Source organism: Neophocaena asiaeorientalis, unplaced genomic scaffold (genome assembly GCF_003031525.2).
Source record: "Neophocaena asiaeorientalis asiaeorientalis breed wild unplaced genomic scaffold, Neophocaena_asiaeorientalis_V1.1 scaffold99, whole genome shotgun sequence".
Classification (NCBI taxonomy): domain Eukaryota; kingdom Metazoa; phylum Chordata; class Mammalia; order Artiodactyla; family Phocoenidae; genus Neophocaena; species Neophocaena asiaeorientalis.
Genome location: NW_020173022.1, coordinates 3,006,549 through 3,078,637, shown reverse-complemented (window position 1 = coordinate 3,078,637; position 72,089 = coordinate 3,006,549). Strand labels below are relative to the sequence as shown.

At 39.2% G+C, this 72,089-nt stretch overlaps 1 protein-coding gene across 1 annotated transcript; it reads right to left on the bottom strand.

Moving 5' to 3' along the window:
- Positions 1 to 27,421: 27,421 nt before the first annotated feature.
- On the bottom strand, positions 27,422 to 45,102 carry NTMT2 (N-terminal Xaa-Pro-Lys N-methyltransferase 2). Its single transcript, XM_024742462.1, is given in 5 exon segments — positions 27,422 to 27,563; positions 27,565 to 27,684; positions 28,449 to 28,696; positions 34,213 to 34,388; positions 44,949 to 45,102. Coding segments are annotated over 5 exon segments (840 nt in total).
- Positions 45,103 to 72,089: the final 26,987 nt, after the last annotated feature.

Sequence of the window (72,089 nt, the reverse complement as noted above, 5' to 3'; positions counted from 1 at the left end):
GTTCTTCTTCTCCAGGCCAGAGGAATCAGAAAGAGAATTGTCTTCCTGTCAGTGAGGAATGCTTTAGACATAATTTCCAAGAAAGGGAGGAATTAAAAGCAGAGGCAACTGAGAAGTCATATTCTTTGTCCAGAGGGGGAACCAGAAAAGACATCCCATTAGAGAAGAAAAAGAACCAGATATTAAAAAAAAAAATCAATATAGCAGAGTCTAGAAAGAGCTTAGAAGGCTCTGGAATCCTACAGGCTGTTGCAGCCATTTGCCTAGCCAAAAACCCACCCAGCAGTTCTTTAAAAAAAAAAAAAAAAAAGCCCATAGGGACTGAAAACATTGACTAATAATTCTTGAATCCATCTCCACAATATTATTCATCTCTGCCAAGGTCAGGTTTGGTCACTGCATGGCTGGAGGTCTGGGCATGCAGTTCCCGGTTTTATTTTTACAGTAGTTATGGAGCCCTTTCTACTTTCAAGGGCCCTCCTGTCACTTATTACCCACCCTTCCAGACCACCCACCCATGCTCGCACACACAATACATCCAGACACACCCACAAATACCCAGATTCTTTCAACCTTATGGTGATTTGGGCTACAGGAATATTGTTTGCTCCAAATGACTTTCCTCTACATACTTAGAGTTTCCCCAGATAAATCGTTTTCACCCTCTGGGGACCTATCTGTGGACCTTTCCACTCAGCAAACATTTACAGAGCACCTACTGTGTGTAGGGCACAGATGGACGTAGGCGCTAAAGGAAGCTACCCAGGAGGCAGGGAGATGCCAGAGTTCCATGCTGCCCTTTGTTTCCTTGCAACCAGATGGGGCTGGGGGGGAGGGCAGGGGGGACAGAGAAGGGGAGGGGAGGCCATATCTAAATGGAGAGACCATTTCTTTCTTTCACCCATGTTTCCTCTTTCCGCCTTCCTTTTTCTTCTTTATTCATAGCCTCTCTTTATCTCTTCATCTTTTATGTCTCTCTCACTCTCTTCTCTCCCTCCTTCCTCTTTCTCTTTTTTCTACTAAGACAAAACCGTCTCAGAGTTGCCATCAGACTTGGGAGCTATCACTGTGCTTCTCCCGCCTCTAAATAAATTATTCATGAAAGTAGGCCCTGTGGCCATACAAACTCTAAAAACATAAAAGGAGGGGAAAACACTTGTCCTAACTCAGAAAACCTGACTTTGGGGAAACTGCATTCCTCCACATCCTGACATTGGTGCCTGCATATCAGAAAGGCCCAGAGGGAGAATGCAGGGCTCAGTGTAGCTGGCCTTCCACAGTCTCCCAGGCCCTGAGCCCTTACGATAATTTATGAGGTGTCAGGATATTCTGACCACAAGGTCGGAATAGAATGGTTTTTACACTTCAGCTGCCATGAAAGAGAAACAATTTAATTTTGTTTCACTCTGGCACTGTCTGTTTTCACAGTGAACAGGGGATTTGGGTCTCCTGGAGCTTATTTGTCTAAGCACAGACCACGACTGTTGCTGAGACTTGAGATGTCTGATTTTTGACTCTAGCTTCCTTCTCCTTCCTTCCCAGTTAAGGAAGGAGGCACTTGCCTTTCCTATAGTACCAGAGTGAGACAGGAACCTGTTTCACCCTCGCAATTGTTATGTGCTAGTGACTAAACCAGATTTCACAGTCACTACATCCTCCTCTAACTTTCAGTGGGAAAGAGTGGTTCAGGTAAGTAAGGGGTATGAGAGAGCCCTTTCCAAAATTCAGCAGGCTCCAGAGTCTCCGCCAAGTCGTGGTCTGGAGTCTGAAGCAGTGTTTCCCTTGGCCTACAAGCACAGCCTCCTGGCTCCTTCTGAAGCTACAGAACCAAAGACATTCCACTGAGCAGCCTGAAGCTCTGCCTGCCAGCAAAACCCAATGTCTCCTCGGAGAAATCACAGAGTAGGATTGCAATACTCCTTCAGCGACAGAGCAGCCAAGACAGCAAACGCAAGGCAAGTCAGATTCTCAGGACCCCACCAACCCTCTCCTCTAAGCCAGACAGGGAAGGTCATCTGAGAATCAGAATGTGACAGATAATTACATTATAGAGCAGTCACCCAAGAGGCTTACATTGATGGAGAGGGGCTCCTGGATTCTTGGGCCTAGAAACAACAGGCCTTCCTGGACCAGTTCATGTGATCTGCTCTGTTAAACTCATCTCCTAGGTTCTGGCCACCTGACAGGCACTAGAAAGACAGGAACAGTAACAGAATGAAATAGAGTCTATTTTATCAATCTTTTTTTTTTTTTGCAGTACGCGGGCCTCTCACTGTTGTGGCCTCTCCCGTTGCGGAGCACGGGCTCCGGACGCGCAGGCTCAGCGGCCATGGCTCACGGGCCCAGCTGCTCTACGACATGTGGGATCTTCCCAGACAGGGCACGAACCCGCGTCCCCTGCATTGACAGGCGGATTCTCAACCACTGCGCCACCAGGGACGCCCTATTTTATCAATCTTTTAAAGTTTAAGTATAATTAAAGTGAAAAGGGTAAATCTCTACATAATAGGTAATAATTTTAAAGAAACACTAGTGAAAAAAGCAAGGGTACAATACAATGAGAATAATATGCTACCATGTTTTTAAAAAGAGGCTGTCATGTATTAACATATACTTAGACATTGTATAGGAAAACAGAAGAAGCTTGTTTTAGGGTTTGTCTTTAGAAAAAGAGAACTAGAAGCCTGAGGGTCAGAATTCAGATGGAGATTTTCTTCTCACTACATATTTTTCTGTATTTAAGAAAAATTTTAAACCAAGAACTGTTATTAGTTTTACAGAACAATATTCCATTTAAAATATAAAGTAAAATCCTGAAGAATGGTAAAGAGAAAGGAGAAGGAAGAAGAAAAGCAAATGATTCAAGCTTAGAATGCAACTTAATGTTGGGCTAGCCAATTCTCAACAAAACCACTCCCCTGAATTAAAGCAATGAATTCTTGCTGGGAAGGGTAAAGAAGCTATTTGGTAAATGACCTCTTCGAGTTCCCTTAATAGTAGTACTTAAGTGCATATGGAAGAATTCCTTACTTTCATGTGGGTGAGAAGATCACTCCCCCAAAAAGGATTTCAGTCAAAATGATGGAACATCCTGCAATTTAGCATCCAATAAGCCTCAGTTTCAAGCAAAGTGCTGAGTCAAACTGGTTTGCTCTCCCCTCTGCCCTAAGTCAAATTTCTGAAGTCCCTTCTCTACACAGCTTGTCCAAGTAATAATCATGCTTCACATTTCCAGAGAATGTCATTGATCCAAGGAGGTGTGTGTGTGGGACAGAGCATTGGACCCTAGGTCAGACAACATGTGTTACAGTCGTAGCTGTCTCTGGGGTAAATTGATAAATTGTTTAATCTCTCTGGACTTCAGTTTTCTCATCTGTGAAGAGAAGGATCTGAATGAGATACATTACCTTAAAATGTCTTAAATGCTATAGGTCTCTGATTCTGTAAAAATACAGCTATCAGGCTGCACGCATATGGAGCCTTGTATACACTGCAGGCCAGTCATGGGTTTCCATGGTCACACTTGACCTTCAGACAGCTGCATATATGAAAGCACTTTCTAACATACTTCTTCATCAATTAGGGATGATTGAATTGCTGTCCCCAAAATGCTACTCACCACCAGACCATGAAAGCAAGGTTCTGAAAGTACATTTGGCCTTGCCACGTGACAAACAGAAGAAACTACTACATTGTGAACTAAGCCTCAGAGGTATCCTGGTATTGCTTTAAGACCTTAGGTGGCTGGCCCACTGCCCCATCCATCATCTGATAGGTAGAGGTTGTCACTGGAGGCTACATCCCTGGTTAGACAAGAAATGCTTCCAAAATGAAGACCTCTCTTCCCATTCTTCATCCCACTGTAGGTGTCTGGCATATCACAAAGTCCTTTCTCCATGTCATGACAGAGTACTCTGGTAGAGCAGCTTCATAGTGATGTCATGGTCATGTGAACCAGAGAGGCCAGAGAGATGGTGAGAGAAAAAGAATAAAAGAACGGCCAGGACAGCAGCCCCTATCAACCCACTTTACTCTCAGGTGGGAAATTTAAGAACTCAGTTGCTTAGCAGCCAACCTGAAACACATCTGATTATTTCTCTGTGTATTTCCCCTCCTCCAATGTTTCCATTCAAAACATAACTGTTCCTCATTTCTTTCCCCACATATTCCAATTCATCATTGCCGTGTATGTCTTATTCTTCTCAACCCTATAACACAGTCTTGATTGGTCTCTCCTATTTGTCTGTGCTTTTGAATTTATAACCCTGCCACAACTTCAGTACTCTAATATAGCGATGAAAAACACAGATTCCAGAGAGATAATATAGGATAGGGTTTAAGAACATGAACTCTGGGGGCTTCCCTGGTGGCGCAGTGGTTGAGAGTCCGCCTGCCAACGCAGGGGACAGGGGTTCGTGCCCTGGTCTGGGAGGATCCCACATGCCACATAGCGGCTGGGCCTGTGAGCCATGGCCGCTGAGCCTGCGTGTCCGGAGCCTATGCTCCACAACGGGAGAGGCCACAACAGTGAGAGGCCCGTGTACCACAGGGAAAAAAAAAAAAAAAAGTTTTTTTTGTACCCCAAGGGAAAAAAAAAAAAAAAAAAAAAAAAGAACATGAACTCTAGTGCTAGAACACCTATCTCTGGCCTTTACAAGATGGCAGCACCTAGATGGACCATTAGGGACCAGTAGCCTTGGACGTACTGCTCATGGAGGAACAGGAGCTGTTGGACTGGGCCCAGCTCTATCCAAGAAGGTTGTTGGTCATTAAGAGAATTCTAACAACAGTATGGAGGTTCCTTAAAAAACTACAAATAGAACTACCATACGACCCAGCAATCCCACTAGTGGGCATATACCCTGAGAAAACCATCATTCAAAAAGAGTCATGTACCTCAATGTTTATTGCAGCTCTATTTACGTTCGCCAGGAGATGGAAGCAACCTAAGTGTCCATCAACAGATGAAAGGATAAAGAAGATGTGGCACATATATACAATGGAATATTACTCAGCCATAAAAAGAAAGGAAATTGAGTTATTTGTAGTGAGGTGAATGGACCTAGAGTCTGTCATACAGAGTGAAGTAAGTCAGAAAGAGAAAAACAAATACTGTATGCTAACACATACATATGGAATCTAAGAAGAAAAAAAAAGATCATGAAGAACCTAGGGGTAAGACGGGAATAAAGACACAGACCTACTAGAGAATGGACTTGAGGATATGAGGAGGGGGAAGGGTAAGCTGTGACAAAGTGAGAGAGTGGCATGGGCATATATACACTACCAAACATAAAATAGATAGCTAGTGGGAAGCAGCCGCATAGCACAGGGAGATCAGCTCGGGGCTTTGTGACCACCTAGAGGGGTGGGATAGGGAGGGGGGGAGGGAGGGAGACGCAAGAGGGAAGAGATATGGGAACATATGTATATGTATAACTGATTCACTTTGTTATACAGCAGAAACTAACACACCATTGTAAAGCAATTATACTCCAATAAAGATGTTTAAAAAAAAGAGAATTCTAACAATGAACAGCTCCTTGACAAGACATCCAAAAAAGTTTGAACTAGATTTGTGAATGCTCCAGCTGGTAGTAATGTAATGAAATTATAGATTCAAGTGAATGAAAAGGTAAACCTTACGGCTGCCAGGTTTAAAATATTTGGCTGTGGTTCTGAAATTGATCCAAGCTCATTAGCCATTGAATGGGTCAAAGGAAAAGGGTTAAAGAAGCCATGACAATCAAAAGCACAGATGCTACCGAGGAACCATGCCTTCCTCCCAAGGAGCTGCACAGCCCCATGCTAACTGAAGATACAATCAAGATGTCCCTGGTAAACTCTAAACTGAAAAGTTATCTCAAGGAAGGAGAGAAAAAGAAGAAACGAGCCGCGAGCCTGCAGATAAACCTCCGTTGGACCAAGTCAGTTGTTTTCCCAATCTCAGTGTAATCACCTTAAATGTCAAAAAGACTGTTACACGGTCATAAAGGATTATAGGATAATATACAACATTTTACCATTCAAATTATTGCTCTTTCCAAGTGAAATACATAGATTAATTGTTCAGAATCATTTGGTTTATTTCAGCCTGCCTGTATCGTCTTAACCCAATTGGTGTTTACTTTGAAATATGTGATTGTGGCTGAAACAGCTCCTTGATGAAATCAGTAATGATTTCCAAAGAGTGCTTATGTTTAAGAGTAAAGTGTGTAAATATCCACATTTTCCTGAATCTGTTGTTAAGGAAAGAGATGTTATTAGGCTTAAATGAGTATTTGAAAGAGCCAATCATTGCACATAAAGCAGATGCACATTAAATAATACATTGGGGGCTTCCCTGGTGGCGCAGTGGTTGAGAGTCCGCCTGCCGATGCAGGGGACACGGGTTCGTGCCCCGGTCCGGGAAGATCCCACATGCCGCGGAGCGGCTGGGCCCCTGAGCCATGGCTGCTGAGCCTGCGCTCCGCAACGGGAGAGGCCACAGCGGTGAGAGGCCTGCATACCGGAAAAAAAAAACAACTAAATAATACATTGGAAGAATATAAGAAACTATGTGATTGTGGCTGAAACAGCTCCTTGATGAAATCAGTAATGATTTCCAAAGAGTGCTTATGTTTAAGAGTAAAGTGTGTAAATATCCACATTTTCCTGAATCTGTTGTTAAGGAAAGAGATGTTATTAGGCTTAAATGAGTATTTGAAAGAGCCAATCATTGCACATAAAGCAGATGCACATTAAATAATACATTGGGGGCTTCCCTGGTGGCGCAGTGGTTGAGAGTCCGCCTGCCGATGCAGGGGACACGGGTTCGTGCCCCGGTCCGGGAAGATCCCACATGCCGCGGAGCGGCTGGGCCCCTGAGCCATGGCTGCTGAGCCTGCGCTCCGCAACGGGAGAGGCCACAGCGGTGAGAGGCCTGCATACCGAAAAAAAAAAAAACTAAATAATACATTGGAAGAATATAAGAAAGCAACAACAATAACAGATCACAAGCTTGCCTTTTACTAGCTGTGTAAGCTTGGGAAAGTTCTTAACCTGTCTGTGCCACAGTTTCCTCATCTGAAAAATGGGATGATGATAGATCTGCCTCAGAGTGCAGCGTCAACTGTCAAATGATTTAACATAGGTAAAGTGCTAAGAAAAATGCCTGACACATAGCACTATGTATTATTATTATTGTTGTTGTTGTTAGCTATCTTGGATATTAGATTAGCCTTGAGGCCTTGGCTCACTGTTTTGGGTTCAACAAAAAAAAAGTAAGGATGCTCTTTGTGAATCTTTCAGGACTTTCCAGAGCCTCTGACTACTTCACCCCTTCGTCATGACTGTCATTAGCTCTGTTTCTTCGTGTGCAAATGTAAAGCTTCATCCATCTTTAGTGACACATGTTTACTTACTTACATACCTATCCCTCACTTGTCCATATCCTCTCAAAAAAAATAAAGCTTGTCTTGCTCTTTAATTTTGAATCATTTTCCTCCACTTTCCTGTTCAAAGCTCTCCTAGTATTTAGATTGGAATACTAACCGAATAGCTGCAAGTTTGAAAGGAAGAGTCAAACTAATGATAATATTTCATGGAATTCTTGTTTCCTCAACATCTTTGTTTCTGTAAGGCAAAATGTTCCATTTGGGTCTGCTCTCAGTCAAGGGAAATTAAGGAAGGCATTTTTCCATGTGAAATGAATAGGGTAGTGTAGCAGACACTGTTCATTATCTACCTAGCATCCATCTCCCCATCTTACCTGCTAATTACACTCCAAATATATTTAGGTAGCCAGCAGACTCCATACTTCTGAAGAAGTTTAGCCCCTTCTCCAGCCCCACTTGGCATTCCCTTCTCTTTGCCAGTGATCAGAGGTTGGCATGTGACCCAGCTCTCGCTAATGAAACAAAAGAGAAAGTCTGCTGGGGGCAGGTGAGAGAAGCGTCTAGAAATTATTTTCTTTCTTTAAAAAAAGGAGACAAAAACTCTCAAGGAGCAAAACTTTCCTTCTATCCCTAAATGTAACGAGGTGAGAATGGGATGCTGGGAGCTGTGGCAGTCATCTTAGCATAATGAGGTACAAGTCTAAGGACAAAAAGACAACATGCTGACAATGGTAGAGTAAAAAGAGAGGAAAAAACAGGGGACTTTGATAATGTAACTGAGCCACTCCAACTGCCCTGGAACAGTTTATCTCCAAAATCCTTTTAGAAAAGTGTAAAGCAACTGTAATTTGGTCTTCTATTCTTGAGAGCTGATCATAATTTATGATCAGATCACAAGGAATGTCAAGTCCTTTGTAATAGCACATTCATTCATCCTTGAGAATCTACTGTGAGAGCTAACAAATTATTCATACTTTTAAAGATCTTTCTGTATTTCAAAGTATTGTCACATATCTATGATTTCTTCTGTATAGATTTTTCTCTTAAAATGTACTTATCATATAATGTAATTATCTCATCTCAGTTTACTCCAAATTTTTATAAGTACAAAATGTTTTATTCTCTCAAATTACAAATTTAAATTATTATAATTTTTTAATTTTTCTGTTCCCTATACTTATCATTCCCTCCTAGGGAAGATTTTGCTAAAAGCATGGATTTGGAATCAGAGACCCAGAGTCACATCTACTAGCCCTGTGAAGGGTAAATTACTTATTTTCTCTGACAATTTCCTCATCTAGAAATAATATCTAGGGCTGATACCTAGATGAAATGAGATGACATCAGTAAAATGCTTGTCTAATCTTGTTACAGAATGAAAACTTTAAAAATTGTACAGGAAAAGAAAAGGGGGAAGTGGGGATAGGGAAGAAAAAAGTGAAAGAGAAGAAGAAAAGGGGAAAAAAGAGGAAAAGGAAAACATCAAGAGAAGAAGAAAATGAAAGGAAGAAGGAGGAGGAGCAAAAGAAGAAAGGGAAAAGAAAAAGAGGAAAAAGAGCCAAGAAAAAGGGAAAGAAGGAGGAAGAAGTTAGAAAGGAAGGAGAAGAGGGAAAATAGGGGGAAAAGAAGAAGGATAAGATGATGAGAGGAAAAGTGATGACAACGATGACGATGATGATGATGATTTTCCAAAGAAGAACTGAGAGGTTAAGGTAAGTTTGAGAGCCCAGACAAAACCCCTATCATCTACATCTTAATACACTGCGATTTTTTTCCCCCTAAAGCTTTGATATTATGTATGGCTGACCGTCATGCAGCTTGAATCTAGTGACTCCAATATCACTACAAAGAAAATTACAAAGGATTATAAACCTTGGGTAATAGTCCTCATATTTCAAAGAAGTGGTTGATTCGTTAAGATTCCAGTGCAATCAAAGAACTTGAAGAAGTCCCTGGAGTTTGTTTTTGTCAAACGTGAGGTACAGCTAAATTAAATGAGTAAAAATCAAATGAGTGATTCATTGGATTTCTTCTATAATGACCAGGTGTCCTCCTTCTTCAGTGATGACGCAACAAGAGGAAAAAGCCTTTTTTCCTGACACGAGAGAAAGGTCTTCTTGACAGTGAGGGCTAATAGAAACCTTTTAGTTACCATCCCGTTGGTTACAAGTCATTTCCTACAGAGTCTAAAAAGCTGGACTGATTTTATGTAATCAGGGCAAAGTACAGGGCAAGTGACGATAGGTAGAGGACTAGAAAAATCTCTCAAGGACCTTCTAGACCCACACTTTTGTACTGCAGTCAGTTCCCATCTATTTTCCACTATGGGGAATTGGGGGAGGGGTCTTCCTTTCACTTCTTTAGGTTTGTGAGCATCAGCTCTCTCCCCTTGTCTTCCTTTCTCTCTCAAATGCTGGCATGGATCCTACATCTGAAGACCTCTCCTTCCTGCTATGAGAAACACATCTACCCTTCCCCTTTTGTCTGTCCTTCCAGCTCCACACCACTTCTGTTTCAAGCTTTTATTGGTATGCATTCGAGCCTGAGATTTTCTGACTTTCCCAAGTACCATATTCCCACAAGAATCCTCTTCCATGTCAGGTTGTATTGTCATTAGCAACCACTTCTCAGACACATTCTTGGATGTTATTGCTATTTCTCATTCTCCCCTCTACAAGGTAAGAGCTTAGTCTAATTCTGTCCTTCATCACCATCACCCCAACCCTCATCCTCTAATCCTGATGTCCCTACCTTCTGCAGGGTAAAGCTTAAAAACTTAAAACCTTCCACTTCGGAATTTTTTGCCTTGCATCACAATTCCAGTACAGTGACTTCACCCAAGAAAGGCAAAGGAAGGAAACTCTTGCACTAGCCTGAATTAATAATGAAGAAAGGGGAGAAGTCTAATCTTTCCAGTGCAGAAGATGTGTGTATTGTTTGTTGCGAGTAGCCCTCGGGGAGGGAGAGGTTTCAAGTTCAGCATTTATGTGGCACATTTTTCAATTAGACAATATACTGTATGGCATTTCCCTTCCTCCCCCAACCCCTTCCCTTTTATTACCACATGACTTCATCTCCCCATGTGACTGACAGAGCCCATTGGGCTCAACATTGATAAAAAACATCTGGGGAGAAAAACTGCAATTTAGAAAACAATTAAGTACATCAATTTCAATTCATTTAGTTGGCCAGAGAAAGAAAAGTTCTTTCAAAGAGGTAACTTGATCTACAGTGCTCATGGATTAAAGGGCACGAAGATCTGTTTTCTCCAGGTCATAGTGTGGAGGAATGCATCGTAGCTCAGAGCTCTAAATGCAGACATAAACTATTTGTGATTTTTAACAAAGAATAAACCACTGAGAGTTTCCCTAATTTTCTCATTTCTTCGACATTTTTTTCCCTACTCTTCCCAAATTCCCAAGAACTTAAGAGCTTCCTCAATGGATATGTATTTCTCTCTCAAATGCTCACCATATGCTCATTTGTTATGGGAGCTCTGTAAGTGAACCTCGGTTTACTATTAAAGACCCTATTTGAGGGACTGAGGTTTGTGGGGTGTTTATGACTTTCCCATCCATTTTCCTCACTAACTCTGTGAACACCCACGGGTCCATTACCTTAAGGTGTTCCGAACCTTTATGAATCACGGTATAACTTTTCATTCACAAAACCTTAAATAAAGAATTTTTTTCCAGTTTTACCGAGAAATAATTTACATACATCACTGTACAAGTTTAAGGCATACAGCATGATCGTTTGATTTACATCTGTCGTGAAATGACTACCACAATAGGTTCAGCTAACATCCATCTTCTCATATAGATACAATAAAAAGAAAAGAAAGGAAAAAAAATTTCTCCTTATGGATGAGCAGTCAATATTTACCCTCTTAACAACTTTTCTATATATCATTCAGTAGTGTTAGCTGAACATGTAAATACATCCCTAGTACTTGTCTATCTTATAACTGGAAATTTGTACATTTTGATCACCTTCCTCCAATTCTCCCTCCCTCAACCCTCCTCCTCTGGTAACCACAAGTCTGATCTCTTTTTCTATGAGCTTGGTTTTGTTTTGCTTTGTTTGGGTTTTTTTTAGATTTCATATATAAGAGAGATCATACAGTATCTGTCTTTTTCTGACTGACTTATTTTACTTAGCAACATGCCTTCAAGTTCCAAATGGTAGGGTTTCCTCATTTTTTTGGCTGAATAATATTCCATTGTGTGTACATATACAACTTCTTTATCCTTTTATCCACTGATGGATACTTAGGTTGTTTCCATGTCTTGGCTATTGTAGGTAATGCTGCTGTTAACATGGGGATGCAGATATCTTTAGAAGTTAGTGTTTTCATTTCCATTGGATAAATTCCAGAAGTGGAATTTCTGAATCATATAGGAGGTCTATTTTTATTTTTTTAAGAATCCTCCACACTGCTTTCCATAGTGGTATTTTATCCTTGAATAGATAATAGTCATTCTTCTTGTGAGGGGAAGCAAAGTTAGAAACAATCTATGTCATCATCTTGGTGATGTCACCTCCCAAATAAAGAATCTTAGTACCAGCAAGGTTGGCTCTGGGTGCCTCCTCCCTTGCCAAAAGCATACGTCTAGGTAAATATAACCACTGCTCTCATTTATTAAACACCTATCATAGAACAGTCACTGTAATTCACATCTTGATTATAATATCTAATTTACTTGTCACATCAGTCCCATTAAGTAGGTATTATCATTCCCATATTTTACAGATGAGAAATTGATGATCTTATTTTAAGATTATTAATATTCTCACCCACAAAAAGAGGAAACAGTTGAACACAGATTTCTCAGCTTCTTCGATTCATGTTCTAATACCACATACAGAAAAAGAGCAGCCTAGGAAATAAACTCTAGAAGGTAGAATTCAGTGATAACTTTGAATCAAAAGTCTCTAGCCACATTTAATTAAGAGAACATGTATAAAATAACTAGCTAGTGCCTGGCCCAAAGTAATTCCTCAATAAATGATAGCTTAATTATTACATAAAACCATCTCCACTTATTCCCCGGCCCTTACCCTCAATTTCCCTCAAACTTTACAATATACTTGGGATTATCATATACACTGCTGAGGTTTTATTACAGTCTCCACTCAAAATCATCACCTATGTGGTCTAAAGACCTAAACATGAGATCCAGAAGCAGGTATTTTATGTGATCTGACTGAGAAATGTTAACTATCAGGAAATCCCATTCCAGGAAGGAGCCAACAGGTAGAAAAGGTCCTAAAGGTGACCTCACTCATTTTCTATTAAAGTCTGCCTTGGGAACCAGCTTGAAACACACCCACTCTTACAGCATGTGTTTCATTTCGCCTACTGTAGATGGAGAACGCAATCATAATAATATCATGAGGCCATATGGAAGTGTGGGGTCAGGGCATACTCATTTTGCAATGAGCCAGAGTCGACTGATAGGATCACTCAACAAGTGGACCACTTTGGCACTAGGAGGGCTGGAGGCTAGGAAACATGAACAAAGAGTGGATTTGATGTCAGTGAATAGATGGTAAAGTGAAAAGAAAAATGATGTGTGGATTAGAAGGCATTTGAAAGGCAGAGGGAGCTGGCCACTGGAGGCATTACAGTTGAACAAAGGAGCCTACAGGCTACTGAAATTCGAGGGTTTGGGTTTCTGGGTAGGGAATCCAGGCATGATCTGGCAGCTCAGAAAAGTCAGAAGGTTGCTGGGAAGAGTTTATTTGACTTAATTGTAACAGTAGAGAGATGGAAAAAATACCTAATTCCAACAGAAGAGTACTTGGGTCCCTGGAAAATCTTGGCTATAGGTGAGCGATGGGGAGATCACTGTGAATTGGAATATTTAAGGGCTATCTGTTAGAGGAGGCCTCTTGGTAGAATTTGATGAAATGAGAAATCAGGATGGCCTGCTTGTTAAAGGTGAACAATTGAACAATAGCAGGAAAGCAAAAGTGGACATGGTGACAGTAAGGAAAAGATGGAACTAAAAATGTGTCTAAAGACTGCTGAATCCTTCACCATTCCCCACCCCATCATGAGTCCAATAAGTAAGCAATGAAGAAATCTTGTGCTTGGTTTCTTGATTAAAATAGGAAGAGAACAGCTACCTTTCCCTGGCTCAAATTTGCCTTCTGAGAAAGGAAAAAGTTGTTCATGATATGCTGGTTTCAGTTTTCGTTTTTATTTCTTGTTTATTTTGGTTGGGTTTGGTTTTTAACCTCCCCAGGTCAGTTCAGGACAATAAGGCAATTCAAATTTAAAGGTATTGCTGAACTTATCAGAACCATTTGTCTTCTTTGACTTTAAAAGCCAGGCACAAAATGTTGCAAAATAAGATTTCCAGTCTTCCTGGCCTCTGTTCCTGCCAAGAATGCCCCATGACTGCCCTTTGAGAGGTAACAGCCTTTCAGATCATCAAGAAACCCTGGAGGTTGCTAATAAAAAGAAAATGATTTTCCATACAAAGTAAACAGATCCCTACCGCACGTCTAAAAGGACTTGGCTTTAGATGCGGGTGAAGGTTTGGAGTGGAGTTTTAATTTTTATATTACAGAAGCTCATTCTGAGCTTGAATTTTCAAGTTATTCTTCAAAGCACAACAGAACCCCCTGTCAGGATATATCCAGCAACTGCATTCTTGGAACAGCTGTAAATTAGCCTGCTTTTCCTCTTCTCTCTTGAACTTGAGGTCCCTTTTAGGGACCCAGCAGAAACCCTTTAGGAAGAAGGAAGCGAAGTTTAGAGGATCTGTCCTCTTACCTAGAAGGATTGTTTCTATGGAATCTAGTGTTCTCTAGTTCCCCCCCCAAAACTGAAGCCTACTTTATGGCATCAACATATCATAACAGGCAGATCCTGAACCAGAAAAATCATCTTCCTGGGCTAAATTCTTTGTCATTGCACAGCTGAGCAGAAGATTTGTACAATAAATATAAATAGTTTTAAGTGTGGCCCATTATAAATGGGTCACCAGATGTATTGTTATGTCAGTCCTTCCTGGCATTGTAAAAATAGAGAAGTCTTTCAGGGGTTGGAAGTGTATGTGGAAATGCAGGGAGGCTGATTGAGCTTTACAACTCTGAGGAAAAAAGGAATCCATGAGGAAGCCTGATTTTATACCTGGGATATAAAATACAAGAAAACAAATAGGAAATGTGTTCAATCGTAGTACCTTTGTTGTCACATGTAAGATTTTTGATTGTTATTTTGGTTTTTTTGTTTCGGAGTTTTGGGTTTTTTTAACCTCCCTGCTGGTTGCATTTCATTTACTCATTCGGAAAATATTCATTGAGCACCTATGTTGGGACAGCACTCTACTGAATTCTGGGGATGACAATGAAAAAGCAAAGGCAATGCTTTCCAGAGCCTATATTCTGTTGTATAGAGATAAACAGATATATCCATGGTATGTCGCTGACATAATGTCAGATACTGATAATGCTCTAGAGAAAAATACAGAAAGTCAGGAGGAAAGGGAAGAAAGAGGAGAATTAGGGAAGTCCTCTTTCAGCTGAAGGAAGTAAAAAGGTAAGCCATATGCATACCAAGGAGAGGAAACAGCAAATGCAAAGGCCACGAGGCAAGAGTGTTCTTGGTCCTTCCAGGAACAGCAAAGAAGGGAGAGCCTAGAGTATAGGTCCCTATGAGAGACTCCAGCTTTATTCAAACTTTTCTGAAGTTAAAGATAAGGGATGGAAGTGGAATGGGATAGAACTTGGGTTACTGCTATTTAACTGAAAGTAGAAATTGAGGCAAAGAGGCAACAATTAACCTACTTTCCAAGCCCCCAGGGAAGTAATCACAGAGGATGGTATATGGTTAACAGGGAATCAGAGGGTGAGGGGAGAGAGGGAAGAACCGCATTTTGACTGAAGACTAGGTGAGTATTGTGATACCCTACCAGGCGGGCATCTGTAGAAAGGATCACAGTCATCACATCCCAGATTAAAAGCAATCCACCATAACTTCCCAGGGACATTAAAATTTAAATATGCCTATTTGTACACTGAGTCACCTGGCCTCACCCTTCTTCCTGATCATAGTGGCTTCAAACTGCAAGGGAAAGAGTGACTGTGTTGATTGCTCATCTTTCCTTAGCCAAGGAGCTAATACTCCACTGTGGACAGTCTGGGCTCTTGGCTCCTTACACCATTTCTTCTGAAGCCAGGCTCGTGGTCCCAGGACCTGCTCACATTACAGAGAGGGTTAGGCTTTCTCATTAATCTCTGTCTGGACCCTGTCCTCAGATTAGCAACCACTGAAACATAATCCCTGGGATGAAGAAATGGAGGGCCTGGCCCAGAGGATGTTTGTTTGGCATTTGTTTGTTTACTTATTTTTTAATATTTATTTTATCGAAGTATTATTAATTTACAATGTTGTGTTAGTTTCAGGTGTGCAGCAAAGTGCTTCAGTTATACATATATGTACATATTCTTTTTCAGATTCTTCTCCATTATAGGTTGTTAAAAGATATTTAATATAGTTCCCTGTACTACACAGTACGTCCTTGTTGTTTACCTATTTTATATATAGTAGTGTGTATATTGTAATCCCAAACTCCTAATTTATTGCTCCCCCCTCCCCCTTTGGTAACCGTAAGTTTGTTTTCTATGTCTGTGAATCTGTTTCTGTTTTGTAAATAAATTCACTTGTATCATATTTTTAGATTCCATATATAAGTGATATAAGATATTTGCCTTTCTCTGTCTGACTTACTTCACTTAGTATGATAATCTCTAGGTCCATCCATGTTGCTGTAACATATATATATATATGTTATACATATATATGTTATATATATGTTTTATATATATATATGATAGATATATCACATCTTCTCTATCCATTCATCTGTCAGTGGACATTTATGTTGCTTCATGCCTTGGCTTTTGTAAAGCGTGCTGCTGTGAACACTGGGGTGCATGTATCTTTCTGAATTAGAGTTTTCATCTTTTTCGGATATATGCCCAGGGTGGGATTTGCTGGATCATATGGTAGCTCTATTTTCAGTTTTTTAAGGAACCTCCATACTGTTCTCCACAGTGACTGCACCAATTTACATTCCCACCAACAGTGTAGGAGGATTCCCTTTTCCTCCACATCTTCTTCAGCATTTGCTACTTGTAGAATTTTTAATGATGGCCATTCTGATAAGTGTGAGGTAATAACTCATTGTAGTTTTGATTTGCATCTCTCTAATGTTTGCTTATTTTTTAAAGAAATAAAAAAGGCTATCTCACAGGACTGGTGAAAGAATTAAGTGAAATAATGGATGTAAAGAACTTAGCATTCACTGAGTGTTTACTACTATGATTATTTCACCACTTCAAAAGAAATTCCAAAGGGTTGAAGAGAGGAAGAGACAGAGAAAAGTACTTATCATGTACCTTCTGAGCCAGGGAGAGGGCCAAAGGGCTAATATTCCAGAGACAGACTAAAATTTCACGTCAAGAAATGGTAGCTTGACCCAGTGCAACACCCAGAAAGGCCTAATGAACAGGATTCAACATGCCACTGGATATTTCATTGTTTGGTGGGCTGGCTCTCATAATTTAAATGCAGTTTTATCAATACATATTGTCAGAGAACATCTGGTAGACACAGAGGGGCTGTCTGCCACATTCCTTTTTCCTTCTTGACAAGTATTCCTCTAACCCTAGAGGGGGCGAGAACCAGACATTCTTCCACGACATCCTTTTGTTCTTCTTACAATAACTGAAATCCTTTCTGTACACATATTTAATCCAGCGGTGCAGGAAAATCGCAGCCTTTTTCGTCTGGCAAAAAGTCCCAAGTGCAGGTGTTGGCTGCCTTCCCAAGACACTCTTTTTTTTTTTTTTTTTTTTTTTGCAGTACGTGGGCCTCTCACTGTTGTGGCCTCTCCCGCTGCGGAGCACAGGCTCCGGGCTCGCAGGCTCAGCGGCCAGGGCCCACGGGCCCAGCCGCTCCGCGGCATGTGGGATCCTCCCGGACCGGGGCACGAACCCGTGTCCCCTGCATCGGCAGGCGGACTCCCAACCACTGCGCCACCAGGGAAGCCCCAAGACACTCTTTTTAAGAGTTCCTATCAAGAGACTGCTTCATTTCATCTCTAGTGCACAGCATGAAGATGTTTCATGATTTAAAATTTTCTTATTATTTCCTGATCTCAGTCACTAAAGACACTCAGACACTGAAGACAATTTGGAATATCTTCCCAGCTCTACCCCTCCTTTAACTGTGTCCCTCAACTACAGCCCACAGCTGGGGGGAGACAGGATGGGATACAGAGTCATATTGCACAGCTGATGGGACAAGAGGTGCAACTCTAACCTGTGCCAGGTCAATTGGTGGCCCTTTCCAGTGAAATGAGAATTGAGAGAAAGATCAAGGGCTACTGAGAAAGAGTCGGCCGCTCCCTGTGGCTAAACCCAGAACATGCAAACCAGAAAGCCATGGTTGCCCATGTTTCCTGTTAAACGAAGTAGCGAGCGGAGAATGCCACCCACAGGGAAAGAGAAAAATGAAGCATTGAAGGCAAATCCAGCCTCTGTACCCTGACACTGAATTAAATCTCAGAGACAGAGTTTTGGGTGAAGTAGAAACGATTAGCTTTATTGCTTTGTCATGCAAAGGGGGCCACAGCAGCCTAATGCCCTGAAAACTGTGTGTCCCCGCCTGGAGGCGGTAGTGAGAAGTTTTATAGTAATGGTTCAAAGAGGGCGTGATCAGTTCGTGGACATCCTTCTGATGGGTTGGTGGTGAGGTAAGTGGGAGTCAGCATCATCAACCTTCAGGTTCCAACTGGTCTAGTGTCTAAGTGCTTGTGGACAGCATACAGTTAAATTCTCCCACCTGGTGAGGGTTTCGGAATCTGCAGAACAGCTCAGAGATATTGTTATGTGTATTCCTTGAGGGGGAACCAGGACCCTGCCCCAAGTTTGCACTGTTGTATCTTTTGACTGTTCCTCCCGTGTCTCCACATCCATTCCCTTCCCTAATTAGCGACTGTTTGAACCTGCTCATTGGAACTCAGGAAAGGTCATGGAGGCTCAATAAAGCCTATTTCCTGTAATCAAGAAATGGGGGCACAGACAGGCTTCTGTGGCCAGGAGCCCCACAGGATCCTACTCTGTTTCAGTGTATGTGCAGAGAGAAGAAAAGGCTCAAGATAGAGAGGGTCTATTTCCTGGTTCCCAGCGGCTTTCTTACCTCTGGTCCCATCCTGAGACCCAGCCGTACTCTGCCCTTGAGTTTTATAAGGCACCCTTGCATCCATATACTAAACCTTCCCCTTTTTAAGCCAGCTAGAGAGTGACCCAGTGTATTTCCTGAGTCCTCTATCTTCCATTTCCCTCAGTACACTGACCCTGCATTTCGTACACAGTGGGAGGCACATTCTCCTATTTAGGGACCACGGATGACTAGGTTCCTTTATCTGCATTTATATCTCCAGTTTGCCTGTAGCTAACATAGAACCTGCCGTCGCTGGGGGAATGCTTATTACTCCATCCCTCAGTTTCCACAGACTTCCATTCCACTTTCAGGAAAGACAGTAGGGGAAGGAGGGAGCATTTCTATCCCTTATGGTCTCTAGCTCACTCTTCTGCATAGAAGGAGCAGCTACTTCTTTCACTGAGATTGGGAGAAGTGACTGGAGTCACAGAGTAGGCATTTTTTACTCTTACTTGCTCTTGTTTCACTGTGGAAAGAAAGTGTAGAGGCCTCACAATCGCTTCCCATAAGTCCTTCATCCTCCCTGGGTAAAGGGAGACTACAGATCTCCTTGTACATGTCTTGGCAAATGTCAGCTCTTCAGACCTGATTCTTTCCTGGGAGTTAGTGCAGGGAGGAGGGGAAGCAGTGGGATGGTGAGGGCAATAAAGTCCCAAGATCTAGACTTGTGGAGGGGAGACAGGGCATGTGAGGAAGGCTTATCTGGGCTGCAGATCCAAGATACATTCTCCAGCCTTCCTTTATACACAGTAAAGTAACATTTGATCCTTGATTCCTGAGTCTATTTCTAAATTGGGTAAACCATTTAGAGGAAAGAATACAATTGGTCCCTCAGAATCCTCACCAGTCTTGAAGATACTTTAAGGAATGTTGAGTTCCATGAAAGAAATAAATATCTAACTACAGAATTAGGTGCACTCATTAAGACTCTGCTGTGTGATTGCCTATTAAAAGATGTGTAATTGGGCTTCCCTGGTGGCGCAGTGGTTGAGAGTCCGCCTGCCGATGCAGGGGACACGGGTTCGTGCCCCGGTCTGGGAAGATCCCACATGCCGCAGAGCGGCTGGGCCCGTGAGCCATGGCCGCTGAGCCTGCGCGCCCGGAGCCTGTGCTCCGCAACGGGAGAGGTCACAACAGTGAGAGGCCCGCGTACCGCAAAAAAAAAACAAAAAACAAAAAACATGTGTAATCTACCAGGGTATCTTAGTTGTTCTCCTTTATTTCCTAAACTGGTAACAGGTAACATATTCTACCTAGTGACTGTAGTTGAAAATCTTCAAGTCTTTCTTGATTCCTTTCTTTTTCTCATTCACGTCATCAAAATCAACAACTATTGATTTTGCCTTCCCAGGGTTTCCTCTGTTCTTATGACACTGCTTAAGTTCAGATCCTTTTATCCCTAGTTTTAACTACTGCTGAAGCTTTCTGGTTGTCTTCTTGCCTCCAACCCCTTTCACATTGTAGCAAGAATTACCTTTGTGAAATAAACCTGATGAGGTCAGTGCCCTGACTAAAAACCTTAGGTAGTCCTACAACCTTTTGCCTGTAGGACAACCTGAATGTACAAGACCTATCACAATCTGCCCCAATCTACAATCAGCAAGTTCACTTTCTTCCATCATGCTTTATGATGTCCCAGCATCTCTACATCTGTAGCACCATGCCCCAACCTGATACCCCAACAAGATTTATATACTCACCATTTCTTCGTACATGCTATTAAATGCCCAACCATTTCACTATGCCTGAAACATTGTTTCGCAGGCCTCTCTGACTGAAGAACAACCCTTTTATCCATGGCTAAAATTTAAATCTTATGTGAATTTGGTACCCTTCGTGCTCCTCATTGCTATTTCCAAACGATTCTCATTCTCTTTCCTCCCTAGACACTCTCAGAGTTGTCTCATATAAATAAATTATATTACTCACTGTTCGTCATTGTTGATGTCGCTAACCATCCCCTAGATAATACCCCTTTATTTCCCACTGATTTTAGTTCTTGGTTCAGTTTCACTCTCTCCAGTACTGCTAATGTCTGAATTCTTTGAAGATTGCAATATACACAGTAGACGACTCAATCCAACACTCCAGACTCTCAGTTTCTTGAATTCCTCTCTTCCAGTGATCCAGCCTTCCTCCATACCACCCAGGCCATTCATTTATATATTCAACCCTAGACCTTCTCATTACCAGTAATCTCTCTGTAATCTCAATTTAATTCATTCCATTCTCTAACCATAACCTCCATCCATCCCTCTAGTGCCCCAGTTCCAACTTCACCAGGATCTCTAATCCACTGATCTTTCTATCTTTTCACTGTCTCTAACCTTCTTAATAGTCTCTCTTTCTCCTCTCCTTATTCATCTTAAATTCCACAATCAATCAATATACTCACTTCTTTTCATATACCCTCAGTTCCTTGTTGTACTCACTTGACAAAACCACAACCCTGGTTAAATTCATCTCTTTACCTAATTTGTGCCTTCATTCATGCAAAAGAATGCGCTGAAGACAAATGCTCTTGATTATGAACCTCAAGTGAACCCATATGCTGCTTGACGATCATATTATTTTTCTCCCATCTAAAGTCAATCCCTCCACTTGCAAACTAGATCCCATCTTGTCTTACTTACTCAGTGACGTTGCTCTAGCAATTCTCCCATTTCCTCTCCTCAATCACAGATGTCTCCCTCTCTACCAAATCTTTCCCATCAGTCTACAAACTCAATCAAATTATTTCTCCCACCTTAAAAACAAAAACAAAAAACCCTTCTCTTAGCCCTACTTCCCTTGCTTGATGCTGCCTTATTTGCAAATATGTTTCCCTTTCTAGCAAAACTGCTTAAACAACTTGTCTATATTCATTCTCTACAAGTCTTTTTCTCCCATACTCATAACTGCTCCAATCCAGCTTTTGTTCCTACTTACTTATCAAAGCTGCATGGTCAATTCTCAGTTCTCCTCTTACTTGACTTATTGGAAAGAGTTGATATAGTCAATCCCTCTGTCCTCCTTGATATACTTTCTTCACTTGGCTTCCAAAACACTCCACTCTAGCTTGACTTTACTGTTCATGCCTTAGTCTCCTTTGCTGTTTTTTCCTCTCCTTCCCAAACTCCTAACGTTTAACTGCTCCAGAGCCCACCCTTTGTCTTCCTCTCTATTATCACTCGTCCTTTTGGTACTCTCATCCAGAATCACAACTCTGAATACCATCTCTATGGTAACTTTCCATCTCCAGCCCAGGCTTCTCTCCTGAACTTCAGACTTGCCTATTCAGTGAGTTCCTCAATATCTTCACTTGGTGTCATCTAAAAACTCACACCTGTTGACTTTAAGCTGTTCTGATTCCTGATCTTTCACCACGAGAATGGTTTCACTACCAACTTTCCCTACCTCAAATGATAGAAACTATGTTCTGGTTCAGGTCCAAACCTTTACTCTCATCTTTGACTTCCCTTTATTACACTCCCCCACACAATCATTTAGCAAATAGAATTGGCTTTAATTTCAAACATAGCCAGAATCCAAACACTTCTCACTACCATCAGTGCTGCCACCCTGGTCTGAGCCACCATTACTTCTCTCCTGAATTACTGCAATACGATAATTTAGGGATCGGGAAAGTTGTGGGGGGGGTTTGGTTTTGGTTTGTTTGTTTTTGTAAGAGGGCCATATCGTAAATATTTTCTGCTTTTCAGGCCATATGGTCATTGTGGTGACTCCTCACTTCTGCCATTATAGTGCAGTTGGGCATAGCTGTGTTCCAGTACAAGTTTAGTTACAAAAAAGCAACAAGCTGAATTTGGACCGTGAGCCATAATTTACCAGATCCTGGTCTATCTGGTCTCTTTGCTTTTATCCTCACCCCGACTATTATCCTTTCTCAACACAGCAGCCAGAGGAATCCTTTTAAAACACAGGTCATAACATGTCACTTCTCTGCTCAAAACTCTGCAAAGGCCTCCTTTCTCGATCAGAATAAAAGTAAGAGCCCTTTCCATAACGTACAAGACCCTGTGTGATCTGGCCCCAGTCATATCCCTAAAGCTCCTATCTTATTACACTCTCTCCCTCATCCACTCGGCCGCAGCTGCACTGACCTCCTTGTTGTTTCTCAAATAGTCCAGGCACACTCAAGACTTGGGGCATTTGCACCAGGTGCCCCCTCTTCCCCCAGGTGTCCATATGGTCAGTGCTCTTACCCTCTTAACTTCGCTCAAATGCCACCTCTTCAATAAAACCAATACTGGCAACTATTTGACGTTATAACCTTCCTCCATGACTCTCAATCCCCCTCACTCTATTTTTCCCTCTTACTTTCCAAAAATTTGCCATCTAACATTAAAAAAATAATTTACTAATTTCTATTTACTGCATTCCTATTTCTCCTAGAATACAAGCTCCACAAGGCCAGTGATCTTTGGCTTTTATTCCCTGTGTAACCTGAGACCCTAGAGGAGTGCATGTCATATTTTTTTCAAAAAATATTTGCTGAATGAATGGAATCTGTGTGGCCTCCCTCAAATCCCAGAGATGTAGTGAGTCACTGTATACTGTATATTACTTTAACTCTTTGTTCATGCTATTGTTTTAGTCCTCTTTATCCTGATTTATAATTATTTATATATCTCTCTTGCCCGTTACAGTGTCATGATCTTCTTGGACATTTTCTGTATGTATATTTGCAGTAAGTAATACAGCCTGTCACACAGCAAAAGGACAAATAATGCCAACTTAATGAACATACAAAGGTGCTGTATGTGTGTAGTTCTCTGACACCAAATCATTAACTCTGCAAGTCAGTTATTATTTTAAAAGTCTCTCCTCAACCCCAGCTCTAGATACAAGTATATACACACACTACTAATTGAGATAATTTAAAACTATTTTTCACATATTTGCTTAATTAACTTGCAGTGACCTCTGCAAAAGCACTGGCCTCTGATGATTATAAGAGGTAGTTTTCTGGCATAGACACCAAAGCATCAAAGAGTCAGCTAGAACTAAGGAAAGCAATAACACAACTGGTTTTAATTACTCATGACAGGCAGCTGAGTATATCTGACACAGGTCTTCTCCCCAATACATCACTCAAAACAGGCCAGTTACAGGAAATGGTGGAGAAAAAAAAAAAAGCCAGAATGGGGCCAAAATGTGTCCACAATATAAAGCAGATCATCTTTCACGTGGATGACCTTGTTCATTTTGTGTTATACTTTTACGATGGTCCTGAATGTATAAAATTGCTGACCCCTTAAGACTTGGCATGCTTCTATACTGATGCTGAGGAGGGGTGGCTCAGGTTCTCAGAAGAGGAGATAGGTGAAGACTGTGCCTATTCATGAGTCACTGTATAAACCAAGGGGTCCTCCAAAGTTAATCTAGAATGGCAGGCATGTTTGTGATGAATTCATCTGTGAAGTAGAGGTGAGCAACTTCTACGTCTCCTCAACATTCACAGAAGGATTAACTTCATCTAAACCTGGTTGCTTCTTTGGACTTGTCGCTTAGCAGGTAACAGGTGAGGATTCACCTGTGAGTCACTTTGTTAACACCTACTCACAATTTTAACATATCTCTCTTACGAGGTACATCCTCCCACCTAATGAAACGATGGGCTTTGGTTGGCCATATCCTTGAGTTGGCTCCTGTTGAAAAAAGAGACTTCCTAATCAGGCAGGATTTTACCGCAGGACCTAATTTTCTTGCTAAAGTCTCCTCCCAGGTGCTTGTATGATGCCTGAGCTCACTGTCTTCTTATTTCTGTGCATTTCCTGGTTCTTGCCAGCTTGCGCTGTTTGATCACTCTTTTGTCCAGTCTTGCACATTCCAGTGCTCGTGGAACTTCAGAAGCCCTTGGTTTTTCCTGCTGCTTTGCTGATTCCTGTTTGATGCCTCCAGAAACACAGACTGCCTCCTGAGTCTTTCTACTTTTATACTTTCAATAAAAGTTGGAGTCCCTGCAGTGTGCTAGGGCATAGGCTAAAGACTGAGACTCTAACATGAATGCTCCATTAAGAAGCTCAGAATTTAATAGAGGAAATGGCAAGTAAGCAAGCAAGTACAATGCACATGATAAGTACTGTAATACGTTAAGCAGAGGGTATGAGGGTAGCATATAGTGGCGGCACCTAAGCCAGCACCTGGGGGGTGAGGGAAGCTTTCCTAGAGCCAGTAACATCTATGCAGTCTAAGCCAGACAAAAGAAGAATGAGAGATGTTCTACGCTAAGGAAGTAACGTCAATAAATGCCATGAGCCCTAAATCATAGCTCCTTTAGAGATCTGTACGTATTGATAATTAAGTACGGCTGCAGGGGATGTGGGAAAACTGAGGCTGGAGAGGGAAGCCAGGGTTAGATCACAAAAGGCTTTATATGTCATTCTAAGGTGATGGGAATTCATCATATCAGTGATGGGGAGTCACTGAAAGTTTATACATAACATGGTCAGATTATGTTTTAGAAAGATTGGCATCGGCGTGGAGAATAGATTTCACCATCTAGCTACTTCCCTGAACCTGGCCCGCTTTCTTGCCTGCCCTGTCTTATCTTCCTTTGACTCTAAAGGGCCCAGTTCGACACCCCTTTCCCTATCAGTGTCCTTAAACAAAACTAATGATCAGAATCATTTTGAGACCTTACAAAAATACAAGTTATTTGATCCCATTTCACAGAATCAAACTCTCACGGAGACAGAACCTGGGAATCTCTATTTTATAAAAACTGCCCAAAGGATCCTGGGGCAGTTGGACTATGGACAGAATTTGTGAACTAATGTAGATTGTCACTTATAATACAACAGAGATGTGTTGATAAACATTAGAAATGTGTATGGCCTACTGAATTAGATTGAAGATGGCTGGAGTAGGTCTTACTCCTAATGTCTTCTTTCTACAGCATTAGAAGACCAAAACAATGAGCCCCTTACTTGGAACCTCAAGATCTTTCCCTCGTTCTTTGAATAACATGTCCAGACCTTCACATGACCTGTTAGGCAGCATGATTTGGCTCTGATGGCCTCACCTCTCAAGCTACTCTTCCCTTTACCTTGTACTAATTATTAACTTGTTATAGATAGGGGATGTTGATACATTTACTCACCAGTTTCTACATTCTCAATTAAATTACAGATAGATATGGTTTGGGGGAACTTTGTGAAACAATAAAGACCTGGAAATTTTCTAAGGAGAATGGAAAATGATTTGATTTAGGATGAGAAAAGGACTGCTGCTCAACCTCAAAGACTCAACTGAGTTAAAGATGAAACATCCATATTCATAGGACAATTCTGTTATTTCCTCCTTGAGGAGCCAAGGAGCAGAGAAAATGGACAATTTTGTCAATCAGCATGTGAGTACTGGCAAAGCATAAAGTCAAGAAGTAAGAGAATAAGGGTGCTCAGATAAAAGAAACAGAAAATTCCTGGGATGGGCCAAAAAGGAAGATTCAGTTAATTTGCTCCAAGATACAAAGGATGAAAACCTAAGTACCCTTGTTTTGTCATACTACTCAGTCTGTTTGGTAATGATCCCCCATTTTATTTAATTCTGGTCTCTGGCTTCTCCACCAATGGTTCTAACTCACATTCTGATACGTTACCCTAGAGCACTGTGAATAACATACTGCAGCTGGAAGGTGCCAGTGGCAGAGTAAGTGACATAATTTTCCAGGACATAAATGAAACTACCTAGGTAAGGTTATATCAAGGTAGTAAATGTTTTATAATAATTGTTTTCCTCCTAAGTTAGAGATATGACTTACAGACATGATTTTTATGGTGACAGCATATCCATACAATAGACTTTCTTTACTTAAATTGATTGCATTTCATAGAAGACTCGATATATATCAAAACACAAATATGTCCTTCACATGAAGATATTAGTGTTTTAAATACAGTAGCTATTATATTTAAACATTCTGCTAATAAAAATTAATTACATTTTTGTTTTTGAAAGATTTTAGATTATTTTTAATTAAACCAATGCCTTAAATTAATCCAGTTGGTTCAATTTTCAGGCTTATCATTTCGTTTCTCTTTCCAATGTACAGCCATATCAATCAAGGAAACAGGAGCAGCTGCAATGAAGCAAGTTGTGTTGGAAGCCAATGGCTAAAATTAGATTAACAATGACATTTACTTATATGTTCACGGCTGAAATTTCAAGGGTAAAACATTTTCTCTTGAAAGGAGACACTTCCCCATCACTGAAATGCAGACTTTTGTTATCAAATTATATCCATATTCCATCACCGGGTGGTGAAACTGACCCAAAATAGAAAGTGAAACCATAGTCTTTTTTTCTGCTAAAGACAAAATTAAGTAATGGAATTGTTTTTATAAGATTATTTTGACTGGTGCCTTCTTAATTAGGGGGAGATTTTTATCTAGAGAAGTAGTATTCCCAAGGAGGAAGGAAGTATAATGTATCTAGCATGAGGGCAGAGAAAGGTGGTCTAGGCTTTACCCCACCCACCCTAAACTACTCTATAATGCAAATCTTCAGAGACCAAGCAGTTTAGATTTCGTGAACGTTGCTCCCTTTTCTGTTTTTTGCGTACACTTGTACAGTTTAGCAGTTTTTCCAGATGCCACTTTCCATTTCTCTTTTGGAAAATCCAGAGTGTGTGCATGTACTTACATAATTAGTGGAAACATGTACATATTACATCAGTCATTTCCAAACATGCTGTAGTCCCTTCCCTTCACTCCTATGTGAATTACAAGGGGCACCTCAGAGGAGAACACCTCTTCCCAAAGCACTACCATGCAGTGCAGCCGTTCACTCCCACTGCTGGTCAGGAGTGTCCATCGCTATGCAGTGCAAACATGCACACTGGGATGCACTGCTCTGGAAAGCCGTCCTGCTTCTCCTGGCCCAGCACCACCAGCCCACTCTTCCTAATGAGGCTCTGGAGGATGTCCATATCCCGAGTCACACAGATGGAAGATGCAGCCCACCTGAGCCACACTGTCCTTCAGTATGATGATGCCGTTTTCTTTCAGGCCATGTCGGCACCGGGAAAGAAATGTAAGAAGGTCTTTAACAGTCAGGTACCCAACAGGTGAGGCCAAGTAAAAGGGGGAACAGGATGAAAGGGTGGGTGGGAAAGGAGGTGAGTAGGAAAGACAGACCAACCACAAGGCTACAAATCAGGAGCTCATTTGTTCACTCATTCATGAATTATTTAATAGCCTGAATTGTTTTGCTGCAGGAGGCTTTGAGAATTTAGATAAGAGGACAGGTATCTTCTTTGAGGTGAATCAGTGTATGCTCTAAAAAATAGATATTACCTTACCTAGTCTACCTCCCAGGCACAAGATAAACTATTGCTCATCCCTTGGCTTCCCTCCATGTCCCCTGGACAGCCGAACTCTGTCATCATTCCTCTGTGTCTCACACACACACACACACTCAGACCAAAATCCAATTCACCGCTGTCTCATTTCCTGGGAATTTAAATCTAAGAAAGTCTCGTTTTTCCAGTAAATGGGGATAGACTCTTTTTGTCCCCACTTTTTAAAGTTTTTCAAATATTTAGGTTTCTTCTATGATGTAGGTTGGTCTGAAGGCACTCCATCCCTAAGGATGGGAATTGTCAAGCTTGTTCAGAGGATGTTATGGGAGAAATCTGGAGGACCAGAGCTTTGGGGGAGTTCCCATGATACCTAAGCCTAGCTAACTGTTCTAAGCACAACTATAGCCAGATCTCCCTTTGTGTCCTTGTTCTGCCTCCACAAATCCTCCAATCAGCCCCATGTGTTTTCTTCTTCTCTATCTGGAAAGGGAAGAATGGCAGATGCAATGCCATTCAGGACTAACCAGAGACCCACTGAATCCAGATGGCATCGTATCTCCCCAGTGGGGGTGTGAATTCCTTCAGACTGTAGCAGTGGTAGGTTTCTACCTTGTCCCCTCTGACCTGCAGGTAGCTCTGTGCCATGAGGAGAAACGATTCCATCATGTCCACAAGTTCCACAGTGTTGAAAACCAGCAACAGGACATGCTTGCTGACCCTTCCTATCCCAGAGCCGCAATCCAGGGCACAGTCTGTCCCAGCTCTCCCAGGCCCCTGCAGAAAGGTACCCTGTGGAATACTTCAGGAACAGACACTCACCCTGAGTTTGGACACTCAATTACCTCCTTAAATAAACTTTATTTGGGTCAATTTCATAAAATTAAATGTACTATTTTAAGTATACCATTCAATGAGTTTGGACAAATGTATACAGGCACGTAAACACTACCACAATCAAGTTATAAAATATCCAATGACTTTTTTCAAAAAAAATCCAATCATGTCTAGTTTTTGCCTTCTTTATTTTATTCAAATATAGGTCTTTCAAAGAATTTCAAAATAGGATTTTAGAAAATAATGTCTTAAGTTTGAAAACTGGGTAATTTTCTCTAAGATAAATGGACCTTTGAAAGCCCTATGAAAATAGAACTTTGTTAACTGTAAATTTGGGTCAAACCCACAGCTAAATGGACCTGCACCATAGCTTATTGCCTTGTTAAAAAAGAGAGCAAAGCAGTGAGAGTCTTTCAGAGTTTTAAAATTACTTTTCAAATTCATGCAATGAAAACATTTCAATTCATACTGGGATGGATAACTGACATTTTATTTTTTTCAGAACTGATTTTGGGGGCTCTGAATTATCTACTATTCTTGTGTGGAAGATAATTTTTAAGACTTGAGCTGAGGAAATGCAAACTGTTCCATTCTCAGGCCAGGATTTTACTTCAAACTCAGCCTCAGTGACACACAGCACATTCATGAGGATAAAAGGTAGTTGCAGCAAAGTCCCCTTGTCTCTTTTCATGCTAAAAATTGTTTTCTGCTTTTATACCAGAAGCTACATGATTTATTGGGCACAAAAGCCCTGAAATTTTTTTAAAGTAAATCTCTGCATTAAATTAACTGATGGTGAAAGATGAATAGGGGGTAGAGATAGGAGGAAATCAGCCAATAAAAACTTTCTCAAATTTGCTTCTATAAAGTAATATACACATATACATATATACATATATGTATGTGTACATGACCAGTATATATCTATGATATGTATATGTGTATATATGTGTATGTGCATATATACATATATATATGTGTGTGTGTGTGTGTGTGTGTATCTATATATATATATAAGATTCAGCTGGTCTAAATTATTTGGTCACAGTTGGGATGGCTGCTGAATAGGTTTTGTGCTAGAAATTACAGTAACAAGATACTTGAAGTTGTCAATCAAGATCTTAAGGAGAAAGTCTACTCTTGATTTCTCAGGACCTAAGGGTTTTAAAAAAAAAAAATTGGCTAAGGATCAAAAGGTGAAGTTTAAGCAGAAGGAAACATCAGAAACGCTACTTTCCAGTCCACTCAAAAGGCCTTCCTTACAGCAAGAACAAAGAAGAACAAAAAGTGAAGTAATTGTAGTTTCTTTTCAGAGGAAATAATAATAATCACAATTTATTGACTGCTTGTGTGTAGCAAGCTCTTTGCATCCATAATAACTATAGTAATCAAAAAGCCCCACAAGATAATGATTATTCTCCAATTTGGAGATGAGGACCCTTAGACTTTTTTAATATCACCCAACTAATGGCAGAACTAGAATTTGAACAGTGAACTGTGTGAATCCAAAGCCAGTTCTACCTTAGGGCTGTCACCTCAAGTGCCACAACTCTGGTTCCCTTGTTAGTAGCTGTCTAACGTTATGTTGAAGAGAATTCTAAGGCTTCATTCAGACTTACCAGGAAGAGGTCTATGATTGATTAGTTATGTCTGCCTTGAGTATGGGAATGGGAAGTGGTAGTACATGTGCCACTTGTTTGCCATTCCTACTTACAATGTGCTACATCCCTCATTCAGATATTATAATATAAACTAAGCTAATTCATTAAAAGGCCTAGGCTAAAGTTTTATGTTATGAAGGCCATAAAAGTAGCATCATTTAAATAAATTTATAACATAAACAAGATGGAGGGAAATACAGGGAAATTATTTTAAGCTACTGAAAATGACTTTAGTTGAAATCTGTGTGCTCAACTAGAGATTCTCATTATAATTTTTTCTTATCATTATTTAGCCCTAAAGCCTCTACTGATCGTGTTGCTCACATTATTATAGCAAGTGGTTTTAAAAATTGAACCATGGGACAATAAAACAGAGACAACAGAGATCTATGCCAGAGGATTTCAAGAAGTTTAAAACAGCTTAACTCCTTTTTCTCAATGAACAAATAAATATGAAGCTGTTCTGGTTAAAGTGAGGCAGGGCCTCACCCACTCAGTCTTTCTATCATTCTCCCAATAAGCCCTTGAAGGATATCAGTACAACCCTGGAGTTTTAAAACCATTCATGTCTAATCTCCCTACTTTTTCAGACAAAGAAACTGAGGCCCAAAGAGGTGAAATATTTGCAATAGAACTTCCTTGAAAATGCACATCCTCTGATGTGTATTTTTCACCAACTTAGATGTGTGATATCTGACCGCAGTTATCCTTGAAACAAGTTATTTACAAATACAAAAGATGCCTTTCACTCAAATCCTGAGCACCTTAGCCCTTTGCCACTACTGCCTAGTTCTCTTTATTGCATATCACTCCACATGGTTGGCACTACCTCATATCCTGGCACCACATTTATTCCTCTGTCTCTCATTCACATGCAGCACCTCTGAGAAGGGACATTTAAAGGCTGATCTTGGGAACAACATCTCTAGCCTCTTGGATACCATGGCTGCCCACTACTGTGACTAGATTGAAATTTGATGCTCTTCCATGAATGTGACCAGAACTACATACAATGTGTGATTTCAAAACAAGATGTTTTGTTATTTTCATTTATTATCCTATCTTCATATTTATGGATTCATATAAAATAGTGAAATATTCTTAGAAATTTCATTTTCATTTTGATTCTGCCTATGTATTTTGTCTTGAAGAATATTATTTTACCTTCTTTCCACTGGAGTTTAAAACTAAAATGAGGGCTTCCCTGGTGGCGCAGTGGTTGAGAGTGTGCCTGACGACGCACAGGACACGGCTTCGTGTCCCGGTCCTGGAAGATCCCACATGCCATGGGGCGGCTGGGCCCGTGAGCCATGGCTGCTGAGCCTGCGCGTCCGGAGCCTGTGCTCCGCAATGGGAAAGGCCACAACAGTGAGAGGCCCGCTTACCGCAAAAAAAAAACTAAAATGAAAGTGCTAAATGCCACTTTATAAAAACCATGAAATACAAGTTAGCCCCCAATTTTTTAGTCATCCAATCTCTGAGAAATGTCAAGAGATAAATATCATCAAATACCAATTACTTTTTATAAATTTCTACTTTCCCCAATAGACAGCTAGAAGTAAGGAATGTTATCAGCTATGCTGTTGACATCATCTTGGTATCATTTGTTTATTTGCTAAAGTAAGCACATTTGCAACAAGTTTAAACACCTTTTCCCACTGTCTCATGTCACTAAGTGTTGAAAGGAAAGAAAAACTTTAAATTAAACAATCTGTCTTTTCCCAGTTGACACAAGGATAAATCATGTCAGATACTCATATTCCCTAACTCCTTGTATCTTGACCTGGATACTAATTTAGCATATTATTAAGGTCAAAGTACCAAAATATCATTTCTTTAAAAAGACTGTGTTTGTACTTAGTTAGAGGTCACAGCTTCACAATGAGCCTAGTCTACTAAGAAGGACTCCTTATATTTGTTTGAAAAGAGCAGGCTGCTCTTTTCCAACATAAATATGCAAGCACAAGGCTGTTTCCTTTCCCGGGTCCATGGGCGTGTGTATGGGCTCTGTCTGACCAGCATCCCTGTGGTCAGCTTGGCATTCCACATGGAGTGACAAGACAGCTGGATTACTAACTAAGCTTCTGAAATGCACTGGGATCAAAGTCAGCCTCACCATGAGGCGAGCAGGAGGGATTGCTCTTGGCCAGACTGGAGGAGAGTTGAGGTCTGTGGTATATACACACACACACACACACACACACACACACACACACACACACACACAAAGCAGGGATTTTTCTGCTTCATGAGACAAATGGAAAAAATATGTCGTGGATAAGAGCAGGGAGTTTGGTGTCAGACAGACCTTGCCAGGCGTAAGTCCTAGCTCTGTCTCTTACCAACTGCGTAACCTTAAAAACTTATTTAACCCCTCCAAGCCTCAGTTTCCACAACTGTGAAAACAAGAAATGATAATAGTACTTACCTCACAGAATTATTATGAAGAGTAAATAAGACAGTGCTTCTAAAGTGCTTATCAGAGTGACTGACTATCTCAGAAAAAGTGCTCAGTGAAATCAGTCAGCAACACTCATTTAAAAATATTCCAGGTTAACCTGACCTAGAAATAGCCCCAGCCAACAGCCCTAGCTCCATAGTCTTTATGGCCACAGCTGATGTCCACTTTGGCCCAATGGGTGCTCCATCATTATCCTTTTTTCTATACTCAGGCAAAGGGTGCTCTAGGGAAGTTGGATGTGAAGTAAACCTCACCTCAACACTAGGGATATTATTAACGTTATGCTTTTAAATAGGTTGACAACATAACCCCAAATATTCATAATATTCTTAATGTTTCCTTCATTAGAATAAAATGGACTCCAAATTTCAAACGAATGACTTCATAGTGAATTGGAACAAAACCTATTTGCTGGGTAGGACTTTGTTCTCAGTAGAACCAACAATAGCTTTATTGTGTGGGGTAAGTCTATTCTAACAACTGAATGAAGCTCCTTAAAATATAATGAATGCATTTTATGAAAGCTTGTTATTAGTAGTAGTAGCAATAAATTAGATGTATTGGGCAATAATTATGTGCACTAAAGTAAGCACTTGACTTATATTATCTCATTTGAGCTTCACATTACCCTATGAGGTGAGTTCTGTGGTTATGCCCTAGTCACAGGTGAAAAATTGAGGTTTAAGAGCATTTAAGGAATAAGCCCAAGGTTGCTTATACAGTAAGAAGAACTGTAATGACTCTAGAGCCCAAGATTTTGGCCCCTACAGTATATGATCCATCTTCATATGGCGTGGAAGTAAGGAAGTGGAGTTTCACCCAACACCAAGTCTACAAAGGGATCACATTCTTTCAAGGCAATGTCTCAACTATGTATAGAATAATATAGAGATTCTACTATACTTACCACTTTTAGACTGAACATAAGCTTGCATTTCCTTACAACATGGAATTTTTATTACAGGGACTCAAAAAATCACCCCAAAACCCAAAATGGCATGATCTCTCATCAATCATCTGGGTATCAACTGTTTATCTATGAGACTCCAAAAGAGAAGTCTTCTTAATCCACTAATTGTAATATTAACACTGCTAGGTCACCTTCCCCTGTAGCATAAGATATTAGCTGGTGCTAGGAGGGTGAAATGCCAAGTGGGACAAACCAGTCATTTAATGTGACCTATCCTTTCTGAACATCTTAAAACAGGCTTTCACACTAAACTCTTGGCTGAGCCATATGGCTTTAATATGACTTAAGCAACAACACAGAAGCATGTGAGCTCAACGTTTGAAAGGACTTTGCCTCCTCATCAAACTGCAGTTGGATAACTCACCCCAACAAATTTCCTAAGAAATTCCCGAGAGGCCTGGATATCTGGGTTGGACAGTTCGATGAAATTTCCCATCATACCCTCTTCTGTAGCTGGTACTTCTTGGTAGAAGAGTTTAGCTCTGGCATAGAAGTGCATCTCACCATTGATGACTTGACTTGTTAAAGCATACAATTTCACTGCAAATGAAATGTTATTAATATTTATCAGTATTTAAATGGCAGAACAAGTTTATTCTTATCATGCATTGAATTTCCTCTTAGAAGCCTGCAAATTTGTGCTGTGGGAGAAAGGGTATTAGTTTGATGTCAGAAGATCTGGGTTTGAGTTCTGGCTCAGTGACTTACTTGCTATGTAACCTTGGGTAAAGTTCTTAACTCCTATGATCTTCAGGTATCTCATGCATAAACCATAATCATGTGGCATTTTCATGATTTAATAACACTAGAGTTTAATTTTAAAAATAGCTTGTCACTGTATTAAAAAAAAAGCTGAACAATGTTTGCTACAGTAGAATAAATAATATCACAAGTTTCAAAGTAACTTTTACCTCCAAATATTTTATGAGAATTTAATCACTAATCTTTACTTCTAATCACGAGGTAGATTAGGCATAGCTATTTTTTCATCTCTTTTTTTTAATGCAACTCATACCCAAATATCTCTTTGTACCAACATTACAGAAAATGTGCTTGAGATCTATCTTATGAAAATAAAATAATAAAAAGAAATATAATATTTATTGAGCAACTATTCTGTACCCGGTAGTGTACTAGGCATATTCACATATACTATGTCATTTCATTATTTCAGGTATTTTAAGACATTTATTTTTAGAAAAACATGTGTTCTACTTCTGAGTGGTAAATGAGTATGCATTTAAGTGTGTTTTTTAAACCAAAAGGTACATTTGCAGATATAAAATATTTTCATCAGAGGATATTCAGAAGGAAATGATAGAAAGTGAGATAAAAGGGAGAAACTTATGGTTCAAGATTGTAGGCTGAATATATGCATTTGTCCTCCCTGCTCCCCAGTACTCCCCAAGAATCATTTTAATAAACTCAACCCTTAACAGTGAAGAAAATGAGAAGGGGCCATCAATGGATTCATGATTTCAACAAATTTCTGGAAGACAAAAAACAGATAAAGCAGATGGAACAGAGCTAAAGAATTTACAGCGGGCTTCCCTGGTGGCGCAGTGGTTGAGAGTCCACCTGCCGATGCAGGGGACACGGGTTTGTGCCCCGGTCTGGGAAGATCCCACATGCCGTGGAGCGGCTAGGCCCGTGAGCCATGGCCACTGAGCCTGTGCATCTGGAGCCTGTGCTCCGCAACGGGAGAGGCCACAACAGTGAGAGGCCCGCGTACTGCAAAAAAAAAAAAAAAAAAATTACAGCTCAGGAGAGATGCAAAAGGAAGTAAGAGTTAATAAAACAAAAAAATCTGTCTACAGGCCAACTGGTGAGGCAACCAATGCACTCCCCACAAAAGTGACAAGCAGCACAGCTATAATCCTAGGGAGGGTAAATATGTCTCTTCTCTAAAAAAAAGGAAAAAAAATTAATTAAGTGCTTTAGGAGAAAAAGACCAGTTAGTGTTGGAATCCTAGAACACTACTCATTCTGGCATATAGAGGATTCCAAGTACCTCATTTCCTCATACTCAGAGTCTCGCAAGATCTACCGGCAAATGTAGAGCTTCTTGTCATCCTTTCTATTCAGTGGAGAAGTATATAACAGAGGAAACCTTCTCCATTACCTAAAATCACTGCCCCTGTCCTTCATTTCTAACTATGGATAAATAATGATTTCCAAACACATGGGGGTAAAATGGCAGTCTGAAAAACAAAGATACAGATAGACAATCAAAACTGACCCCAAAGGAAATAGAAATAATCCAGGAAATGAATGAGAATTTAAACCAAAACTAAACAAAAACTTACACCCTTGAAGAGGTATGAGAACAGGTGCATCCATAAATCGAAGATGTCAAGAAAATGATAATTTAAAGAATAATAAAGAATTCTTAGAAATTAAAATTTTGATTACCAAACACTTTGGAATATAACGTTGAGTAAATTATCAGGACATAAAGGAAAAGATTGATATGGAAAACAGAAGTAAAAAGATTAGAGCTGTAAAGACTTAATTCATGTACTTCCCTGGTGGCGCAGTGGTTAAGAATCCGCCTGCCAGTGCAGGGGACACGGGTTCGAGCCTGGTCCGGGAAGATCCCACATGCCGTGGAGCAACTAAGCCTGTGTGCCACAACTACTGAGCCTGTGCTCTAGAGCCCGTGAGCCACAACTACTGAGCCCACTCACCACAGCTACTGAAGCCTGTGCACCTAGAGCCTCTGCTCCGCAATAAGAGAAGCCACCACAATGAGAAGCGTGCGCACTGCAACAAAGAGTAGCCCCCGCTCACCACAACTAGAGAAAGCCCGCGCACAGCAATGAAAACCCAGCGCAGCCAAAAAAATATAAATAAATAAATAAAAGTTGTATGAGTTGAAAGTGCTAAGTACATTCCATCAGTGCTCAGAATTCAATGAAAAGAATGAGCTATAATCAAAAAGAAAATTTGAAAAATATTTTTTAAAAAAAGACAATTCAGAAGACCCAACATCAAGCTAATTAGGATTCTCAAAAACAGAAAATGGAGGGAAGAAAATTATTACAGAAATAATAGAAAAAAATTTCCCAGAGGTGAAAGAGACTATAAAGTCCAAAAGTACTGAGCAGAATGGATTTAAAAATAATTATATAAATAATTAATAATTAAATAAAAGTCACATTTATATATATCCTTAGGAAATTTCAAATCACAATGAGTAATGAGAAGATCATTAAGTTATTTAGAGGGAAAAAGTTTGTTGACCTTCAAGTAGGGTTGCCAGATTTAGCAAATAAAAATACAGGACACACAATTAGTTTTGAATTTTAGATAATCAATGGATAATCTATTAGTATAAGTACAGTTGAAATATCACACTTGCATGGGACATACTTATACTAAAATTTGTTCGTTGATTATCTTAAATTTAAATTTAGCCGGCCTTTTATATTTTATCTGGCAACCCTATGTTCAAAGAACTAGAATCAGGCATATAACACAGATCTCATCAGAAACCCTGGAAAACAGTGGAGCAGTGACATCAATATTCTGAGGGAAAATTATTTTGAGGCTAAAATTTGTTACCATTCAAATGGTGAAAGAATATTTACCTCCCATGGATTCATCCTTCAGAAGTTTTTTGAAGCTATATTCCAGCCCAATGAGGGTTAAAATCAAGAGAAGATATACAATGAAATTAACCCAGGAATCCAATGAAAAGAAATACCAAAATGACAGATACTATCAGATCTAGAAAGAAATCAGTTTATATTACAACAGAAAACATAGGTTTTAAAAAACTATCTTCAGGAAGTAGAATGAACTGGATTCTGGGTAATACATAGCAGGTAAGAAGTAAGGAGACATAGTGATATTCTTAGGAAGATAGATTTTTAACCGCAATCAACAAAAATAAAACAGTTGAAAGTTCGAAGTAAAATATACAACAGTATAAAAATGTTACAATCAGGATATGAAGCAAACCAAAATATGACATAATTTTATGTAGAAGGAGTATAAGAAAAGACAATCGATTTAACCTTAACTAGGAACACTTTTCTTCAGGTAAACAAAGATTGTGACATTGCACTAATGCACTACTTGGCTTTGAATTGAACAATGGTTACATAATCCCAAATTTTTATTCTAAAAGTTAAAAATCCAATAAACACTACTACCATCCATTTTAGTATGCTTCATCTGTGGAGTTAAATCAGTATTTCCCAACTTGAAAACACTGGATGTGGCCAACATTTGGACCCTTGAATGATCATGAATTTGCTAAAAGGGGTACAGAAATCAGTTCCCATGTACTTTATTTTCTAGAGACTAACAATGTTATACACTATATCTCCCATATATATTAACCAACAATAGATTGTCATTTTAAAAATACAAATCTTTTAAAACTATTAATAATACATAGATTTTTTGACATTTTATACTCAAGTTAGTTACTGATTGAGAAAATAAAACATTAAAAGGAGCACCCTCATGTTCAAAAACATTGGAAACCACTGACCTACACCAGTCCCCCTTCCCTAGCACTTGGTAAAGTGTTGTGTGAACAGGTAGCTCAAGAAATGCTGATAATTTCAACAGGGACGACAAAAATTAATCATTGCCATGCCAAAAACATGACTGTTCCAAATTCTTCTGTATGCCTCAGAAAAGCAGGCTAGGAAATCACAGCTTACCAAGTCTTCCCAGAGTTGAATGCTTCTTGGGATCACAGGCAAGCCACAGCCCAGTACTCTCTCGTTGATCCAACCAAAGCAGCAAAACAGCCACACTCATCATCACCTGGTTAAGTCAACAAGTTGGTGGAGTTTACTAAAACCCTTAATCTGGAAATGGGAATGGTCCATTATGCCAGCAACATGTAGACTACAAGTGAATGCCAAGCTCAGCAGGGGTCAGACTCAATAGGTACGTTTTTATGGTTATGGGCTTGTCACCTAATTGACAGGAACATTTCACTAAAAAGATATATGAGGTGTAATGGCCAGCCCCAGGTTCTCCCTTCTTGATAGCTCCTGCAATGGTGCCAGCTGATTCAGATAAGGTTATCAGTCATCAGCCTGTGCCTTTTTATTATAGAAATGCATCTAGTGGCTTATTCTTGCATGATTGCAATGTTTTTGTGAAACTTGGGGTAGTCTAAGACAGAGACTAGACACTCTATTAGTTCTTGATATAATACGGTACTTATTTCTTGACCTACGTTATGAGCTGAACTCCCAAGGACCTTCCAACGGCTTACTTGTTACAAAAATAAAAATAAAGTATATGTGAATTTGCCCTGAAGAAGAACAAAGATCTCGTGAACTCTCTAAGAAAAATTTTGTTGCGAGATAAGTGTCTATGTTTGCTGAGTAGCTTTTTCTTTTTCTCTTTTTAATAGTTGGATATAACTATTTTAGACTTTATTCCAAACGTTAGACCTGTTTGTCAACTGAAAATTGACCTGGGAGTCTTCAGAGGATATGTAGGCTAGATTTAAATGGTACGTTTGAAATGATCGGAGATAGAATATTGAATCAAGTTAGTCTATAAGAGAAAAGAAAGTCCAACTAGAAGATGCCCTTATGAAGTGTCAGATCTTCCATGAAAGAGGTTTGTAGGTGATGACTTCTCATTTTAGCCATTAAAGAAGAAATGGTAAAAATTTAAGGAAGGAAGGAAGGAAGGAAGGAAGGAAGGGAGGGAGGGAGGGAGGGAGGAAGGAAAGAAGGAAAGGAGGAAAGAAGGAAGGGAGGAAGGAAGGAAAATGTACCTAGGCACAATGGAATATTACTCAGCCATAAAAGGAAGAAAATCCTGCCATTTGTGACAACATGGATGGACCTTGTAGGCATTATACTAGGTGAAATAAATCAGAGAAAGATAAATAATGTATGATCTTACTTACATATGGAATCTAAAAAAAACCAAAGTCATCTGTGTTTTCACCAACAGGAAGGGGTAGGAAGTGGGAGTTTATCAATGTTCCTGGTAGAATCCAAGGGTCTGTGTGTGCCAGAATGCTAGAAAGTCATCATTAACAAGTCTCAGAGTTACCCTGAGAGGCCCTCTAGGTTTTATTTCTTCCCTGCATGCTTTAGGTGTCTGGTGTTTCTTGCCTCTAAAATAATGCACTGCCTACCCTGAAAGTTTTAGTGGGTTTTGTTCTTTTCAACTGAGAGCTATTTCAGTGTTCCCTAAATTCTTTTCAGCCTTCAACACAAATAACGTAAGCAGAGGGGGGAAAGGAGGGAAAATACACTTTCCCCTCTTTAGCAAGAATGTACTCAAGCTCCCACCACACATCACATCCCCTGCCCACTTGGCTGAGTGTCTTCCTAACTCTTTATTCCAACTTTAGTGTTCTACCTGACCCACTGTCAAATTTGAAAAGGTCAGAATTCAGGTGAAGATACTGGGGACAGGATTTTCCATGGTGAGATTTTGCATCAGAAGAGTCAGAAGCTGATTCAGCAGTCACCACGCCTCCTCTGCACCTCTGCAGCATCCTGTAGTGGTCTCTAACATGACTTCCACATTCCACAAAAATTATCTGTGGGTCTCTCTCCTACACTAAACTCTCAGGATAAAGCTCTATTTTATTTTCCTTGTAATCCTAGGACTTACAATTACACTTAACACATAGCAGACCTCCTTTAAATGTTCACTGAATAAAGGAATATTGTCTAGCTTTTTGTTCTTTGAATAATACACAGGTTCAGCAAAGTAGTGAATGGCTATAAGGAAAAACCAGCATAATCACAAATAGGTCACACTTTTTGTAGTTTACGAAAAACTATAGGAGGATATATCTTCTCTCCTAATTAGGCATACCCAAATAATAAAAAATATTAACTATCACTGATCAAATATGTATATATGTGCTACATATGCTAAGCATTTATATCTAACTGAATATGTAAGATAAATGTGATTATCTACAGAAGAAAACAGGGCATCAAGAGGTTAACTAAACTGCCAGTGAGTGACACAACTGGGATTTAAACCTAGGTCTATTTAAATCCAAAACTCGTATTTCATCCATCTAACACAGTGTATCTGAAAGTCTGCTCAATAAAGGGAAATGATCTGGTTCTTCATTTCTTTAAAGTGAAAAAATGATCTTACGGCATTTGCACTGCAAAGGTAACAATAAACATTTGGAAAATGGATCACTGTACAAAAAGTTGTGCAGCAATGCCTACCACAGGGATGAAATCAATTTGAAAAATGCCAAGAGTTGTATGCTGAGTTTCATTTGGAAGTTCCAAGTGTATTATAGGAAATGTTTTTATTAATTCTAGTTTTTAATTGCGATGGCAAAGGCGTGGCCATTGTTCTCAATTTCCTCCTCAGAGCCTAATTCTTCTAAAAAGGGGTAAGTGAAGGGGGGTTGGTTACTAACCATTAGTGGGTACCTATGTTCCAGGCATTAGGCTAGGCACTCTCAGGTCATCTCTTCACACTCTGATCCTCACAACGACACTACAAAACTGGGATTATAATCATCATTTTACAGGTAAGTAATGAGAAAATCAGAAAGATTTAGTAACTTACTCAATATTACACAGAAATGAAGTGTCACAGCCAGGCCCTAACCCAAACCTATTTAACTGCAAAGCCTTAAGTCAGAAAGAGTAAAACAAATACCGTATGCTAACACATATACATGGAATCTAAATATATAAGCGGTTTTGAAGAACCTAGGTGCAGGACAGGAATAAAGATACAGACCTAGTGAATGAACTTGAGGACACAGGGAGGGGGAAGGGTAAGCTGGGACGAAGTGAGACAGTGGCATGGACATATATACACTACCAAATGTAAAACAGATAGCTAGTGGGAAGCAGCCGCATAGCACAGGGAGATCAGCTCGGTGCTTTGTGACCACCTAGAGGGGTGGGATAGGGAGGGTGGGAGGGAGATGCAAGAGGGAGGGGATATGGAGATATATGTATACATATAGCTGATTCACTTTGTTATACAGCAGAAACTAACACACCAATGTAAAGCAATTATACTCCAATAAAGATGTTAAAAATAAACAAACAAACAAATAAATGCAAAGCCTTTGTTCCTTTTGCTAAACCATGTGGAACTATTGTTCTAAATGTGAAGTTAAACTAAGCCTTTAACAATGTCCAGGAGTAATAGATTCTTGCTCAATATATAATTAATAATTATTTGCTGACTTCTATCTACTAGAAATATGCTGTGGATAGTGCTAGAATAATTACTGAGGAGTAATTATATGAACATCTCCAATTGGGCCATATATAGGCCCCTGCATGCACTGGTATACAAACTGGAGATTTATATGAATTTCTTTCCTATTCTACCTCTGATTTGTTCACAAACAGCCACCTTTGGAAAATTCATTGACTCCAAGCCTCCAGCTGAATGTGGGCTAGTAAAACTAGATTATATGAACCTGCTCACTGGCTGCCCATCTTGTTGATTATCTCAGTAGAAAGCCAGTGCTCCTCATAGACTATGTTTTGCATTCCTGTCAATTCAAAAAAAGTGGTAAAACTTACATTGCTCCTCTCATTTGTCAAGTTGCCATTTACAATGGGAGGCAGCATGATTTTGTGGTTAAAAAAGACAGACCGTGGAGCTAGACTGCCTGGATTCTAATCCTGCACTACTTACTTCCTCTGTTCCTCAGATATAGGGTGGAGAAAATCACGGCACCACATAATAGAGCTGTTGTGAGGATTAACTGAGATAATATATGTAAACCACTGAGAATAGTAATAAGCTTGCTCCCATTTCTTTGTGAAGACCTGTTGTATTCAATGGCATAGCTAACTTTTCCATTGGAGATTTTGAATAGGCATCCTCTTGCTTCTCCATGAATCACTGAGGCTAGTCGGGGATATTTCAGCAAATGTTCCCGTGAATGAATGTCACTGCACGGTGAGCTGGTGTGAGCCTGGCTGCCTAACACAGGCAGTTGGAGGGAGGAAGGAAGGAAAGAAGGAATCAAAGAGTCCGGTTAGCCACTGTTCTTCCCATAACTACCCCAAACAACAAACTCTCTGTGCAGACTCTACAGTAGGGTTCCCCATCCTTTTAAAAGAAGGGTTTTATTTTCATTTCTATGAAGTCTTGAAATCATCAGGAGGAGGGGAAGCCAACTCTAAAACACTTCAGTGGGGCTGAGTTTTATTTCCAAACTGAAAAGACTAATATCCACTGCAGCCTGAAAACTCCCATATAGCAAATTAAGCTTATCATCTTCGGTAATGCCTGTTCTAAGGAAGGCTACGTGATGACTTTCAAAGAGATCTGACTCTAAGGAAGGAGATAAAAAGCTAATGCTTACTGAGCATTGGCTAGTTTCACATATATAATTGCATTTAATCCTCCAACAGCCCCACAGTTTTGAGGAAAATGATGCTCAGAGACTTTAGTAACTTGCAGAGGTGATTTTCTCTACCACTAGCAGTGCCAGAATTTGAACTCAGGACATTGGTAACCTGCAATTAATTATTAGTAAAGGGCCCTTAATTTGTCTAATAAATATTTATTGGGGTCTTTTAATTCATCTTTAGCTACTTTCAGAGATGAGTTTCTTTTCTAATAGTTATTTTTAAAATCGGGCAGTCATCTGCCCCTTAGTGAACCTCTCATAAGTTATTGTAATTAATATCTTTCTCCAGACTAATGCAACACGAGCCAACAAGCTACTGTTATTGAGGTGGAGCCCAAAGAGTGTCTCCAGAAAAGCAATGCTCTGACAATATGTGGAGTGGTCAGAACATCATCACCTTCCAAATAGACTGCTCTAACTTTTCCATTTGAATACAAATGAGATGTACACTATGTCCTAAAAGAATTACTCATGTGTAGTGCTATCTACCAGAAAGAGCCCTGGTCTTGGGTTCTTGCTTTGGTATCTAGATGAGATCTATCTAGATTAGATCTCATCATCTCTGAATTTTCTTTTCCTCACTTGAAAAGATAAGATAGGGGGCAAGAGTGAGAAGGTGGGTGGAAAAATAATAATACCCTATCTATCGCATAGCATGGCTGTGAGGATCAAATAGAGTCATGAATGCGAAATTTTTATAAGAAATAAATATAAGATGAAAGTATTTGTATGTCTAGAGTTAAAGATTCCCTTCAGAAATGGACTTATAGAAAGAGACTTTGGTAAGCTGCTAACATAGTTTTGAATGCAATACAAAGAATTATGTAGCTCCTTTCACGTCTGGAAACCCTGGCCACATCAAGTGTACAATGGGGCTTTCAGCAACCTTAACAAAGCAGACTGGGGTTGATACACACTGTTCCTGCTTTCATGGGGGGAAAATATAAATCAAAGGGAGATACTTTACTCCTTAATCGCAAGTTATTTCCTCTTCAGTGTTGTTAAGAGCACCCTGAAGTAACCATTTTCACAGAGGCTGAGAAAAGTGGTGTAGACAAACCAGATAAGCTTTTTATTGCCCTATTGTCCAATTCCTGAAAACTAGAGGAAATAACTAAAATGGAGACAGACTACAGCCCAGTTTTTTTCTTAATATTCAAAGACCAAACTAAAATCTACTCCTTTTAAGTTCTTGGACTATTATTGTAATTTAGAAAGGCCAGAAAGGATTATGTGGAGTGTGTACTCATGCATACAAACACACACACACACACACACACACACTCACACACAGCCACACACACCAACAACCTTGATCTATTATTGTTTAGCCTTTTTAAAAAATTCTTTGTTGATATGCTTCTGTATTAATATTCTCATCTTTGAGTTACCTAATTTGCCCACCTCTAAATTTTTGCAAATACTAAAAATGTCCTTCCAAACTCAAGAAATTAATTTCTATAATCCTGACACTCAGGCAACCAACACCCAGAGAAGCAAGTTACCCATGTCTGAGGTGCATGGAAGTCCCCAAATAGAGGCTTGTCCTGCCAGGCAATACTTGGTCTTTGCACTTTCCATAAAAGAATGTCATTGAAACATTTAAGCCCATGGACATTGGTTGTGTGTCCTTTTTATCTGGAAAGTGTCCCTGTTCTAATTCCTTTTGCAAAAGCCCCAGAGTCTCACACAGTTGCTCCAGTCATTTCTTGTCCCTTATCTAGTAGCTCTAACTCACTTACCCAGGGGAATATTTTCCAGCCGGTAGAGATAGCTCTGAAAGAAGTCATTGCAAATAGCTTTGTGAAGAATAAAGGACATGCTATGTCAACGGAGCTCATCATTGGTCTTCTGCCTGCGGGATCTGAAGGCAAAGTGGGTTCCCAGGTAGGCCATGGTGAAAGGCGATAATAGTTATTCCTACAGAAGAAGGAAGCTTGTCTGGCTGTTTCTTTGAATTAACTTTCTCTTCCTACACGAACTTGAAACTGTCATTTTAAACCAGCCCCTGTCCATCTGTATCAGGAGAGGTGTCACGGGGATTGGGGGGAGGGGCGGCAGACACGGGGAGGTCAGACACTTGGCACATCTACCATCTGATTGCTCGGCTGCCACCACTCTAAGCCAACAGGTGCTAACTAAAGATGAAAACAGGCTGAGTGAGATCCTGCTTCATCCAGGAAAAAGCACGCCTCCCTCCTTTAGCTGCCACTTCAAACAGGCAGGAGCACAGCTGGCTAACACCCTGAATACTTGCTTTAATTTGATTCCTAAATTGGAATAGCCTAATTTCCATTTCAAAGAGTTGTGAATATTTTGCACGAGATCCAGTTCCCTGATTTCCATCACTCCTCCTGGAATGCCATAACCTCAAGTTACAAGGACACTTCAAAGTCATCTTAGCTACTCACACTTCTTTCATCAGTACAGTTTTGCCCAAATCATTTCATAGAGATGGATGTGTGTTTCCCATTTTTAAGGATCTTCAAGAGACACAATTATATGAAAGCCTGTTCTGATGTTCAATACCCTTCTCTGTCAACAAACTCTTCCATCTAGCTTGCTCTAAACAATACCTCGTAGTGTGAGCCTGTTTCTTCCTCTCTGCCTATAATGGATATGATTTTCCTCATAAGTACTCATTTGATTTCGGTACTGGGTATCTTCTGATTGTCCCTCCAGGTCTGCTTTCCACTCTTCCCACATTACTGTGTGCAACTGGAGACTGGACTATATTGACAACATCAGTGAACTTCCTTGCCTTCTGGCTTCTGGTTGGGCTCTGCCAACGGGTAGTGCCAGCAGGAGGCTGGAGGAGAGTGATTCAATATACTTATTCCCCTGGCACCTTCCCTGCAGAGATGCCATAGGCTGACTGCTTCCTATGGTGAAAAGTCATAGCTCCTGTCCAGGGATCTTCTCATACAAATATCCTCTCCTAGTTCTGATATCTGCTCCTTCCTCATGCTGCTTCAGGCTTCGGGGGAGTGATACACCAAGCTGTCACAAACCCTGGAATAACATACTATTCCTTGTAATTTCTCTATACTTAACTTACCACACCTTTGTAAATAGTCCCTTTATCAAGCTGGCTCAAATTCTCAATTTGTGAATGTCATACGTTTCCTGTAGGGATAACAACTACCATTTTAACCCTCCAATACTCTTAACAGGAAAATCCATAAGAACTCATACTCTTTTGGCCCCATACCATGTGCAACCACTGACTACCCAGTGTCCCTGAAAACACATGTACACACCCACATACACACAAATGCACACTTTATGGTACGCAGCTTCTAAGATAGCCCCATAGATCCCCAACTTCTGCATGATATTCACACCTCTGTGTCCTCTTTCCTGAGAAAGGGCTAGACTTACTGACTCACTTCTAAAGAATAAAATATGGCAGAAGCGATAGAATATCACTTCCAAGATTAGGTTATAAAAAGACTGTCTTGGGCATTTTCTTTTGCTTTCTTGCTTGCTTGCTCCCAGGGAAGCCAGCCGCCTGTTGTGAGCTGCCCTAAGGAGAGGCCTACATGGCAAGGAACTGCCTCAGTGCAAGAGCCCAGGTAAAGCTAAATTCTACCAATAACCATAAGTGAGCTTGGAAAATCTTTCCCCAGCAACCTAATAAAAGATGCTGAGCCAGCTAAGCCACACTCAGGTTACTGAGTCAGAAATAAATGCTTCTTCGAAGCAGCTAAATTTTGGAATTTGCTACAATGCAGCTAATGGAGAGCTAGCTAATTCACACATCGTCAGTGGAATTTTTTTAAGATTTGGAATCTAACCATGATCTTTCTTTTAGTTTAATTTATGTGTTAATCTTTTAGTGGGAAAGGAAGTAAGGATTCCATTTGATTGATTCTGACTTACTTTTTTCATTTTCCTGTGCTTCTATATTTCCATTTCCCCTCTCCCTACCTCAAGGGGCAGCCACTCAATTTCCGTGGGATTGTTCCCATCCCTGGCTTCAGGAATTACCTAAATTGCAATCCAAGTTATCCATTTTCCCCTTGCCACAGTGTGTGGTTCATGGATGGGTACACCATCCTATCCTGGGCCAATGAATACGTGGTGTTCCCCCAGCTCCAGTTTTCACTTGGAAGTGGGCACATTATCTAAATCTGTTATTAATGCCAGCTTGAGTTGGGCTTTCTGTGCTAGCAATATGGAATCTCATCTAACACAAATACCATCGTGCTTCATTTTTACTCAATTCTGATGAGGATGGAGATAAAGTAGATGATATTAAACAGAACAGGGAAACTTCAAGACTATTTCATGGTGTTAAGAGGAAGGCTCTTAACTACAGTTAAACATATCTGACTAAGTTAGAAACTCATTCCCACCACTTACATACTTGGCAAACTTGACAAATTCTTAGCCTTTCTGAGCCTCACTTTCCTCTTCTGTAATATGACGGTAATGATAATAGTATATACCTCATATGTTAGCTGTGAGAACTAAATATACTCTATGTAAAACACCTCAGTGCCTGGCACACAGTCCATGTTCAGTAAATGCAAGCTATTATCAGTATAGTCTTTGGAAGAAAGCTGATGAGTTATAGGTCCTAAAAACACTTTCTGTCTGTCTGGCTCTTTTGGGGTTATATTCAATGTAGCATTGCCTCTTACTGTGAAATTTCACCATATAACCAGGAGACTTTTTTGCACTGTATGCTTTTAAAAGTTGAAAGGAAAAGGAACTCAAGTTAAATATGCTATTGGAACTCACTCATCATCCCTTCAGAATTTTCTGTTGTTGTAGGAAAAACTAAGCAACAGAAGAAGAAAACTCAGGGAACCTCCTTTGTCACTTGATTTGTCAATACATCTAACGGGAGGCAGGTTCTTAACTTCAACATCTTAGTAGTATTTTGATAACCTCTCATATGCTGAAAAGGTTAGGATGTATGGTCCTAGGAGAGAGACTGGCAATCACTGACTCCAGCTACTCAGTATTCTTTATTTGCAAGATATTGCAAGATATTGGCAAGTTTCTCCACTTTTTACAAAACTAATTTTCTTTCACTATAAAATGGACGTTAATTACTTATGTTTCGAGAAGGATTAGTAAGTGTTCTAAGATCTCCATATTTCAGACCTATAATTCCTGTGTGGGAATGAAAGACAGATTGGCTTATCCAAAATGCCTTTGTCAGCTTTTGTTTACCTCTGTGAGTCACATTAGGTTTTGCGACTATTTCTCATACTGGTATAGCTTGTGCCAATTTCTGGTTCATTGTGTTTATTTCCTTATGCAAATAATTTTTCTCTCATGGCTGAAATGCTCTATTTGCTAAAACCTCATACCACTCTTGACTATATTTATAGTAAGTGAATGAGGGTATGATATAGATCTCCAGTCTACCACAGGCATCCAGTTTCCAGGCAGGAAAGGAAAACAATGAAGACTATAGCAAAAGAATGTGGAAATTCTGAATTTATCCAGGTTGGTTTGCCTTCTAACAAACAGCCGATTCCTTAGTGAGGAGTAAACCACTGTTAAATAATAAATTAGCATGGAGAGAGACTCAGAAGAAATATAAAGAAAGAAAAAATTCATAGAGGAAGTATACTCATTCAGTAGTATGATAAACTAAATATTTGGGGAAATCCAATCAATATAAAATACATATCAAATTAAAATTCCATAATACTTCATACTGAAAATTCAACAGAGAAGATAAAGTAAAGATATTTTCAAATGAAGATAGAACTTACCATTCATAGATGCTCACTGAAAGGACTAACTAAAAATATCTACTTCAGGAAGAAGGAAATTAAGACAGGATGCTATTAGCATAAGAATAGCTAAAAAGATGACTAAAGCAGAATGCAGAGCCCCCAAACAAATCTATTCACATATGTTAAGTTGATATAAGACAGAGATAAAATTGCAGTAGAAAAAAAGATAGTTTCAATAAGACCCTTGATGTTGGCACAATTGGATCCCTACCTCACATCCTACACAAACCAACTCCAGGTAGATTGAAGACTTAAAGGTGGAAAGCACAATTCTAAAATTCTTTGAACAAGTTACAGGAAAACATATTTATGACACCAGGGTTAAAAAAAAAAAAAAAAAAAAAAAAGATATATTTTTTAAGATGCAAAAACCATAAAGAAAGAGTTAATTAATTTGACTGAATTAATATTTGAATAATGAACTTCTGCCCATCAAACGAAACCATAAAGAAAGTGAAAAGTCAACCAACAGAAAGATAAATATTTGGAGCACTGATAATCAATAAAAATTTGGGTACTAAATATATGAATAGTTCCTATAAATAAATAACAATACAAATAATCCTAGAGAAAAATGGAGAATAAAAAGTATACAGAGACATAGAAAACAAACTTATGGTTACCAAAGGAGAAAGGGAGGAGGGGAGGGATAAATTAGGAGTATGGGAGTAACAGATACAAACTACTATACATAAAATAGATGAGCAGCAAGGATTTACTGTATAGCACAGGGACCTATATTCAATATCTTGTAATAACCTATAATGAAAAATAATCTGAAAAAATATATATGCATATATATATAACTGAATCACTTTGCTGTACACCTGAAACTAACACAATATTGTTAATCAACTATATTGCAATTTTTAAGAAAGTATAAAGAATTGGTGGTTAAAACAAGACTGAAGTAAAAGTACCTGGATCAAGATTCCCAACTCTAACCCAGGGAAGTAGATCTAGAAGACTAAAACAACAGGCCAAAATCATCTAAATTAAATTTAGGATAAAATCAATGTATTTTATTGTATATAGGTTTTAATGAAAATTAGTGGTGAGAACACAGAATGAGTAATTATTGCTTGATAATCTCTACGTGTCTTTGTACTAAAATGGGCATTTAAGTAGACTTTAAGCTTGGAATGAGACAGCAGTATGAAAAATAGGGCAAATAGGTTTCTATGAGCAAATCTTAAACAGACCATCTCACTTCACCCTAAACTGGTATAACCTCATATGAAGTGTTTGCCTCTTTCTTTATCCTGCTTGTTTAAGAAACAGGTAGCCAATAAAGATTACCCCTGATTATAACTTGGAAGTCAGTAAGAGAGATTATGACCCTGTATGTGCTTAGAATATATGGTACAAGAGGAAGTTTGGATGACTATTTTCATCTAGTGCAGTGCTTCATGTAGTACAGAAAGGCTGTCTATCCGTTGAGTTAATTAGATTCAAGGTCAACAATCAGATTTCCACTTAACAGTCATTATTAAATAAAAATGGGGCTTGAGGTAAATGACCCGTTGCAGCTAAAGAAATATTTAAACTCATAATTTTCAGGTTAAGTCATTCAATTAAACAGACAGAAAGACTGGTGTAGCCCTTGAAGAACTCCTTCCTGTCATACTGAGGAGGAGAGAATTCAACTGGGCTGCTTAGTTCTAACTAGGGTTTTGATTCCTCAAGAATTTAGATTTAAAAAATACATTTACATCTCTAACTAGGGGAATATGTCCTTGCCTGAAACATCTGTTTGTGTGTGTGTGTGTGTGTGTGTGTGTGTGTGTGTGTGTGTAGAATTTTCTCATTTCTCATTTATGTTAATTTAAGGAATTATAAAACATTCAACTTCATTTCAAATTCTCCTTCTAAAATATAACAAAGCTTGATTTCATATAATTTCCATAATTTAATATTTCAATATGATTTTGGATAGATAAAAGTGCATACATAGAACACTATCTAGGTAAATTAACTTTTGTACATTTTCCCTAACCAAAAGATATTAGGCAATTATTAATAAAAGAAAATCAAATTATTTTAAATCTTACTTAAAGAATTAAGAAATATGATGAAGTGTCAGATTGATATCCTAATATTTCAGCTTTCCCTTCAGTGTATCAACCCTTATTTTCCATTTTAGTTGGAAGGCAAGTTGAGGGAGGAAGTAGAGATATGAGCTAGGATGTAAAGACAATATGCCTTATCAGTAGTACTAGGTCTTCGTAGATTCGGGCAGAGCATGATGAGGTGAACAAGTAGGTGGGCTCTGGCCTTCCCACCCTCACATTGGCCAGAGGAGCAGATTTTAATTTTAATATAGAATTCTACATAGACTTTCACTTGAAAACAGTGTTCTGCTCCCATCCCCTCCTTTCATCATGCTTCCCCATTACCTGATATCCTGGTTCTTACTCAACTTGCCCTTGGCTTTCTCCTCAACAATGTTTTCATATGTATATAAGCCTCCATAATTACCCCATTGTGCATTTAGTAAGCTATATTTTGGGATAAATATTCTATTTACACTACCCTCTGATTTCAGCTGAAACTGAACATATATCACTACCAGATATAAGTTTTTCAGAGGCCTAAGTAAAAGAATATGCTGTCCAATCCACAATACATAATACAAAATAAAATTCCCTCTGTTCTGTCTCTTAATCTCAATCCCCACCCCCTGTCTCTCTCTGTCTCTCTTTCTCTCCCCAACCCCCTGCCACCCCACAAGCATAGAAACTTGGACTCTTGATGTCCTTTGGATAACCCAGCATTGACGACAGAGTTTCTCAAAGTGTGAACCTCACACATTGAGCATCAAAAACTTCTGGGGTGTTTATTTTTTCCAACTAAAAGCTAGAAAAATAAGAGACTTTCTTCTCTGCCACAGTTATGTTTTTTATTTTCTAATTGACTGGGTTTTAAAAATTATGAAATAATTCAGACTTACAGAGATTTACAAAACAAGCATTCATGTTACCATCCAATGTTAACAAATGTTATATTATGCTGTATAAGCTTCAGATTTGTCTTTTCAAGAATTAAACAGTTATACAAATACAGTTGGGAGCTCTTTCCTACCCGCATTGTTCTACTGCCTTTCTCAGAAAACACATGCCAATTTGAGGTATGTATCCATCCTATATAGGTGTTTGTATTTTCAGTATATATGTACATATCCACAAATTGTCTTGTTAATTTTTAAATGGACACAAGTTGGTATTCTGTAATTCACTTTACTCAGTCAACTATATGCTCTTGATATTTTATCCATGACATTACATATTCAATGCACAATGGGGAGAGGGGGAGCAAATACACACACATTCATTCATTCATTCATTTTAACTACAATATAGTGTTCTATCATATAACGGTACCACTTTTCATCTTTCCCTATTGATAAACATTTAGGTTGCTTCCAATCTCATACTTCACCAACATCCTTCTAAAATCCTCCTGGTGCATATGAGTGAGAGTTGCTCTAGAGAGTATGCTCTACTGGAATCTGTGGGTTGTAGACTATGCACTGCTTTAACTTTGCTACACATTCCAAAGCTGCTTTCCAGTGTGGATATACGCATTTACCTACCAGCAGTGTGAGACTTTCAATTTCCCTATATTATTCCTAAAATCTGTGATATTTTTTAAATTTTGCTAATCTGTTTTTATGGGCATTTCACTGATAATACTAAGTAAACATTTATATAGCACCTAAATTATTCCAGGCATTGTTCTATGTACCTCTTTGAGAAGGTTCTTTTTTAAATTTCTTTTTTAAATTGAGGCATAGAGAGGTTGTATAATATGCCCAAGGTCATACTGTTGATAAGTTGTAGAGTTGGGAGTTTGAACCCGGGTAGCCTGGCTCAAAAGTGCATTCTCTTAGCCTCTGCACCATTTAATCATTATTCAAGAGAGCTGCCTGTAAAATGGGGGGGAAAATGGCTTTAAAAATCTGTCATATTATCAGTAAAGTAGCAAGAAAGTCTTACTGTTGCAATTTTCCATCTCAAATTATTTCGATGAGGCTCTTCTGTAGAGGAAGAAAAGAAATATCTCCAATTGTGCAAGCTGCACCAGGCCCTGGGAAAGCAGACATGAAATGGTTGAGATGGCCAAAAGTTGTCACTGGGGACTAGGGATTAGAACCTGGTCAAAGCAGCACATAAAAAAAATTTTAAAAGCTCTTACAGGAACCTGACAAGGGAAGCTTAAATCTTATTTAAAGGGTTGGGTTGTACTAAGCCTTGAAAAATTCAATCCTCTGGAGGACTATATCTCACTAAGAAAGCTCCATGTAAGTTTATCATGTATCCAACACCTAGACATTGGGCCTTGGAGACCACTAGGATAATATTTCCTCTGGATTAGCACTGAAGTTTGGAAGTGACATTTGTACGAGGCATACTTTAAACTCTAGGGCTTTTCTGATTACAAAATGATAATTCTGAGGGAGGAAAAAGTGCTTACTGCAGAAAGAAGTTGCCATGATTTATATGTCTTGGACAATCTTCCTTTTTCACACAGAGTAACTTATGAGACCAAGTATGTTTTGCTTTTCCTTTTGTTTTTAACTAAAGTTGTCTTTTGATTGATATTAAGGGTAGAGCGTATTTGTTTTAGTGTGTTTTTATTTTTATAGTTCCACCAAGTCCAAAAGAATGATTGTATAAATGCTAGTTACAGGTGACATTGGCAATTAAACTGTACACATAGCACCGAAATGCCAACGTTAAGCCAGGGTAACCTCTGAAGCTTCACTGAGTGGTCCTTCCCTGCACAGACTCAATGGATCACTCTCCAACTGCTCTGGCTCTCTGATGAAAGACAGACAAGAATGAAGTGAGGCTGAAAAGCTGTCCCTCCTTTATTTTTGGTGCATCTATCAAGATCTCTGGAATCACTGTAAAACCTCCTATCGTTCCAGTTATAAAGGGTACTTTGAATGAGTTAAATATCTGGTGACAGCCAAGGTTGTAAATTGCTTGATTCCCTTGGGTCACTTTTCCCAGGCTAATTTTAATCGTACTTTGGCCAGTATGTATATTTTGTGCAGTTGTGAATACTGATGGGTTCAGTGACATAATTTAAAATAGTACATCTCTATATTTGCATATGTATGCATACATCCAGGGTATCTAGAGAGTAAGCAAGACAGACTTGCATTTGAAGCCAAAGGAAGCCTTCTAACTTTTGTTTTACTTCTTAACTGCAGGCTGGATTCCTAATTGACTCACCTCTTTTATAAATCTGTGCAACTTGCCAGTACTGGGACTAACAGATTATGGTTAGATCACAGCAAATCCATCACCACTGGTAGAAAAAAAACACCTAGACCTGCTGACTAGATCAGTAAAATCATCATTATATGGAGAATTCTTCCCTCTCAAAACTAAAATGAATCTTGAAGCCAAATGTCAGAAGCCAAGTATCAGAAGACAATAAATTTTTTACACTTCCACATACTCTATAGAAAGAATTAGAAACCTGGTGTGAAAAAATTCCTGGCTTCCCTTCTCTACTCTGTGCTCACCTTGCTTTTCCTTTTTTCCATCACTCATTCCCTATTCCTATCCTCAGCTCCAACACTTCTTTTATCAGGATTTTGAAAGTTTTTATTAAGGCCTGAAAGGCGTAGTCAGTTCTTGAGATATATGAAAGTCCGAGCAATTTTACCAAATTTTTAAAAAGTTAGAATACACACATTTTTAGGAAACAGAAAATTGGTGATTCTTAAAGTTAGACAACTCTAGAACCACATTTAAAATCAGCTTTAGCCAAAGTGTCCCCTCAATAATATAAAATTAATATTCAATTACAGTGATTGAAGTCAAGATTCCAGTTTTGAAGATCCACATGAGGCAATTATTAAGAACTAGAGGAAGACCAGCTGAAGAGCAGATATGCAGATCTGCTATGACTTTGTAGAATTTAGTGTGTATCACTTGAGGGAGTGAGAGCAAGCCCTAAAGTTTAGAACACTAACAGTTTGGAGGAATCGTGGAACATTGGTGGTTGGATAAGATCTAATATAGAATGAAAGTCAATGACTAAACAGACAACTTTACACCCATGCATTCATTTAAAAATATTTTTTGAGGGAATTCCCCAGCAGTCCAGTGGTTAGGACTCAGCGCTTTCACTGCCAGGGCCTGGGTTTAATCGCTGGTGGGGAACTAAGATCCTTCAAGCGGCATGGCGAGGCCAAACATTTAAACATTTAAAAAATTAAAAATAATTTTTTGATCACCTACCATGATACTGTACTAGGCACTCGGGTCAAATAGTGAACAAAACTATTCTCAGTCCCTTATCCTCCTGAAGCTTACAGTCTAGTAAGCAATAGAAAGTAGCCAGGTAATCAGAGCCTTGTGAAAGCATGCGTCTTTATGACGAGTGCTGAGAAGGAGAAGCACACAGGCCAAGAGAGCCTGTCAAAGGTAGAGATGATCTATTTAGAGACCACTGCCCTGAGAAAGTCACCCCTGAGCTGACATCTCAGGAATAGGCAGGAGTTAACGAGAAGGGAAAGGGAAAGACAGCTGCTTCTCATTAAAGTAAAAGCGTGTGTTTTTTTTTTTAACATAATTAATTGATTTAATAGTTTTTAAGACCAGGATTAAAAGATATTAGAAGAAGCAGTGTGAATGGGTGGTAACTTTTTTCTTTCCCTGAGTTTACTGAGGTACAATTGACCAATAAAAAGTATATAGAAATATTTAAGGTGTACAATGTGATGCTTTCATATACATATACATTGTGAAATGTTTGCTAATTAACATAGCCATCACCTCACAGTTACCTTTTTTTTTTTTTTTTGGTGAGAACGGAAAAAAAAAACAGATCTACTCTCTTCGCAAATTTCAAATACACAATATAGTTGCTTTTCTTTTCTTTTTTTGGCTGTGCTGCACAGCTTGTAGGATCTTATTTCCCTGACCAGGGATGGAACATGGGCCTGCTGAGTCCTAACTACTGGACTGCCAGGGAATTCCCTACAATACAGTATTATTAACTATAGTCATCTTGCTATTCATTAGATCTCTAGAATTTATTTATCCTGCCTATCTGAAACATTAAAATTTTATATGTTTACTCCCCAACAAATCAAAGAAGCCTGCTCAGACCCCCTTGTCTGGTCCTATTTCCAGGCTCTCTCCTCCACTGTTAGGATGTGGCTTTGATCCTGGAGATAATTAAGCAAAGAAAGGAAGGAAAAGCATTCCAAGAAGAGGGAACAGCTTATGCAAAGGCCCTCTGGCTTAGGCAAGAAGCAGTCTGTGCAGAGCTTTATAAACTGTGTCAAAGAATTCTGTCAAATCTAAAAACATAGAAAGCCATTTAGGACATCTTAAGCCAAAGGGAAGAAGGTGGAGACGGGGCTAACATTACCAGGTTTGCATTTTGGAAAGATTATTTTATCTACAATATGGAAAACAGATGGAAGGAGTAAAATGATGAAAAGTTTGATTGTATACATAACCTCTGCCTCAGAAATGTTACTAAAATGAATGGCTTCTGTCACATTATATGGAAGAAGGATATAATCATCACTCTTCAGTTTATTCATTCAAATGACATTTACTGTACACCGACTGTACTGATTTGGTAGTGGTGCTATAACAGTGACACAATAGATAAATTCTGTGCCCTCCTAGAGTCTACAAAATAGACAAAATATAAAAGTACATACTACAGCTTGTTAGAAGTTGATAAGTGCCATAAAAAAATAGAGCAGGATAAGTATGATTTGGAGTGAAAAGAGAGGAAAATGGCATGTAGTTTTAAACAGGATAATCAGGATAGTTTTCCTTAGCCAGGTGTGTTTTAGCAAAGGCTTAAAGGAAGTGAAGGCATCCACCTTGCAGAGGTCTGGGTGAAGAGCCTTCCTGGCCAAGGAGCAGCCAGTGCAAAAGCGGTAGCATATCTGACATGTCTGTGGAACAGCTGGGAGGCCACTGTGCCTGGAGCAGAGTAAACATGGGGAAGGACAGTAAACATGAGAACAGGGAACATAGGGCCTGGAAGGACATTAATGGTGCTCTGAGTGAGGCAGGGAGTCATCATAAGGTTTTGGGCAGAAGAGTCTCATGATATGACTTCTTTTTAAAAAAGGATCAGATCACCCTGCTGCTGTGTTGAGAACGGACTTTAGCAAGGCAAGAGTGGAAGCAGGGGGACCAGTCAGGAGGTTTCTGCAGTAACCAAGTGAGAGATGATGATCGTTCAGACCGCCATCACCAGACTTATGAATGGCAGCAGTGGTGGCTAGAAGACAATAACAGAGGAAGATTTTCAAAATTGTGAGAAAAAATTATTTCAATACTAAAATACACAACGAAACTATCCATTGTGACATGAAGGAAGAATGTCATTTTTGACATGGAAGAAGACACCACAAATTACCTCCCATGGACCATTTCACTAAAGGAAGATACTAAAAAATGTGCTACACCAAAATGAGAGTGTAAACCAAGAGGGAGACATGGGATTGCTGATTCTAAATTAGACAAAACTCTTACAATTTTGACTGAATAAAAAACACAACAGTATCATGAATTCTTTTTCACTTATAATCTTTTTCTAGCTAAACAAATAAACTTCAGAAGTACTTATAGTTTTCAACACAAAAAGACATGTCCATTTGAATATTATTTGAATAATATTACTGAATACTATTATTTGAATATTACTGACAGGTTGACAAATTAGTGAATAGGACAACCAGTCAGACCTGTAGATTTTGGAAAGAATATGATCTATTTCATAGGACATAGCAATAAATTCTATCTGGGTGTCTTTAAGATTTTTTGTAGGAATAATACTTCTAAGAACAGTTTTAAACAAATAATATAATAGACAAATATAGTTCTACTCAAATCTTAAGACTGGACAGGAGCGTAAAAATTGAGACTTTTGTAAACTTTTCCAATCATCATTTTATCAGGGTGAGTTTTATGATGCAGAGATTCTCTCTTTTATGCAACTGTAAGGAATGAAGGAACATTTTCCCATTTTGATTTTTCTCAGATTTTTTTCACCAACTGTTAGAAAGGCCTGAAATTTTTAAGGCTAAGGATTGGAGTTCTATTAGCACTGAGGGAAAAAAATTGGCCAACCCTTGAAGCTCAAAGCTTACATTATGAAAATTAAAGGGCAGAATGTGGTTATTGAAAAAGGAACTATAGGGTATGTAGTATTTTGAATCTACAGGATCCAGGAAAATGGGGAATCATGATAAAAGAAGAAAAAAAATCCCCAGGATTCTAGTGAAAAGAACCTCCATAATGGCAAGTATGCTACAGTTCTAGATAATCACCAGCCAGTTTAGAGCAAGAGGGTGGAGGTCTCTGGGAGGAAATAAATATGTTACCTGATATGTTGGATATAGTAGGAAGAGACCAACAGAGTGTAAGGAGAAATTGGTACATAGAATTCTAAGGAACTAAAAAAAGGAGGTTTTTACTGATTCCAGAGAAAACCAAAAGTTATAAAAGAATAAAAAATGTAAGTTATTATAACTACACAGCACAGCTATGAATATTATTCATATTATTGAATATGAATTTAACAAAAAATTATGATTTAACATTTTGAAAAATGTAGAAGTGAAGTGGGGATAGGAGGCAGGAGTGTAAGAAATCTAAATGTTCATTTTCTACTACAAAGATGTCAGTATATAATATCTAAACAGAAAAATATCAAGAAATAGAATAGAAGCATGTTATTTAGAAATAAGCTGGTAAATACAGAAGAAACAGCTACAAGAGTAACTTGGAGAGCAGGAATAAAAACTGGGTGGCTGGGCTAAGGTGGGGGACCAATGGACCTTTAATGAGCATCACCATCTATATCATCACAATCCATCAACTCTCCGGGTCTGAGTTGGTGCAAGAAACTTCAAGGCTATATAGGGCAGGTCTGTGGTTCATCAATGCAAAAAAGATACTTAGGATTGGGGAGGAGATTAGTAGAGCAGATTTGGGCAGGTACTTAATGGCCTCACTTCTGTTCCTCTTCCATGAAGTTTCGGGGAAATAGGCAAGTTTGAAACAAGACAGGATAAGGGACAGACAACACTACTTCAAGCTGTAGTCAAGTATTTAAGGTTTGGAGGTAATGTTAGTTTTACTAGTGACCTACCCCCTTGACTCTAACACAGCCTTTGGCTAGACACCTGAATCAATAGATTTTTCATCCTCCCTGATGTTGACCTATAGTTTCTGACCCTGGCTTAACAATCCACCGTGTTTGTCCTGTTTTCTGATTTTTCTGTGGTCCTCCTCTTGCCTTAACAACTTCACTCTTATTAATGTTCCTAACTTTGGCCTGGAAAACTGATCTGATTTTCTGCATTCTTGATTTTCTCCCAGTTTGCTGCATCTGTTACTTCCTTCATGCTAATCTGTTTCTTGGGCCCCTGGTAACCTAACCTTGATTCTTTGGTTGCCCCATTTGATTCAGGATTTGGTTTAGTACTCATATGACACTATTTCTGATTAATGCTGTCATGTGCTCCAAACTTTTCTCCTGACAGTGGTATTATTGTGCCAGTATTGGCTGGCTACTTCTTACAAGTGGTATTGGCCAAACTACGCTTATGCAGCTAAACCAGCGGACTGAACAAGTTAGATCAGATGCTGACAACACAGAAATTTAAAAGTGTTCCTAGAATGAACAAAGCACAATCGGAGACCCTTAGACCCAGACAGATCCAGACAGAACTGCTCTTTGTGTCCCTCCAACCCCAATCCCACAGTCAGGGGAGAGATTTTCAGAGGAGGAAAAAAGTCCAAAGAAAGAGCTGGAAAGGTCATTCAGGGACTTCAGCTCTCAGAGGAGTTCCCTGAGTTTACTTTAGGGTTAGGAGGTTTAACTCTCAGGGCTCCCACAGTGTCTGTAAACCTAACTTCATGGTGGAATTTTAAAAAGCAAAGGATACTTAGGCCTCTGGATAGTTCACAGCCTCTCTAAATATCAGCACCACCTCACAGTGGATGAAATAGCTCTTGCCTGATTAAATTTCAGTAGATTAATATTGAGACACTCATATTTGACATCAGGGATTCTTTCTTGACTTTCTTTTGCCTGGTTTTATTCAATAGCCCCGGAGTGAATTAATTAAGATAAGACCAGAAAAAGAAAAGAAGAGAAGGAAGAAAAGAAGCAATTTAGTGATATACTGGCTCTAGGGGAAGGAAATCCACATAATTGCTTGTTCCTTCTTAGAGAGTGCTTTTAATAGATGGTAACTCTCATCCCTTCTTGGAAAAACAACAAAGAAAGGACAAGAAAGTACTGAAGACAATACTTGCCACTTATTGAGTGTGTATTAGGTGCTAGGTCTTTGTACACATTAATTAAATTAATTCTTATATCAACCCAATGAGATGGGTGACATTTAATGAATGAGGAAAGTAAGATTCTGAGCCATTAAATATTATAATTTTCCCAAGGTCATTTAGCTGCTAGCTGAAGAGATGGGACACAAAACAAAGACTATATGATGCCAGAGACCATAATCCTAACTTCAAAGGCATATGCTCTTCCCAGCAATATTGGGAATAAAAGGAAATGATAATTTAAACTTTTAGGGGAACGATTAGGATTTAGATGATGTTCAAATCCAAAAAGAAATCATCTCCCTTTATCATTCAGTCAGGAAATCAAAATATCTCCCAGGAAATCAAGTGAGAATTTCAATTCAATTCAACTAATATTTTATTGAGTGCCTTCTAATACCAGACTCTACACTAAGGTTTGGAATATATAAGAGTGAGCTAAGACAGGCATAATTTCTGCCTTCAAGAAAGCTGCAGCCATTTTAAAAGTAAAAAATACATGTATAGGGCTTCCCTGGTGGCGCAGTGGTTGAGAATCTGCCTGCCAATGCAGGGGACACGGGTTCAAGCCCTGGTCTGGGAAGATCCCACATGCCGCAGAGCAACTGGGCCCGTGAGCCACAATTACTGAGCCTGCGCGTCTGGAGCCTGTGCTCCGCAGAGAACAAGAGAGGCAGCGAGAGTGAGGGGCCCGCGCACCGTGATGAAGAGTGGCTCCCGCTTGCCACAACTAGAGAAAGCCCTCGCATATAAACGAAGACCCAACACATCCATAAATAAATTAATTAATTAAAAAAAAATTTTTTAATATATATGTATAATAACAATTACAAACAAAGAAGGGGAGCAAAAATCTGTGGGAGGGAAAAGCAAGGGTACTTTATAGTCTAGAACATAGAAGCTCTTGCTTAGGAGATGAAGGTTGAGCTAAAATGTAAATGATAATGTGAATTAGCTAAGTAATGGCTTCAATCTGATGTCACAGGTTAATCTAATGAACTAGAATCAGAAGAGTGGCAAGCTCTTCTCAGGAGAGATAGCACACACTACAGTGTCTCCTTTGCCAGAGCAGCAGAAGGGGAAGGAAGGGGAAGAAGAAAACAATTGAAATTTTAATAAATGTCAAAAGGCTACACATGGGCTGGCGTGACAGTATAGGATCCTGAGAGCCCCAGACACAAGGAGAGGCTGAAACATTCAACAACTACAAAAAGAGTTCATAGTTCAACTCTTTTAGTCCTTAACTGAGAGCTCATGAAAAAGACCAAGAGCACAGCAGGAGAATTGAGAGAGTCATCTGCTAAATCACAGGCATGCAGGGTATGCCTAAGACTGAGGACAGAGTAGAAAGACTGAGAGAAATGCTCTGTGCTCTGGATCCTGCACGAAGTATAAGACAGCAGCTGTCTGCCACTGGGAAAGAAAGAAGAGACCCGAGAGAGGTTCCCTCTGAGGCTCACGCAAGCAGGAGCGGCTTAAGTCACGGGCAGAGATGGAAAACCAAATGAAACCTTTCCACCTCCCCACCACCCCTACACACACACTCCAAGCCTCGCACCAAGCACTAGACCACAGCAGTCTGATGCTAAGGGAAGTGAAGAAGCATTGAGAGAGTCACCATTCTGAAGACACAGGTACACAAGTCTCCCTATATCTAAGGAAGGAGCAGCAGAATTGAGAAAGCCCTCTTACCTTCTGAGCATTGCCAAATATGCTTGGCATTGCCAAGCATTGCCAATAGCAGTCTAATTCTGGAGGAAAAAAAAAAGAAAAGCTTTGAGAGAGGACTACATTTTGGTGAAGATGCATAGACTTGCTAAATTCTGAGGCCACAAAAGGAGAACTGAGATATATGTTTGGCACTCCAGGCCTTATAGTAAGTACCGGACAGCATCAGGCCACAACTGGGAAAATGTGAAGCCCATGGTTCCTTGAACATAATTAAAGCATTCACAAAACCCAGACCCAATAAATCACAGGCTAGTTTAATTTACTCATGTAATGACCTCACAGAAGAAGAGCAACGCCTTTTTCAGAGAGTAAATGTTATTTACCTTACAATCTACTATACTTCTATTCAGTGTCTTGCATTCAATCAAAAATTATGAGACACACTCAAAAAATAAGAAAAGATAACCCATAATGAAATTATAAAATGGAACAAACCCAGACATGGCCCAGATGTTGGAATTATCAAACTGGGACTTTAAAATAATTATGATAAAAAGGTTTTTTAAAACGAAGGAAAAAATTAACAACTTACATGAACAGATGGGGAATTTTAACACAGAGATTAATAGTATACAAAAGAGTCCAATGGAAAATCTAAAAATGAAAAAAACTTGATATTGGAGATAGAAATACTTTCAGTAGGTTTACCAGCAAAATGGACACAGCAGAGAAAAGAATCGTGGAACAAACTCAGAAGGATGTATTGGTGAATTCTATGAAACATTTAAAAAAGAAATAATATCAATATTGTACAAAAATTTCAAAAGTAGAGGAGGAGGGAACACTTAGAAACTAATTTTATGAGGCTAGTATTACCCTGATACTAAAACCAGACAGAGAAAAGAAAAGCAAAAAAGAAATGAAAACTGCAGACCAATATACCTTATGAACATAGATGTAAAATTGCTTAACAAAACATTAGCAAATTGAATCCAGTAATACATGGAGAGGATAATACACCATGACAAATTGGATCTGGCACCAGAATGCAAAGTTTATTTAACATTTGAAAATTACTCAATATAACTCACCACATCAACAAATTAAAGAAGAAAAATCTTATTATTTCACTAGATGCAGAAAAGGCATTTCACACATTTATGATAAAAACTTTCAGCAAGCTAATAAAAGAAGAAAACATGTGCAACCTTATAAAAGTCACCTACAAAAAACTTAGTTAGCTACAGTGAAATAGTAAATGCTTTTGCCCTAAAAAGCAAAGCAAGCCCTATTTACTAAACAAAACAAAAATGTTCACTTTAATCACTTCTATTGAACTTTATACTGGAGATTCTAGCTTGTACAAAAGGACAGAAGAAAAAAATAAGAGAAATTGGAAAAAGGAGGAATCGTCTTTATTTGCATATGACATGATTGTGTATGTAAAAACTCCTAAGGTAACTATAAGAAAACTACTAGAATTAATAAGTGATTTTAATAATGTTGCATGATACAAAGTCAATATACAAAAATCTATTGCATTTCTATATATTAGCAATGAACAATTAGAAATAAATTTTTAAGCAGTACCATTTACAATAACATCAAGAAACATAAGATCCTAAGGATAAATTTAACAAAAGGTATATAAGACTTCCGTTTTAAAAGGTACAAAACAGGAGAGGTTTCAAGATGTTGGTGTAGGAAGATCCTGAACTCACCTCCCCCACAGACACAACAAATCTACAACTATAGGTGAAATAATTCCCTCAAAACGGGCCTGAAAACCAGATAAACAAAGCCTCCACAACAAAGGGTAAAAGGACAGCATCCAAATGAGTAGGAGAGGCAGAGATATGGTCTCAACAAGGAAAAACCCACAGCCTAGCCACAGTGATCCACAACCAGAAGGGATCACAAAAGTATGGATCTTTTCCCTGAGGAGCAAGGGATTTGAGCTCCACATCAGGCAGCCCAACTCTTGGATCCTGTGTAGGAGAGACCCCCCAAACACCTGATTTTGAAAACTAATGAGGAATATGTCCAGGAAAACTGTGTAACTGCAGGGAACAACGACAACAAAAAGAAAACTTTTAAAGGGTTGGAGCATATGGTTGCTAGACCTTAAAACTGGCACAAAAAGTACCAGATTGAAATGCACATGGACTGTACATGAAGGGAACCCTCTTACTAATTTTGAAGCATCTGCCAGAGAGGCAGGAAACATTTGGGATGTTCCCCAGGGACTGAGAAATGAGCGGGAGCCCTTTTTGTTCTTTCAGCTACTTTGCTAATACTGCCACTGGCTGGGCACCATCTTGGAATTCTCCCTCTAACCTGTTAGTGCCAGAGGGCACACACCACTAAGAGCCCTGTCCACTCCTACACCTTGGCTGGACCTCATAGATGGCCCCACCATAGATGGCAGCCACAGGCAGACCCAGTAGCCACACTGGGAGCCAACTCACACAACAGCATGCTTCAGCAGCAGCTGTGGTCCCACCACAACGGAGGGCACACACAGCTCACATATGGGACATCCCTTGAGCACTTAGCTCTGGTGGCCAAGCAGGATTGCACTTCTGAGACCCACAGGACCTCTTCTAAATAATGCCACTCCTCAAGACCAGGAGAAATAGATGATTTACATAAGACACAGAAACAAATGCAGAGATTATGGTGTGCATATAAGAATGGCTAAAATAAAAACAATCTACATCAAATGTTGGAGAGAATAAGAAGCAACTGGGACTCTAATACATTGCTGTTGGAAATACAAAATGATGTAACCTCTTCAGACAACTCTTTGGTAGCTTCTCAAAAGGTTGAATATGCATCTACTATGTAACAGAGCAATTCTACTCCTGGGCATTTAACCAAAACAAATGAAAACGTATGCCCACAGACACCCTTGCTTATAGCAGTTCTATCCCTAAAGGCCATACAATGGATGTGTTATATTCAAAGGAAAACTATTCAGCAATAGAAAAGGGGCAATGTATTGATATATACAACAACATGAATAACTTTCACAAACATTTTTCTGTGTGAAGGAATCCAGACACGAAGAGTGCATACTCTTTGGTTCCACTTGTATGAAATTCTAGAATAGGCAAATTAAGTTATAGTGGTGGAAATTAAATCAGCGGCTGCTTCTAGGAGAGTGGAACTGATTGCAAAGGAGTACAAAAGAACTTTCTGAGATGATGAAAATTTTCTGTCTTGGCGTGTGTGTGGCTTATACAAATGTAAGCATTTGTCAAAACTGAAAGTTACACTTGAGATCTCAAAAAATTAAACACTCATTCCCAATCTCCACACATTTGGAAACTAGATAACATTTCTAACTACATTAGGGTTAACAAGTGAAGCATTTTGAAACAAGTAAAGCATTTTGAAATAACATTTCTAACTACATTAGGGTTAACAAGTAAAGCATTATTAAAATTAAGTATCAATGAAGGCACTAAGTATCAAATCTTGTGAGACATACAAAGGTAAAGCAATATGACCCTCAACCCCCTCATCTGTAATTCTGAATGCCCCAAATCCATGAAAGCCAATTTTTAAAAAAGTTTGACACCAAAGCCTGAAATGATGTGATATGAGGCTAATTATAGTCTTTATTATGTCAGTGTATATGAACACAGATTACTGGCACAGGTCTCACTGGAGATTTTTATAATATTCAGTATATACCACATTGCCATTCTAATATCCAAAAACACTAAATTCTAAAACACATTTGAACCCAAGAATTTTGGATGGTGGAATGTGGTTCATGTAATATATAACCTTAATTAAATATACTAGTTTAAAAAATTAAGAAATAATGAGCTAAACATTCCACACATAATAGAGAAAAATTTTTAAAACAGAAATGAATAAAATAAAAAACAAAAGATATGACAGAAAAGAACAATAAACCAACAGCTGATTCTTTGAAAAGATTAATAAAATAGTCAAACATCTGGAAATACTGACTGAAAAATCCTCAAGAACTCACATATATCATAATGTTGGGAATAAAAAATGGGACAAAGCTATAAAGGCCAACAGAGAGTCTAAAATTTATATATAATGTCAATAGTTTTGAAAACTTTGGTTAATGGGCATATTAGAAAACTAAAAACAACAAAAATTAAAGAAGAAAGAGAAAATCTAAATATTCACTTTAACTGATCTCTTTTTTTGCCTTAGTGCATCAATGAATAGATGTTATGATAGTAGGTATTCTGATATTTTTAAAAAATCTTTTAAAATGTTACTTTATTAGTCCAGATTCTCCAGAGAAACAAAACCAATAGGATAAGGATACATAGATAGATAGATACATACATACATACAGAAAGAGATAGGTAGATAGGGATGATTTTAAATTTGCTTGCTTAGTTGTGGAGACTGGCAGGTCCAAAATCTGCAGGGTTGGTCAGTTGACTGGAGACCCAGGGAAGAGTCAGTGTTGTAATTCCAGCCCGAAAGCCATTTGTTGGTGGAGGTCACTCTTTTGTTCTATCACACCTTCAACTGATTGAATGAGGCCCACTCACATTATGCAGAGCAATCTGTTTTACTCAAAGTCCACCAATTTAAATGTTAATATTGAAAAACAGTCTCACAAAAACATCCAGAGTAATGTTTGACCAAATGTCTAGACAATATGGCCCAGCCAAGTTGACACATAAAATTAATCATCACAGGGGCTTCCGGGAAATGGCAGAAGAGTAAGACGCGCAGATCACCTTCCTCCCCACAGATACACCAGAAATGCATCTACACGTGGAACAACTCCTACAGAACACCTACTTAACACTGGCAGAAGTCCTCAGACCTCCCAAAAGGCAAGAAACCCCCCACGTACCTGGGTAGGGCAAAAGAAAAAAGAATAAACAGAGACAAAAGGATAGGGATGGGACCTGCACCAGTGGGAGGGAGCCGTGAAGGAGGAAAGGTTACCACAAACTAGGAAGCCCCTTTGCGGGTGGAGACTGCGGGTGGCGGAGGGGGAAAGATTCGGAGCCACGGAGGAGAACACAGCAACAGGGGTGCGGAGGGAAAAGTGGAGAGATTCCCGCGCAGAGGATCGGCGCCGACCAGCACTCACCTGTCGGAGAGGCTTGTCTGCTCACACGCCGGGGCGGGCGGGGCTGGGAGCTGAGGCCCGGGCTTCGGTCCGAGCGCCGGGAGAGGACTAGGGTTGGCGGCGTGCATACAGCCTGCAGGGGGTTAGTGCGCCACGGCTGGCCGGGAGGGGGTCCAGGGAAAACTCTAGAGCTGCCAAAGAGGCAAGAGACGTTTTCTTCCCTCTTTGTTTCCTGGTGCGCAAGGAGAGGGGATTCAGAACGCTGCTTAAAGGAGCTCCAGAGACAGGCGCGAGCCGCGGCTAAAAGCGCGGACCCCAGAGACGGGCATGAGACGCTAAGGCTGCTGCTGCCGCCACCAAGAAGCCTGTGTGCGAGCACAGGTCACTATCCACACCCCCCTTCTGGTAAGCCTGTGCAGCCCGCCACTGCCAGGGTCCCGGGATCCAGGGACAACCCTCCCGGGAGAACTCACGATACACTACCAAACATAAGGTAGATAGCTAGTGGGAAGCAGCCGCATAGCACAGGGAGATCAACTCTGTGCTTTGTGACTGCCTGGAGGGGTGGGATAGGGAGGGTAGGAGGGAGGGAGACGCAAGAGGGAAGAGATATGGGAACATATGTGTATGTATAACTGATTCACTTTGTTATATAGCAGAAACTAACACACCATTGTAAAGCAATTATACTCCAATAAAGATTTTTAAAAAAATTATTTATCACAGTTACCTTTTCAGGATTATGAGAGAAGTAACATAATATGACATGTTTAACAAGATGATTCTGGCTGCTGATTGAGAATAGACTATAAGGTGACAAGTGTGGACTTAGGACACCAGTTAGGAAACTACTGAATTAAGAGAGATAAGATATGATGGAGGCTCAAGCCAAGTTGTTAGCCGTCGAGTAGTGAGAAGTCACAGAGTCCAAATGTAGTTTGGTGGTAAAGCTAATAGAGTTTTTTGACAGAATGGATGTGGGATATAAAAGAAAGAAAAGAACAAAGAATAACTTAAAGGTTTGGCATCCAAACTACTGAGAGTATGGAGTATCTTTCAGCTAACAGAAAAGGCTGTGGGTAGAGCAAATTTTGAGAAAAACTCAAAACTTTAAGATGTCAGATATACAAGTGGAGATGTTGACAAAGTAGTTGGCTTCACTTCTGGATTTCATTTTGTATTCTATTTGTATACTGAGAGTTATCAGTATACAAATAGAATATAAAGCACTGAGACCAGATGAAATAAAGAAGGAACTGACGATAGATACAGCAAAAGCCCTGTAAACACCAAAGACCCTGGGCACTCCAAAATTAAGAAGTCAAAACATAAGTATTGTTCAGATCTCATAAATCATTTTTAAATAAAATGAAATTTTTATTGGAAATATCTTTTAATAAGATAGATTGGATCTTATATTTTCAATTAATGTATCTATGGATAAATAATTTACTAGTATAATGAGACAGGACTGATCATAAATTCTATTTCTTTTAATTTAATTTGTTTTAATAGGTATAGACACTGAGTAACCGTCTTCATAGTATGGGAATGAAAGTTTTATTACACCATATCTATATATATATATTTTTTTAAGTTGATGTGGACTATTTTTAAAGTCTTTATTGAATTTGTTACAATACTGCTTCTGTTTTATGTTTTGGTTTTTTGGCCGTGAGGCATGTGGGATCTTAGCTCCCCAGCCAAAGTTCGAACACACACCCCCTGCATTGGAAGGCAGTCTTAACCACTGGACCACCAGAGAAGTCCCTATATATTTATTTATATTTATTATTTTTATGTCAAAAATCCTATATGACCTATTATCAAAAAATTTTTTTAAGTTAGATAACAGCTAATAATTTAATTACATCTTCTGTCTGTTTTGTTGAAAGCAAAGAAGTGGAAATTTTATTTGCAAATGAAGCTGTAACCCAGAAGCAACCATTTATCAATACCACATTAATATTTCAAATCGTCCTATTGGTTGGAGCCACAGAGATTGTTTACACCTCAGAAAAATGTATCATAGTAATATCCTAAATGGGATATCCTGAATGTAAAGTGAGGAAAGAACAACTGTGAAAATGAAGGTGGGAAAGTAATACCTGCTCCTTCAAAACAGGTGCTTTGTCAGGCAGATCAATTTGGCGAACAAGTATCAATATATATCAAAGTCAAAGATCTGGACATTTATTCCTTTAATCTATTTCAGGCATTTTATTTCTGAGAAAGTCTTCACCGACCATCCAAGATTTGTGACCCTAGTTTGAAGAGTAGGATAAAAGGTGAAAAGGCTTAGAATCAAGACCAAATATGAAACGGTAATAATAAAATCTTGTATTTGCATAGGAAGTTTTAGGCTACAAAATGTGTTTTTTTCATTATTTCAATGGACTCCTTCAACAATCATGTGAGATAAGACAGAAGTACAGAACAACAACAACAACAAAAACCTTAGAATGTGGAAATATATTGTCTTTAAAAATGTGTTAGCAACAGTATTTGAAAGATTTGTTCTTTTATTTCTTCTCCTCTATATTCAGATACTATTATCAACTGACCTTCACCTAAACAGGCTTTGAAAGGAATCTGCATAGTAACACTTTACCACTTCCACACTGAGGTTTCATTAAAGCCTAAACTACACACACACATAAAAATATTCATCCACAAGTGAAGCTTACATAGAAGGAAAATACTGTACACCCAATCTACCTCAAGATATATGTCATCAAATCTGCTTAATTCAGAACCTCACTACTCTAAGCATTTTTCCTCACTTCTTACTATAAGTATTAAAACTATGTCTGGAACAAAAAATTTTCCAATAAGTAGATTTGAGGATGAATATCTACACAGTAAATCTGATTTCTTCAATGAAGGTCCCTGCCTGACATGAATGCTTATTGGTACTTGTATCTTGATTTGGTGAACAGTGTCTTAATTTTATGAAGCCATCCATAATACTTCCACAAGGAGTTTTTTGAGAGTATGATAGATAGCTACAGTCACATTTTAAGTCCCTGAAAAAAATTAAATGATTCAGGAATGATGTACTTCAATCTATCCTGTGTTGAGAAATGCCAGTAGAACTGATAAGTGTTGTGGGCAATGATATCATTACATATAGGCATACATTAAAATATAATCTATAAAATAAATTAAACTTGTGCTCAACTGGCACTGGTTTGATTTTTCTGATGTTGTGTAAAACCATACGGCTAAGAGATAATCACGTGTAATTTAAATCTTCAGCACCGGACTTCCCTGGTGGCGCAGTGGTTAAGAATCCGCCTGCCAATGCAGGGGACACAGGTTCGAGCCCTGGTCGGAGAAGATCCCACATGCCGTGAAGCAACTAAGCCCATGCACCACAACTACTGAGCCACATGCCACAACTACTGAAGCCCACATGCCTAGAGCCCATGCTCCGCAACAAGAGAAGTCACCGCAATGAGAAGGCCGCGCACTGCAGCGAAAAGTAGCCCCCGCTCTCCACAACTAGAGAATGCCCGCACGCAGCAACGAAAACCCAACGCAGCCATAAATAAATAAATAAATAAATAAATAAATAAATAAATCTTCAGCACCATGGCCAGCATCTACTTTGCCTATAAGCCTCTGCATAGGCCAGTAATAAAAATCACAGGCACCATTCGATTTCAGAGGTTAAGGAATACTTAGGTCAACCAACCAGCTATCCATATAATCTCTGCATTTCATCTACTGCTATCCAGACTCTGGCTTGAATGACCAGCATCACCCTATGGTTATAGTAATATATACAGTTCACTTTGATAATGCTATTAACATAAATGAAAAACCAAGGCTAAAGCAGTCCTATAGCTCTGAAAAAAAAAACGTTTACTGTAAATATATTACTTTATTTTAGTGTCCTATATATGCCAGGTCAATTGATTTACTGACTTGACTTATTACAACATCCCTCCACTGTGTGTAAAGCAAATTGTTCTAAGTTTCTAGGAACTGAAATGGGCTGAGAAGGGAGAAAAAAATATGAGGAAGACACAATCCTTTATCTCAAGGAATTAATATTTCAGTGGGTGATATACACAAGGATAGAGCAAGCTACAACACTGTAATAAATTCTATAATCTAGACAAAAGTGTTGGGGGAGTTATAAGAAGGAGCAAGTCATTCTATTTTGAGAATCTATCACTCTTTCTCAGGAGAGTTGAAAGATGAGTCAAAACGTTAAAGGGAGATAAGCAAGAGAAGAGAAATCCAGAGAAAGCAAACTACGTGAGCTAAGCTATAGAAGAGTGAAAATACATAGTGGTTTGGTGATTTAGAAGCAGTCTTATATGACTTGAAAAGAGAATATGTGGAGGGTTGACTGACAAGGTAATGAAGAGCCAGACTGAAAATGTCCTCAGATGGAATGCTAATGTATACACATCCAATTATGATAGTTTAGTTTGCAGAGTTGGGGCAGAAATTTGTGTGGCAGTAAACCAGTATCCTAAATAGTAAACACTGAATAGATTGAGAAACCAACATGTAAAATTCCCGCTGGACATATCAGAGGTATTTCAGTTCAATACCTCTCAATTAAAAGAAACTTTTTATTATGTTTAGCCAACATTTCTCCAAATTGGATTTACTCATATGAGACATTTGGTTATATGGGAAGAACTAACACTGAACAGATCTCTGGAGTTCCAAGATTACTTAATGGTAGCAGCAAAGAGTGATATGACGTAGGGGCATACTTACCATAATTTAACCAGAACTGGAAAGTCTCAAGCCCACAAAAATAGAGACCCCCTACTCAGGTGCCTTGGTGCCAAAAATTACACAACTAATTCCTTTGGTATATCCCTCATTAACATCTTAGTGTTACAAGACTATAAGAGACATATTCTTAACCATGAGAGAAGACTGCTGGAAAATCATGAAGACAAAAAAGTATGCACTAAAAGTTAGGAAGAAAGGAGATTATAGCAGAAGAATACAAGAGACAAACTTCACATATCTACCTACTGCCAGCCCTGAAAATAC